Raw genomic sequence first — 72,089 nt, forward strand, 5'->3', positions numbered from 1 at the left:
TTTAGCAACAAGTATCAACAAACATACGACAATGAACATGGACCTAACAGAACAGAAAATATAGGACAGAATAACAACAGACAAACACGTTTCGTACAAAACAATGGTAATGTAACGACACGAGGACAGTGGTTTGAGACACCAACAGATAACACATATGAACCATTAAGACAACATGAACAACAGAACAAACATAAAGCAAATTTACCACTTGAAGATACATTACAAAAACGATTTTGTGAAAATATGGACGATGAGATCATTTCGTCGAATACACATGTCGCACCTCAAAATATGGACCGAATAGAAAGCGACCAGACATGCAGTGACCCGTATCATAATAATAACATTTAGGATAGACATGGAGAAAAACCACTTTTAAATCGTGATCCCCATGAAAATTGTTTTTTGCATGAAAGTAACTTATTAGGTCAAAGTGTACGTGTACATGACAAATATGTGTCATCAACCTTAAAATTTTGTTCTATAAATGTATGCGGTTAAAGTCTAAGCAAATTTACCCTGAATTCATTTCTTTTATTCAGCAATTTGACATTATAGGCTTACAAAAAAACAAAGTTAGACAATTTGGATACAATTGAATTAGATGGGTTTCGTCTATTTTTTAAGCACAGAAAAGAAATTGCAAAACGCAAGTCTGGTGATATTGATCTTTGTGTTAGAGAAACATTAAGTCCATATATAACGATTTTAGAGAGTGACAGTAAGTTAGTTTTTTGGTTCAAAATTTCCGATAAAATAATTGCAAATGAAAATACTTTGTATGGTGTAGTATACGTGCCACCAGAAAACTCAGATTTTTCTAACCCAGACCCATTTTCAGAACTACAATATGAAACAGAGAATTTTTTTAGAAAACTCTGCTAGTATATGTTTGGGGATTGGAACTCCAGAACAAAATTACTTAATGATATTGTTGAAACGAATTATGATATTTTTCATATCAATAATCTAGATGATCTATACTTTGAACTGAACGAAAACATTGAAAAGTTTAATTATTGCACTACTGTTAAGCGACAAAGAAATAATTGTGATAGAAGTGTTAATAATGATGGCTATAGATTTGTCGAATTTTTACATGCAAATGATATGTTTATATTGAATGGTAGAACGAATGGTGATTTAAATGGCAATTGTACATGTAAAAATGCTAGTAGCGTTGATTATTTTATTTGTACACCTGATATGTTTTAAGTTTGTCGATAGTTTGACTGTGCACGATTTTTGCCCTATGTATTCTGATGTCCATTGCCCGATCTCACTTTTATTAGATATTTGCAACAAGCCTATAAATGACTCAACACCAAAGTTAAATAAATTCACGATATTTGATCAAGATAAAGCACATGTTTATTGTTCTAATATCAAGGAAGATAGGCTTTGTGATATCTACTCAATGCTTTTGAATATAGAAACGCTTGACAATATAGGCAATGAGTTAAATGAAGTAACTGAGGAAATTTCCGAACTGCTTGTACAATCTTCTGAAGAAATGTTCGGTGGGAAATACATAAACATTATAGATAATGATAATAATCATAATCATAATGATAATGAAAAAAATAAACAAAAACAATGGTTTGATAATAATTGCCATAGAGCTAGAAAAAAAATCATTCTGCCAAACATCTCTGTAAATTACGGAAAAGCGACGAAAATGGAATAAATCTAAAAAATCAAAGTAAACAATATAAAAATATGCTGCATGAAAGTCATCAAAAATTTGTATTCTCTAATGTAGAGAAACTTAAGAAACTCAAATCACATTCACCTCGAAAATTTTGGAAATCATTAAATGGAAAGAAAAAAATAAAATAGGTGCAGACATAAATAAACTTTACGGCTATTTTAAAGATATAAACTATTGTGAGGAAACTGACTATGTTGAAAATGATAATTTAATAAATATGGAAACAAATGAATTCTTAAACAAACCCATAACAATACAAGAAATTGAAAAAGCTATCAATTATTTGAAAAATAATAAAGCCAGTGGTATTGACAATGTATTGAATGAACATTTAAAATATTCGTTTCCCAAAACTAAAGAAATATTTCTTAAATTTTTCAATATAGTATTCAAAACAGGCAAAATACCTATAGCATGGACTTCAGGTTTAGTAAACCCAATATTTAAAAATAAAGTAACCCTTCTGATCCATCAAATTATCGACCAATAACCCTTTTAAGCTGCCTTGGTAAATTGTTTACTTTAATCTTAAATAACAGACTAGAACAATATTGTACTGACAACGACTTAATTGATAAATGCCAAGCCGGTTTCCGTAAAGGTTATTCAACAGCAGATAACTTATTTGTTTTAAATTCGCTAATAGAAGTTCTAAGAACCAGTAAAAAATCTTTATTTTGTGCTTTTGTCGATTTAAAGGTAGCATTCGATACTATTTGGAGAGAGGGTCTTTGGGGAAAACTTATTCTTAACAATATAAATGGATCTTTCTTAAATGTTATAAAAAACATGTATGGAAAAGCTAAGTCATGCATTTTTGTGAATAGAGTAAAAGCTGATTACTTCCCTAGTAATGTGGGCGTCCGACAGGGTGAAAATTTATCCCCCCTGCTTTTTTCTCTATACTTAAATGATCTAAGTGATTTTTTTAATAATAATAATATAGCATCAGGTGTAAAATGCAACAAACATGAGTTCAAAACAGAAGCTATAAATTTTGTAAAACTTTTCATACTTCTTTATGCAGACGACACCGTTTTAATGGCAGAATCTGCAGAAGACTTGAAAAACCTTTTAAATATCTACGCTGATTACTGTGATGCTTGGAGACTTAAATTAAATTCTTCTAAAACAAAAGTACTTGTATTTTCAAGAGGCAGACAACGCGAATACACTTTTACATTCAGAACCGAAACTTTAGAAATTGTAAATGAATACAAATATTTAGGTGTCTTATTTAACAGATCTGGTTCTTTTTTCAAAACAAAGCAAGAAATTGCCAAACAAGCTACAAAAGCTATGTATTCTTTAATTAAAAAATGCAAACATCTCTGCTTACCTATAAATATTCAAATTGATCTTTTTAATAAAATGGTTAAACCTATACTTTTATATGGTTGTGAAATCTGGGGATTTGGAAATTTTTTTAAACAAGCCAAACAAGCTACAAAAGCTATGTATTCTTTAATTAAATAATGCAAACATCACTGCTTACCTATGAATATTCAAATTGATCTTTTTAATAAAATGGTTTAACCTATACTTTTATATGGTTGTGAAATCTGGGGATTTGGAAATTTAGACATTGTTGAAAGAGTGCAACTTAAGTTTTTAAAACATATTTTATGTCTTAAGAAAAATACTTCTAATATAATTGTTTATGGTGAAACTGGTACCAAACCGTTATCAATAGAAATTAAAGCAAGGATGATTTCATTTAGGGCAAAACTAATTGTAACAAATTACAAAAAGCTTACAACAGAAATATATGCAGTTGCATTGAGTAATTTTAAAAATAGTCACTCAAATTTCAATTTCAAATGGATAACTTGCATAAAAGATATTTTTATAGAATGTGGAATGGCTAATATTTGAATGAGTCATGAATTTCCTAACGTAAATTGGCTTGATAAATCAGTTAAACAAAAATTATCAGATATATTCATAAATCAGTGGTACACAGGTCTAGAAAACACATCTAATTGCAAAAATTATTGTATCTTTAAAAGCAAATTTGAAATTGAGAAATATCTTAGTGAAACACCTTCCAAATATTTAAAATATATGATCAAATTCAGAACCAGAAATCATAAACTACCGGTCGAAACTGGAAATTGGCATAGGATCCCTTTAGAACAGAGAAAATGCACTCTCTGCAATCATAACATAGGCGACGAATTTCATTTTCTATCAGAATGCCCAAATCTTAATACGGATAGAAAAAATATATCTCTGAAATCTATTATAGAAATCCAAATATAATAAAGTTTGATAAAATAATGAACACTGACCCCTCTAATTATGTGATATATAAAAAACTTTGCATGTTTATAAAAATAATCTTAGAAAAATATTGAACTGAATTATTATATTAAACTTTGATAAATATTTTTGAAATAATTCATTTTATTTTGTTTGAATGTAAAACTTTCTCCTGTCTATGTTAACAGAATATTGTAAGATGTGTGAGTTACATACTATTAACCTCGTTAACATTTGTAATTTGTTATTAACCTCATATTTACATGTATTGTGTATTGAGTGAATAATAAAATCTTAAAATCTCTTGATTTAGAATATCAGCGGTTGTAAAAGGACTAATTTTGTATTGTGTATCGACATTGCTAAACTAGTTTGTTGACATTGATTTTCAACGTGTGTAGATAAAATGTGTTTCGAGTGTGCAGAAGGCGTTGCATTCCTTGTGTTTATTTATAGTATAGAGGGGTATATTTGCCGTTATATTTTAATTATTTGCTTATAGAATGTCAATTTCCTGTGCTTATAGTAACATATTTTACTTGACGTGTTATCTTTAAAGTCTGATCGATAGGTCGTTACCGTGATATACTTGTCAACAAAACTTCTTAGCTAACTTACCGCATTTGAACTACGTGACTTTAAATTGTATTTATACAATTTTATGTTGGATACAATATATATTTTGTTATAAACAACTTACAGCTTTATTCAACTGCACAGCCCCACATCAAACCTTAATGTACATGCGCCTAAAGATTAGGTAATTAGCTAGATAGTTTAAATGACAAGTTGATGTTTAAGGTAGCCCATGGGTAATGCATTACCTCCACTTTGAAGAGTATTCAAATAGGCTAGAATCGCTTGTAAACTACATTGAAATTGAGGGGCGTGGGTTCAATCCCCAGAAGGGGCAATTTTTTTTCTTTCATTTTTTCTTTTTAACATTATTTATGTATCTCTCTGATCCCTTATGGAAGAAAAAAGGTTTGATTTAAATTATATAATTATTTTAGGTATTTTTTTTGCTAAATAATGCCAAAATTTATAGCAAATATGATACCAGATATTTTCAAAGTTCGATAAAATAAAAACTACACGGTAAAAGTATTTTATATTTCGCATGATCAACTAATATACCTTTGAGAAAATGTAGGCAAACTTTGAAAACAGACCCTCATTTCGATAAATTTTAGGGATATTTTGAATAAGGCATTTTAGATAGGGAAATGGTAAAATTAGTGTTAAAAGTGGGTGGGGTATGGAAACATTTTTATACGTATTAAGAACATTTTGTTTAGAAACAAACAGTTTGCTTGTGTAATGTGTTACCTGAATGTTGTTATTTGTTTCTTAACAATGAGCAATAGAAAAACATTTTTTATAATGATGATATTACAGATTATTTACAGTTTCCTCATTTCTGAAAATAAGCCCTTCTAATGGCAAAGTCTTAGTTCAGAAATATATCCATAACTCATAAACCACACGGTAAATTTTATTTAAATTTTGCATACAGGTGACCTTGAAGACATATAACTGTCCTATGTTGTCAATTTTACAGTTCCTTATGGTGCCCATTACCCATGGTCTACCTTAAAATCATATTTGTTGAATATGATTGCGGTATTTCAAATGAATTGTACTACATTTACTTCGATAAACGGCTTCAAAAGTCTCTTAATATTAATTAGTCCAGTAAATCAATTAAATATTTCCAAATTATTCCCAAATCTTATTCGGTGTATATACGTAGCATTTACAGAATTAAATATAAAAAAGAATTGTTAATACTTACGAATGATAAATAAACTATACATCAAATCAAATAAATAGATAAAATAAATAGAGGATAGTGAATGAGTGTAGTTTAATACTAAATTTATTGAACGAGTTGAATAAAATCATATTATTCGAGCCTCTTGCGAGCGTAATATTGTTTTATTCAACGAGTTTAATAAATTTAGTATTGAATCTACACGAATATAATATTCTATTTATCACATATATAACATAAAAACAGTAAAGTCTTAAAATGAGTAATTTTTTAATGACGCGCCGATAGTGTAACGCTAACATTAGCGAGCTTAAATAACGCTATAGTTCTATTTAATACCTATGTTACTATATATAGTAACAGAAACTAGGGTATTTCAGGGCCATTATGGCAAGATCTAGGTCATTATGCAATTTTGGCCACCTTGCTACTCGGCATTATTTTTCCTTAATGGGCGAGTGAATGAGCGCAAGTGCAGAATGACGTCATCAACTCTCAGTGACTTTCAATATGGCTGCTGACGTTGAAAGAACTGTAGTCACTTGCACACACAATTTTTTAAAGTTTAAATGACATAATCACAATCAGCAAAGCTTATCATTGAAGATTTATAAACTCAAGACAATACATGGCTCTCATAAATTCCAAAAATGATATTAGATTGACTGTGAGAAAAGGTCGGATCGTTCGCATTTATATCTAGACAGTCTCAGAAAACCGAAGGCACGAAACTTTAAAAAAAACTGGCACTAACGTTATTCGTTATCTCGAGATGGAAATGTAATTCTCACAAAACAATAAAACAACATTTTCTTATATTTATTTTGTGTTGTCTTGTTTTCTAAGTTAATATGTACAGTATGACAAAAATTTGTTTACATTGACAACTGTCCGTTTCTTAAGCTACAGTCTCACTTACATCCCGGCAGAGCCCCGGTAGACGTCTGGGGTGATCCCGGAACGACCGGGATACGACCGGGAACAACCGGTACATCCGTTACTCTGCCGGCAACGTCCTGGATGATCCGTGATGATCCGGGAACATCCGGCATTCGACCCCTGATGGAATAAAATATTTAAGATTTTTCAGAAAATCATCATGAATAATAGATATTATATTAAATAAAAATAATCATTATTGTTATCATTTTCGGGCGTTTTAAATCCACCGGGTTCTACCCGGGCTCGGTTTTTATTAAATAGCTTTATTAAACTCCTGCGCCGCGGTATATGTGATAAACGTCTTTATAATATGATATAAATTTGTGACACACTTTAAAAGAAAAAAGTAATAAAAATGAATAAATAAATACATAAATAAAAACTAACATTATTTACCCGATGAGTGCATTTCAATTAAGACACTATAAATATATCAAACCAATGTTTTGGTGAATTTATATTTATACATTTTATAGAACATTTCACCATTAAAAGCTTAGAGATTCAAGTATAATATGTTTTGTTTATTTTAGATCAGTTGCAAGGCTTTAGACTTTACCTTTCACGAGATGGAAATTTCACAGACAGCAACATAGTATACACAAATACCGCACAGGATTATAACCATGGTCATATTACGGTAACAACGAACTTAGAGGGTTTATTTCGGTTTATTAAACTTGATGTGCCTGGAACATACAGGGCCAACAATAATGAAGGACCTATTGTTTTATGTGAAGTTGAGATTCTTGTTGAAAGTAAGCTGTATACATTTGTGTGAATATGACTTCTAAGAGAAAGGTTTAATTATAAAATGGCATGGGTTACCTTTACACATGTAAATGCAAACTATGTACGTTGTATAAGCAAGGAACAAATAAAGTAGTATTTTTAACAGGCGTACAATACATAATATTTCAATTGTTTCATCATCTCCATTTCAAAACAATCTTTAAGTTATGAGAATTTACTTTCCTGCTTTTGAAGAAATTGCATAACCTTTTCGTCTATTATTTTATTCAAAATCCCTGCATTTTTAAACAATGTTCAATATATTATATGTCATAGTTTTAATTTTGTAATATAATTTGTTTTAATCTTTTTATTTTAAGAAATTATGTTGTATTATTTATATTTCGAATATCTACAAAATTCAAAATGTTCAAAATCATATACATGTATTACAGTGTCAAATGTTGCAACTGATAAACAAGCAACGATGTCAACACACTTTGGTGATATGACTGCGGAAAAATGTATAGATGGTAATCCACGCCGCGATGCAAATGATTGTGATTGCTGCAGCCATTCTAGTAGTGAGGGGAACCCGTGGATAACTGTTGATCTTCTGCAAGTACATGAGATATTTCAAATCCATGTTGCTGGTAGAAATGATGATACTAGAAGTAAGTTTTCTATTTATTAATAGTTTATAAATTTCGTTCTACTGTCAGAATGCAACTAGTGTCATTTTCAGACTGAGATGCGCCACCCTGTCTTGTTGAGCTTTGTTTTCATATTTTTAGAATTTAAAACATTAAAGAATTTAAAATTAATTTAGTAATATTATAACACAAATCTGTCAAATAATTTATCTTAATATGATGGACTGCTGTAAGAAATGAATGAGGGTTGATAAGTTGCTTATTAGCTTGAAACGCGAAACAATACAACAATAATTATTCCATCTTACTAACTGCGGAAATGCATTGAAGGATTATTTGTCTAACAGATTCATCAAATTAAATTATCTTTTTTTTAATCACTGAAAGTTTTAAATCATGCATGGCGTTTTGGAGAATATTTCATTCATATGGTCACATACTATTAAAAACGCTGTGATTTTTAAGCATTTAAATTACAAATCACTAGACATGCAATAGCTTAGTCGCGTACAAATTGTATACATTTTCTTTCCATAAGATTCACACTGACTATAGCTTCGCTGAAGCGGTATAGAAGTGTTTGCATAAATGGCAATGATATGCACCGTGTGCGTGTAATAAGTTGGAAGAGTACATATGTGGGCTCCAGTCTCCCTTAGTGTTTCCCGTAAAACGTTAAGAAATAAAACAAAATTCAGTCATAAAATTATCGACAACAGCAGACGGCCATTTTTTATCCACCGCTTAGAGCTGCGACTTATACTCCACCACCGCTGTGATGAACCAACCGCTTCTGCGAAAGCTATTGCCAGTGTGAGATTTAATTAAGAATACCAGCTGTAGTTTTTGCAATGATTTTTAATTAAATAATAATATATTGTTTACCGTATATCTCCTTCACATCTTTAACTTAAGCATTTGAGCCTTTCTGTTATTGCCAGCAAGCAGAGATGTAACAGGGTTGGACTTATTTGCAAATGGTACTAACAACCGTATCCTCGGTAATTTTACATCAGCGAATGCTAGTGATGTAATAGTGACGTTACCGCAAGGACTACACAGTCGGTATATAACACTTAGACGACCAAGTCCACATAACGTTAACGAATGGTATCTTATTGTTTGTGAAGTGGAAATATATACCAGATGTTTGTATATTTATCAGAGAAATACATTTTTAAATCATGAATTGTGTTGTGATACAACGAAAGGTCGCTGTTAAATACTTAATATTTAATAAAGTAATAAAATTTGAAATGGTCGCCTTCTCTACCAAAATGTTCTACTTTTTTATACATTCATTATGTTTATATATAATAATTGTGAGTTGTGACACGTTGTCAATGGAATGTATTAAAATTGTGATAAGTGACAGTATCACTTACTACCTTAAATAGTTTAACAATCGCTTTTAGAAAAAAAAATCAACTAAAAAGAATAATAATATTTTTTTAACTGTAACCAATTATGTTATTGTTAAACGAGCAACATAATTGTGATGTATATAACCGTGACAATTAGCGGCTTTTGTGACATTTGACAATTAGTATGATGACACAAACATTTGAAATGAATATAATAAACCTTTCACAGACTGCAAACTAGGAACTTACGGAAATTTATGTGAGCAACAATGCGGACATTGCAGACAAGGGCCGTGCAAAATCGATTCTGGACATTGTCCAAATGGAGAGTGTATGGCAGGATGGACGGGGTTAGACTGTAAAAAAGGTAAAACGGACACAAATATGTTTTTTTTTTGCTGTGTGTAACGAGATTTTAATACAAATATACATCAAAATGGTTAACTACATTGAAATGTATAATACGACATGCATAAAACATTACAATGGAAGACAAGACTTTTTTTAAATAGTTTCCTAATGTGGTATCTCACTTTTATATTAGCTTAGAATTCCCACATAATCAGGCCTATTTAGTGCAAAGCAATTCTGAAATTGATAAATAACATAAATTTTAGACGTAATCAAACAGATAAAAATTCAATTCACCGATCACCAAATATAGTCCCTAATTGTTGATGTTGTTCATATTAGTTTGATAATTAATATTTACACTGCAAAACAGCTTTGAATGACATTTGGGATTTAAGAAATGCAATGTAAAGAGGAAGTGACAGTCATTATCTTGCATATCAGACTGGTGTTTCCGTTAGTTTTACCCCTGCCGAATAGCGCATTCTTTAAATAACTTGCATTAAATGACGTAATTTTGCGTGTTAAAGAATGTAAATGCATGCTAAGAGTGACGTTATTTCGACGAAGCTATGATTTCATACGCTGTTGTTGGGGATTTATGCCATAAATTTTATTGACAATTGTTTTGTTTCATTTCAAAGTTAACACGGGTGACTGGCCGATTTTTATCAAGTGACATCATTTTACAGTTTTTGTAGTTTACTACATATTGGTGCCAATATCTCTGCTCCGGAAATTGTAGCTTTAAACAGTAACTGTTATGCTTAAAGCGTTTTCCTAGATAAATCTATGTGCATACATTTTGTAAATCTATTGTCCCCGGTGCTTGGACCGATTCAAATCCTAGGGATTGGAAAAATGCTCTGTAGACATGGAGTTGATACTATATGCAGTGGATCATTTTGCTTTGCGCATTGAAGATTAGAACTTTTGTGAGACGTTTACTTTATATTTTAAATAAATATGTAGGGACATTTTATCAAATTATTTTTATAAAATTTAAACATCAGCAGACATGTTGCTTTATACACAACTTAATGATAAAGGCGGGCGCCGGACAAATGATATTTAGCAATCAGATAATTCCACATCATTGCACAAATTGCTAAGATACAAATCAACTGAAATGTCCAATCAACTGTCAGTTAAAAAAAACTTTTCTGATCTTGTTGTTCATAATTTTAGATATGCAGTGTCTTTTTTAAAATATCTGTAAAGTTCGTCAATGTTATATACCTTAACGTATTACTTAATTAAGAAATAATCAAAGGGAATTTGTATAATAAATGTTAGCTTAATGTTTATTTACATCGAATAAATTGTTACTTTTGAAACTGAACACATTGCAAGGTATTCGTTTACAGCTATTGGATCTTACCAGTTGACAGGCGACAGTTGCGATACATTGAGTAACAGCAACAATCTTGTTATGTTAGAAGTATCCAATTGTCTAAGAAAAGATAAACATTGTTTAAAAAAACAGACCTTGTTTTAAATAATTGGCATTTGAAAACATTTCTTTGACAGTTTCATCTTTAGATTTCCATTTCTACCCAATGATTTTTATTATAGAATGCGACTTGGGACACTATGGCCTGAACTGCTCCTCAGTCTGTAGTTCTCATTGTTTTAACGACGTAACTCAATGTAATAAAACTACTGGAAACTGCATGCAAGGATGTGAAGCCGGATATATGGGTCACAACTGTTCTATGGGTATGCACTTATATTTATTCTTCCACATAATGTGTAATAGAAACCGCATCGAAACAAGCCTTATCCGATTTGTACATGGGACGTGGACCCCGAGTATAAATCAGATTGCCGAGTGTTTTGATGTTCTTTCCCTTTTGTATCATATTAAAGCATTCAAAATATGGTTGAAATCTAAATGATAAAATTGTGTTATAAAATAGAGCCCTACTTGATTGGTTAAGTCTTGCATCCAAGTTCTGTATAAATTGATCGCTTTTTCTTTGGTAAACATTTCGATATCACCAACGCCTTGAAAACAAATCAACAAATCCAAGAGAACATGCAAATCTTTTGATAAAGTACACCAATTTGGACACAGATCTACATTAAGTATTAAACATTGGAAATCGTTCACTTCAAGCAAATTGATAGAGATGATTGAACATGTTTTTTATTGAAACTGTAAACAAATAAATCAATGTAAAACACATCATTTATTGGAATATTTCATTTAAATATATATCAAACGTAGCCCATCTGTACTTTGATTATAGTTGTTTTGTGTAGATCCTTGTCACAATCCAATAAAATATAAAGGAAATAGACTCCGTGCTTATAAAATAATTTCATTTTTTTCTTTTTTATTTCCAATTCAAATAACATAAAGTTAATATATAAATATAATAAACTTAGTACATGTAATAGGTAACAGCTCATTATTTCATACATGTACAATAAACCTTCAATGTAAATTATTTAATCAATCCATGGACAGTAGTGTTGTAATGTTTTTATAGATATGTAATCTAACACATACAAAATTATTTGCCATTTGTATGTTGTATTTTGTAAACGTACAAGAATGTACAGCTGGTACATTCGGTCGTAATTGTAGCCGAACGTGCACCAACAACTGTCTACAAGGTTTTGATCAGTGCAGCAAAATTTCTGGAGAATGTCAGCGTGGCTGTGTGTCTGGATTTAAAGGGCTAAACTGTTCGACTCGTAAGTTTATTATCGTTTCCTCTAATGTTTTCGTGAGAAGCGAACCCAACTCTTCCTCATTTTTTATAAGAATATTGAACAGTTTATTTTAAAAAGTAGACAATATCTGTATATCTTTCTGTTTATGTGAAAACATTGTGACCAATGGCCATGAAAGTTGCATATGAATGTTGCATTGATTTAATTACTTTGCCGTCTTTATAAAAAAAACTTTAGGAGTTATTTGAGTAAAGTGTATTTAATAATGCATCTTATTTATTAATAAAAAAAAGTTTTAAGGTTCTTCCTTGCTACATACAAACTAGCTAGTAAAGATTTTACCGTTATCTTAGGTATTTAAGGTTGCGAAAATTGGGTTACATTGCACCAGCACTGTATAGGTTACAAGGTGCCTTTTTAGTTTTGCTGGCGGAGGAATTCCTCATGCGCCTCTCCGTGCATTATTTTAGGCACGTGCGAAGGCATTCCGTAGGCTAGCTGGATAGTTTCCTCAAATGAAGAAAAAATCAAAAGTCCCGGTGAGATTCAAATCTATACCGATAAAGGACAATTGGTTTGAGGTCACCACTGAGCAACCGATGCCCCGGAATAGACGTTAGCAGAATATAAGTTTTCTTTTGTTACATTTATAGCGTGTGAGACTGGACGATTTGGTGTAAATTGTAGTTCGTACTGCAGTATCCATTGTTTCAAAGGAATTGAACACTGTAGCAAATCATCAGGTATATGCAAGGAAGGTTGTGAAGCTGGCTATACGGGCAATAATTGTTCAACAGGTTTTTTTTTCTCTTGACTTTGTATCAGTAAATAATATGTTTCTACAGATTTTGTGTAAAACAGATTCTTTAATTTCACCAAGAACATGAATTTTAGTTGTACTACTTTCTAATGTAAATGTTATCTTATATCATCCCATATATAAACTGTTTGATATAAATTCGCAAAATATGAGTTAATGTTTACGTTTATTGACTGTTTGTCAACGTAATCTAAAGAAATTTGCTTTATTAATGAAACATTTTCATTTTCCTTTCCCTGTTTATGTTCCCTGTCCATTTCTTTGATTAAGTCAGTAACACAGTTTACCTTGAACATAAAATAGTTATAAGATGGAGTTTCACTCTTGTAAACAGTTTGTCCTGATGGTCAGTATGGTCGAAATTGTAACGGAACTTGTAGTGATCACTGTAAAGGTGCGTGTAACAAATTAACAGGACATTGTACGGACGGCTGCAATCCTGGATTCACAGGGCTTAAATGTTTTCTAGGTAATATAAATGTTTTTTAGATAGTTTTATCATTGATTCTATGATTAAACATTTTTAAACTTTTAATAATGCAACTTTAATGATGACCTTATTATATAAAGTAGTTTCATGCTAATCCGATATCGGTTCGCGGACAAACAGCAATTTTACGTAAGCTTTTCTACTTGCACAGAATGTCCACATGGCACATTTGGCGTAGACTGTAGTGGTAAATGTCATTGTTACGGTGAAACAGATTGCCATAGAACAGACGGGAATTGTAGTACAGGCTGTGCGTTTGGATGGTCAGGATCCAATTGTAGCAACGGTATGACAATAATGATGTTATTAAAAATATATCCTACTCATAGCATGAAACGATTCAGTATTTTACTGATACCGATACCTGAATTTTAAAGCAGTAACAAATGTCTCTATATCCAATCACAAAACGAATTGTTGCTCCTGTGAAAATTATTTAGACCGCATTTTAACAAACAGAAAAAGATTTTGCACGAGTAACACAATTCTTTAACCGATAATAACTACAATATAACAAATGTTCAGTGACTTCTTAAATATATGGGAAATTTGGAGAAAAAAAACAACAACATGAGAAAATGAATTTAACTGCACAATACGAGATCATGCATGTTTCCCCTCTGAAGTATACTTGTCACAAATTGAAAACACGTGTTCAAGACAGTTGTGACTTCCCATAGATTTTTTTTAAGCGGACACATCGTGAACTCGCTTTTATATATTCGGATGTGTTTAGTTTGCACTGTATATGTTTAACTTTCGGTAATGAATCGGTGAAACTCGACAATTTTCGTTAATGATGTACATTGTCGACCTCACTCGTGCAATAACGAACGTCATCGCGCACCTGTTGAATATTCCCAGCCAGACCACTTTTTGTAGAAAATCCGTAAATACGATTTAATTGTAAGAAATAGTTAAAATATCAAATTATAATGTAGAGCACCAAAAAATGGATGCAGTGCTTCAGGTTATTGAAAGAAAAGTTTAAAGATTTATTGCCTGGTTTTATTGCTTCGTTATTTAACTAAGGATTACATAAATGTAATAAAAATACTTTACTGCAGTTAACACTAAGTTGACTTAACTTGACTTGATCTGACTAAATTATAGATATGAGGATGATATATGGAGACAAATAATTCATCTTTATTAATTATACGGATTAGTATTTGAATAAAATGTAAAGGGGCTGCTGGAAAGCGCAAATGTAAATATGACGTTGCCGTTCATGAGTAAGTCTTAAAAACGTTTTGGAACCCTTCACTTAATTCCTTATTCGGTATATACCGACCAAGGCACTTGAATGATAATTTGTTAAAATATTGTCCATTCATCCGTCGAATGCATTTTAAAACGTCTAATTTATCTCTTCACACCGATTTATATACTATAATGCATGATAAATGTAAGCATTAACATTTGTTACAACCTTTTTGCAATAAAATGAGCTTAGCAATAATTCATTGCAAAACACGTTGCAATGACATAATATTGTTGTATTTTTTCACAACTAGTTTTTGCAATGAAAACGAGTTTTGCAATAAATTATTCTTATATCAGATTTGATATAAAGATTACACTTTCAACATTCTAGTGTTCGTCTTTTTAGCTCACGTGAGCTAGCTTAGGGTGAGCTTTTAGGATCGTTGAATGTCCGTCGTCCGTCCACACTTGTTCCTTAACACTCTAGCGGTCACATTTTCCCTAAATCATCATCGGACTATGTCAGGATGCTTATCTTGTTGATTGTTCGGAAGAGTTCGAACATGGGTCATCTCGGATGAAAAACTAAAATCTCCGGAGCTAAAAATAAAAAAACCTTGTTAACACTCTAGCGGTCACATTTTTGCCTCAATCATCATCAAACTTGGTCAGGGTGCTTGTCTAGGCAATAGCTCATAATAATTTGAAAATGGGTCATCTCGGATAAAAAACTAGGTCACAAAAGCTAAAAATATAAAAACCTTGTTAACCCTCTAGTGGTCACATTTTTTACTTATTTGTCATCAAACTTGGTCAGAATGATTGTCTAGGTAATTGCTAAAATGAGTTCGAACATGGGTAATCTCGGATGAAAAACTAGGTCACAGGAGCTAAAAATAGAAAAACGTTGTTTACACTCTAGTGGCTACTGTTTTGATCCAAATATCCTGTTAATTGGTCTGAAAGTTTGTTTTGATAATTTCTAGATCAAGTTCGAATATGGGTCACCTTGGGTCAAAAAGTAGGTCAAACCGCCCAAATATGGAAAAAACCTTGTTAACAGTCTAGTGGTCACATTTTTGACTCAATTATCATCAAACTTGGTCAGGATGCTTGCCTAGGTAATTGCTCAGATGAGTTCGAACTTGAGTCATCTTGGATGAAAAACTAGATCACAGGAGCTAGATATAAAAAAAAAATCTTGTTAACACTCTAGTGGCTACTGTTTTGATCCAAATTTCCTGTAAATTGGTCTGAAAGTTTGTTTTGATGATTTCTAGGTCAAGTTCGAACATGGGTCATCTCACACCGCCCTAATATGGAAAAACTTTGTTTACACTCTAGTGGTCACTTATTAGATCCAATTATCATGAAACTTGGTCAGGATGCTTGTCTAGGTCATTGCTCGGATGAGTTCGAACATGGGTCATCTCGCATGTAAAACTAGGTCATTTAAGCTAAAAATAGAAAAATCTTGTTAACACTCTAGTGGCTACTGTTTTGATCCAATTATCCTGGAAATTGGTCTGAAAGTTTGTTTTGACGATTTCTAGGTCAAGTTCGAATATGGGTCACCTGGATAAAAAAAATGTCACACTGCTCAAATATGAATAATCCTTGTTAACACTCTAGTAGTCACATTTTTGACTCAATTGTCATGAAACTTGGTCAGAATGCTTGTCTAGGTATTTGTTCGGATGAGTTCGATGGGTCAGGTGAGCGATCTAGGGTCATCATGGTCCTCTTGTTTATATAAGGATTGACATGCAGTGGTTCATTCATCATAACTTTGTATTATATTATCTAACATCAAAACAATTCTAAAATTATCTATACATAAGTACAAAAAGCATGATAATTATTTTTTTTATTAAACATCAGCACATTTACATTATCAACAATTTTTTTTTGCAAACATGTTGCCTCAAAGCTCTGTGATATAGATATATAATAATTATTACAAGACAAATTTATTGCAATATTCGTTTTATTGCAAAAACTGGTTGTGAAAAAAATGCAACAAGATTATGCCATCGCAACGAGTTTTGCAATAATATTGTGATCACTTTCTCAAAAGTACTTGTAATTTTCGACATTGTTACAATAACAAATACACATGTATATAGCACAGGGTTTGAGTCAAAGTGTTTGCAAAACTACAATTATTGTTGATAATGAACATGTGCCGATATTTGATTAAAAGCTTTAACTATCATATATTTAGCAAAAATAAATAGATGGTTGATGCTAAATCATTTTTACAAATTTAATGAATAAGCTACGAAATAACTTAATAACTCCTCATATGAAAAGATAAAGATAATAATATATAGAGTAAAATCTTGATAAGGATCAAATATGATATTAGAATAATTTATTGCGAGACTCGATTTTATCGCAAATCCGGTTGTGAAAAAAAGCAACCATGTCTTGTCATTGCAATGAGTTTTGCAATAATATTGTACATACTTTCTCAAAAGTACTTGTTATTTTCGAAATTGTTACAAAATATAATCACAAAGTTTTGAGCGAACGTGTTTGCAAAACTACAGTTTTTATTGATAAGGAAAATGTACCGATAGTTAATAAAGTCCATTTGATTATCATGTATTTTTGCAATTATGAATTATAGATTATTTTAGATTGGAAATTGATGTTAAGTACGTGTGAGTTTTGAACTACTTACAAGATAATATCTATGTACATCACAGAGTTTTGAACCAAATCTTTTGCAAAAATACTGATGCTATTTATTAAAAAGAACATTGAATCATCATATATTTTGCAAAAATAAATATATGAGTTTAGAATGGGTATTGATGTTAAATCAGATAAACAAATTTAATGAATCAACTCACTGCATGTTTAACCTTATATAAAAAGACGGGCATTAGATTCTCTAGTGTATAAACCTAATTTCAAATTTGATATAAGAGCAATTTATTGCAAAACTGGTTTTTATTGCAAAACTGTTTGTGAAAAAATTGCAACCAAATTATGTCATCGCAACGAGTTTTGAAATAAATTATTGCAAAACTAGTTTTATTGCAAAACCGGTTGTAAAAGCATCCGCTTAAAAAACGATATTTGTCTATTTTGTGATCATGATTTCTGCAAGAGTCTAGAGGTACTGCACTAACACTATAGTGAGTTAAATCAGACACTAAGGGACGATGGCATTAACATGTTGTTTTTTATTTAACATGCACTTGTTGAACGTGCCTGAATATTTCGTGTAAATGTTTCACTTAAATAAATCAAAAATCATTATTTATGAACGTGAAACTTATTTTTTATTTACATGTGACGTAACCTAGATATATCTTGTGTCTACAAATATCTAGTAGTACGGTAGTAGTTGATTCGTTTCTTTAAACTGTCGATGGTAACTTTAAAAAAAAAAGAACAGCACATAAGTAAATGACACATACATTCTGTACCCACTCATAACCGGTGGTCTATTTTATAGGGAATAATAACATCTGCTGTGTCAATTGCCATCTTAAGTGCATAGTGCTATATGCATCGCTGAATTTGTGTTATCAAAACTGAACAAAAATATTAATTTGAAAACAGATATTAAGTTTTTGTTCATTGTTGTAGGATAATGCACGGTTTGAGTTCAGATGTGCAGAAATATAATTTACGTAGACCGATTGACCGTGCATTATTCTACAAAAATGCACGAAATAATGATATATAGTTCCATTCTAACATGCTAATTAAAATGATATCATATGTTGAACTTGTAATTTTCCTGGCGTCATATGGTTCATTGATTTCTTTTTCAGATTTAAATCTAATAGAACGTATCCGAGAAAAGGTTAGCACCAGTCAGTCTAGTATATTTTATCCATATTCAAATCCACAAGATTTCGACTCCAGTAAAGCAATAGACGGGGTACAGAATTATGCAACAGACACATGTAAATGTTGCAGTGTAACAAACGGACAATCTCCATCATGGTGGCAAATTGATCTTGGACAGAAATACCTGTTAGGTGGTTTGCAGATATTTGGACGTGAATCAAGTAAGATGAGGGTATTCCTTTGTGTAGTTTTTCTTTTAGAATAAGGTAGTTTATTTGTGTGTTATTACGCTAAGATGCATTACAATGAGGAATATTTTATGAAATATTATATGATTTTCAAGTAAATATCTTACAGAAATTTTAAAAATCTTATCGTTCAAGATTGAAGTAATGAAAGACAATTGTTCCGATATAGCTGTGTGTCATGGATATATATATATACATTATTAAATCTTATTGTTCAAGAATGAAGTAATGAAAGACAATTGTTCCTATATAGCTTTGTGTCATGGATATATATATATATATATCTTTGTTAATGAAATAAAAGTTTGAATGTTATTTTACTTCAGGTAATCATCATCAGTTAGAATATGCAACAGTTTATGCTGGCAACTATTCAACAATAGTAAACCCGTCAGTAAATATGACAAATGTTTACGTGGTTCCAAATATGACAAACAAGCAACACTTTACCAAGGAATTAGAAGAGCCATTAATTGCAAAATTTGTTTCAGTAGAGTTAACACAGAGAATGATGACACTGTGTGAACTTAAATTATATGAGAAAGGTAACAAATTTCAAAATAATAATTTTGTTATTGGTAACAGAACATTGTTAGTAGAGTTGTCAAAATAAGTGATGCCGTTGTGTGAATTAGAATTATGCGAGAAAGGAAACAAGGTTCAAAAGAATAGCTCCTTTATCTAAAAGAGCATGCTGACGTCTGACTTTTCTTAAATGTTTCGTTCCCCTCCTTATAGAGGTCCGTTGCAATAAAAACTCGACCGGATAATCGCCCAACATTGAAGTGTAGTAAAACTTTGTGAGTTGATGGTAAAAAGTTAATAATGATATTAAATAGTTTTTAACAAAAAAGAAGGAAAGAATACCTTAATAGCTTTGTGGCCAATATTGCAATAAATGATAAATAAAGATAAATTTTCTTAGCGACCCCGACGGACTTGAAACTCATACTGATTATAGATAATTGTTACAAAAATAAATCTTTTCTTTTCTTTTCTACTTGAAACAGTTTATATAACCACTAAAGAGATTATATATTATATGAAATCGAAATTGATAATCATTCTGACAAAGGTCGGAACATGTAAGAATGCATGTTTTAGTATTCAGTTTGTCTGATTTATTCTTATTCGATTTGAATGGCCAAACAGTCATCATAGACGATAAAGAAATTTTATAAAATCTTGAGAAGTAAAGTACATTTGAGCCGCGTCATGACAAAACCAACATAATGGGTTTGCGACCAGCATGGATCCAGACCAGCCTGCGCATCCGCGCAGTCTGATCAGGATCCATGCGGTTCGCTTACAAACTCTATAACAAGTAGAGAAACGGATAGCGAACAGCATGGATCCTGATCAGACTGCGCGGGTGAGCAGGCTGGTCTGGATCCAGGCTGGTCGCAAACCCACTATGTTGGTTTTGTCATGACACGGCTCATTTCACAGTAGGGTAGTGCAATAACACACATTTTAATCCAGTTTTTATAATCTAGGTAAATGCACCCCACACTTTTTAGTTTAAACATATTGTATTTATAATTATAAACAGTGCATAATATGCATGCATTCAATACAAACTGTGTTGAAATGGATTAGAACAAAAGATATGAAATCTTATAAAGTTCTTCTCCGGCTCAGTTTTAAATTTACAACAAAATAATGGCATCAGTCCTCTCAGACATTGTGTATCAATTCAGATAATATGTGAAAAAACATGAAGATACATATACATGTACATATTTAAACCTATATTAAAATTGTAAGATATGTGGAAATTATAACGTAATCCCAGTACATTTAGGACTAACTTACGGACTTATTTGAACGCCGCCTTTCCTTGTTAATCTTGTTTATCTTAAATGTATTTTGGAGAATACATACAAACTAAATGTGTAAAACGACTGCGGTACTGAATAAATGATGTTTCAATAACTTAAAATCATTTTTCAAACCTCTTACGTACTTTGATATTTATGAACTGATGAAAATATTATTGTTTTGGATTTCGTTCCTAAGGAGATGCTCTCTAACGAAGGAGCTATAATATTGGAAATTAAATTTGACAAAATGTCTTATGTTATCAAATCTTTGACATTCAAGATATAGTGATAGGCTGAGTTAGTTTTACCACAATGACAAAAAGGGGATTGGGCAATATTATTTTTAAAAAACTGTTAATTGAGAGAACTACACTTTCTTCGGAGTCGCATGTGTATATTACTTGATATTATTTCCTGTCGCCGTTAGAGAAAAAAAAAAGAATTATTTTTGTAACGTCCCTGATAAAAGAAATACTTAAAGCTGTTTAATAGGTATGTATGTCTTATACTGCGTGGTAATTCATTCCATTTTTAATGCAATTAGTGTAGAGGGTATATCTTGACACTTCACAAAATCACAGAGCTATATCTATATCGTATTCTGTAATATAAATATCTGACAAAAACAAATCAGAACATTGATATGAAAGGTATATTTAAAAGTTATTAAATTAATAATTACGATTATCATAATAGTACGTTATTAGGAATGTCATGGTGTCATAATAAAACGTCACTGTATAATGATATGATATTGTATGCTAGCTAATAGACATTAACTACTCTGCCTAACCACATAGTCAAATGAAATATACAATATAAATTGTGTAATATTACGTTTTACAAACATTCCGCCGTAAGTCATGACAAATTACTGATTTCCACTTGAAATAACTTGAAATCACGTTCATTAAAGTCATTAAGTATAAGAACCAGAAGAGAATATAACCATATGATTTGCATTCACGAGATCTAATCTAGGAGTTCAGTGATTTAGTACTTAAAGAACTAACAAAACTTTTACACTTTTGATGAGAATTTTAAAAGAAGATATGTTTAAGTGACATATTTCAGCACACTTAAATACAAGAGTGGATTAAATTCCTATGCTTGAATACGAAGGTTCTTTTGTCAGAATCTAAACATCATTTCAATTATAATAGACACGTATTTGTCACCTTTTGTCACCATTGTATCGGTTCTTTATCAAAATAACTATTCTAAACGTATGGTTAATCATTCTTTCAGATCAAATTGCTTATGACGTTGTTGAATACTCAGTCTGATAAACTCTATTGTCTAGTTATTCGAACTATGGCCCCAGTCAAATTTATTGATAACACAGACATAGTGTTTGAAGGTACTGAAAACTTTGATATTTCTCCGTCATTGTAATTCTATCATATTTGTATGTAGGAAATGAGCAGTTCCATTGTGTGTTTACACGAAACTGAACATTTCGGTAGCTTTGATTGTATTGATTGTATTTGTAACGCTCCGAATGGAGATTAAAAAGTAGAAAATCAAGGGTTGGCAGTTGACGCGAAACAAGTAAGAAACTGGATAAATGTTGTGAACAATCTAAACGTATGGCTAACAGTTAATGAGTCATTTTCGAAGATGCCATCGATGGTACTTTCTGGTATTTTTAAAGGATTCGGGCTATGAATGCTGCACCGTCATGAAGGTGGCCAGTATTATTATATTTTAGATGTGATTTTAGGAGTAAATATAAGTTGCTGTCAGTTTATATAATTAGGAGCAATGCATGCAAACTATATATTTTTATGTATGACATACATCCTTGAATAATGCTGTGCAACTGGTTACCTGCCTTTGAATATTTGGAATGGTTTTTCTGGCCAACCGAACTTCATGATTGCTCATTTTTAGGTCCCTTCGCCCTTTATTGCTTTTTTTCCCTTTATAGAATGCGCATGCGCGAAATGGTACTTCCTTTTTAAAGTATGGTATTGTAAAAAGGTATATAATCAATATTTTAGCACAAAGAACAGCATACAGAATATATTGATAAATAAATAATTCAACGAAATGTTTAAACTTTTTCAGAATGTGAAATTGGAAATTTTGGAACTGGTTGTACACATAAATGTCATTGTAAAAATAAACGTGCATGTAACCAAGTAACAGGTAAATGTCAGACACCGGGTTGTCTAGCAGGGTGGCAAGGAGAGGCTTGTGAAAAAGGTAAATAACTAATATGTAAAATGATAGTTTTAAGTTTTGTATACTAGAGATTTCATTTTTTTTAAATTGAAGATGCTTCCTTACGACTATCATAAATAGATATTAGAGAAAGCCTGTAATTACAAATAATACCTTACATCATTATTCATTACTCTCTTTAATGATATAAATGTGTGTCCTAATCTAATCCTTTATTTATTGAAATGCTTGTTTATTTATGCTCACGTTTCATTATAATTACGTACATATATTTGTAATAATTCTAAGTTCAGTTGTCCAATAAACTGTTTATTTCCTATAAAATAAAATGAAAAAAAAACAACATTTGGAATAGATATTCTAAAAAATGCATTTCTAGTTATGTTTCTATCTGAAGTACCTTTCGTAAAGAAAAGAATATGCCAGAAAAGTTTTATTTTACAAATTTAAGAACCAGGATAATGAAACAGGAGCAGGAGTTTTAAAAGATACATTTTATTATATGAAACTACACGAAAACATTCCTATGCATTTGCTTAATACAAGGTTTTTATCATATCAATAATAATCACTTTATTTTTAATCTTTATTGTATCATATCTAACCATTTAAACTATTATTCTTTCAGTACTTTTGTACCCACGTCTCAAAATATTGGGTGATTATTTATAATTAATTGAAGTTTGAGCAAAAGCGTAAAAACTTGCTAGTTAAGCTTTATCGACTTACTTAGAAACATTACATTGAAACCTTATAGATTGTGATGTTCATAAGTTTGGTGAGGCATGCACCAACACTTGCAATTGTAAAGATGGTACTTTATGTGATAATACTAATGGAACATGCTTTATTGGGCAATGTGATCCCGGATGGCTTCTACCAACCTGCAGCGAAGGTACGTTTCCTTTAATCATAAAATCAAAAGTTTGCTATAAACATTGTTTAATGTTTCAGGCAATAAAATTTGAAAAAATGGAATTAGTTAAACGTTCAAAAGAAAAAAAGTAACTGTATATGACAACAGATTTACAGATTTGTCTTTTCAAAATAATCTTATGAAAAATTATTTTTTGTATTTGAATATATATTTGCACTTAATTGAAATGCACATCATTGTTTAGTTGGTTGAAATTATAGGCCATTCGGATATAACTGTTCATCTTCTTTCAAATGTGTTTTTCATTTGAGACATTATATTGTTATTCATCGAGTATAATACACATTGCAATTATAAAACTTTTGCTATATCTCAAAGTTTGTAAAAAAAAATTGGGAGACATAGCAAAAGAAACAAATTACTTATTCCACGATACAAGAATATTCGTTTATACAATTAAGTAAATACATTTCCTATGATGAATTTCTAAAACGGATATGACCACTATTCATTTGGTACCAATTGCTTATATATTGATCTACCAATGTATTAGCATCACGTCCAAATGATCTGTCGAGCAGTGGCACCGTATTAGACTAATTAAATGATATACATGCTGACTAGCAAACACAATTAAGGTTGACGTGCACATAAACGGTTTAGTTAACTGACGGCGTAAAATTGACAGCAACAATATAAAACAGAGGTGAAATGAAAACGTACGGAGGTGAAAATTATATCGAGTTTTCACAATCGTGGTTTCGTTATTTCGGTTTTTCTGCATCGTGCTTTCGACTTTTCATCATCATACAGTCAACCGACTTTTCACCATCGTTGTTTCGTTAATTTGACTTTTCCCCATCACATTTACGTGTTTTTGTTGTTTTGAGTTATGTGTGTGTCGCGATGGCCATAATGGGAAAAATAACCGTGCGAAAATTATAAAAGTAAAAACTTCTCTCAAAGTTTTGTTTTCAGCTGACATATCCTTTAACGCACAAGATATGTCTGAAGAACGTTATTTAGAACCGTTTTAATTGTTTCTTTTGTTTGTTTTTGGTTTTACGTCACATTGACACAGTATAGGTCATACCGCGACGTTCCAGCTTTACTGGTGGAGGAATACCTCAGGTGCCCTTACGTGCATTATTTCAGGCACGAACGGGTACCTGAGTAGAACCACCGACGTTCCGTAAGCTAGCTGGATAGCTTCCTAACATGAAATAATCCAAAGTCCATGACGAGATTCGAACCCACAGAGGTAAGGGGCAAGTGGTTTGAAGTCAACGATCTTAACCACTCGGCCACGGACGCCCCGTTAAAATTGGATCAAATTGATTAATTGTTTCAAATTCAACAACAAGTTTAGCCTGTTACTCTGCTATGCCACCAGGCCATTATTACACACTTTCTTTCCTCGATAAGATTACCACTAAATCTTTAAACATCCCCTTGTTTTAATTTTAGTTTATATCGACGGATAAATATTAATGGATTAGTGAAATTCTATCAACTATATCTATTAAATGAACAAATGTGGTTTAAAAACTAAAACACATATATTTCAAGGGTTTAAGGTCTTTTGTGATGATCAAAACTGAGAGATAAGAAACATATTTCTTTATATTTATTTTCTGATATGTCCTTTCCCCTGAAATATGTTTGATGTTTTTCAGTCTTCTTTCAGGGTACATTTTGATTTAATTTTTTATCTCTCTTGTTATTTTCTTTGCAATATGTGTTTGTTTCTATGATTAGATTTTAAATATCACAGACACAGTATAGGTCATATGGCAACGTTTCAGCTTTACAGTTGGAGACGTCAGGTGCCTTTCGTACATTATTTTAGGCACGAACGGACATCACCTGAGAAGAACCACCGACGTTCCGTAAGCTAGCTTGGTATCTTCCTGACATAAAAGAATCTTATCATGTCGGGATTCGAACCCATAGCGGTGAGGGGTAAGTGGTTTGAAGTCAACGGACTTAACTACTCGGCCACGGACGCCCCTTTCCTAGCAATATACATTGCATAAACTGTCATAAAATAAAGATGTCAATTCATTTAGTAATATAATTATCAAACATAAACGCCTGTCCTGACCTTGATCCTTCAATCTTTGTGAAGTGGGTCTGAAGATTAACAAACGTAAATAATTTTATTTACGTATTGGTGTTGCAGGATTAAAAGAAAACCGTGTAACCTAATTGCATAACAATGTGTACTACACACTTGTAATTGAGATGACGTATACGCACTGTTTACAGATATTCTAAATGTATAAGTGTTTTCATTTTATGCATTTTATGATTAGATATGTTGTTGTATATAAATAGATATAAACATTTTGAGGCGCTTGGATGTGCAAACAGCTATGTCATCAACCTTACTTAATTGGACTTCAAATCGCGCAATTGATGGAAAAATTGGTCCAATACCTGAGGTGTGCAAATGCTGTAGCGGTACAAAGAATTCCCAATTGTCTTGGTGGACAGTAGATTTAGGACAACGGTATCCTATCAGTAGCGTTACTGTGTACAGTAGAGACAACGGTTAGTATCATTCTGTTTTGTTCGCTTATATAAGTAAGTAATGTGGATATATCTGTAAATATAACGCAAAACTTTGTTTTTATTTAAAACTCAACATGTTAATTTCTGCTGAAGCCGAAACTAGGGGATAAGTGTGGTTGGGAGAGGCGAAACGAAAGGAAATGGTGCTTACAATTTCTGTCTATTTACAGGTTTAGTCAAACTGCACTGTTTTTATTATAATTGCCATTTTGTGTTTTGGTTTGGGTATTTATTTCGTTATTTCAAGTAGTATGCTTTTTTTATTAAATTTTTCTGTATGGTTAATATTTACTAATCTGTACGTTTTAGAGGAAAAATATAAACAACTTACCGATTTCAAGCTTTATTTTTCTAATAATACGGGACAACGTTCATATCATCTGGTTGAAAATACCACGAGGCGGATAGATGGAAATGAACATGTGCTAACTTTTTCAAATCAGCTAACAAGATATATTAAGATCGAGAGACCAGGCATCCTGACTTTGTGCGAAGTTTTGGTGACTGAAGGGGGTGAGCACTTTTATTCTCAACTCGGATTAATGTACATTTCTATTTATTGTCTCGGTATTATTTGAATTATTGCTAGCTAGTTTACGAATCGCAAATCATAGTAAAGTCAGTGTTCTTCAATAAATACAAGATGTTTAATAAATTTTAGAGGCACTTTGTTTGCTAAATGTAAAATTTGATTTATGGCAGAAAAAATGATGAGTAGTTCATGTTTTACAGAATGTGAGGTAGGAACATTTGGCGAGGAATGCTCCCAAATTTGTCACTGTGCCGATGAACGTGCATGTGATAAAAGAAACGGACATTGTCAGTCAGATGCATGTAAATTTGGTTGGATCGGTAAATCTTGTAACAAAGGTTAGCTGACGAATGACAAGTTGTGTTACATACTCAAAATATGTTTAATGCTCCTAAAAATCTATTTTTTGCTACCTATACTTCATTAGATTTATATGTTTTATGTAATACACTTTAATTACTAAAAATGACTTAACAGCTAAAGCTGCATGTTGTCTTTTACCTTAAAGATAGATAAATGTATGATCAACAGGCCGAGATTCAAATTACCGCAGACCTTTGTGAGATGATGATATCAATAGTACATATATATCCAGTGTAGCGAGTATTCCGATATGCTTACGGGAATTGTGACATATATTCTAATCATAGTATTGCCGCAAAGAAAACAAACTACTCTAACAGCAAAATTAAAAAGTTACGACAAGTTATATAACATTGGAATAGGCAAATATTTACTGGAATATGTTTATTTGTCAAGTATTGAAATAAATAACGGACAAATAGCTGTTACAAGTAGCAGTGACCGAATGTTACGGTAAACAAATATCACGTGATTACCTACCCTGTACACTTCAGCATTCAATATTTCCGTATACAATCTTGAAATCTTGAAATTGGAAAAGGCATTTTTATGTTAAAATGTTTACTTTTAAATTTGTAATAAGGCGCCCTTGTTTATCATTCATTTCATATTTTATTTAAAGTGACATTATGCTCATATTTTGATACTCAAGTTGAGCTGAATTGACTTTTTATTTCAAAATATTGACTGTTAAAATGGTGTTTGACCAACAGTTTATTTTGGAAAATTTTTTTGGTAAATTTAAAATCTGCCTAAGATAGAAAAAGACTGCCCCACTCTTTTTTATAAAATGAACTTTTCAGGTAAGTTCTAATTGAAATTTACGAAAATTTATTTTCGATCCAGGGGTTATTTATTGTTTATGTAAAGTAGATTATTAAATTAAAATGAATTATGGCAATATAAAACTTATTTTGACTTTCACCCTTTAACTCACTGTACATACCATTGAATGGGCATAATGCCACTTTAACTTATGCTGAAATTATTGCATAATACGTCTGTTCATAATGCGTCATAAGTTGAGATTGACATTTGTGTTTACTAAGAATGTCCGAAGAACAGTTTTGGAGACAAGTGTAGTGAGAGCTGTTTTTGTGCAGATGGTACATGTACTAACGACTATGGGATATGTGAAAACGGTTGCCAAGACGGATACACTGGTTTCCATTGTAATCAAGGTGAGTTGATGTAATATCCTAGTGACTTATGTCTGCTATTTAAATTATATACCCATTTACGGACTTTCTTTAAGTCTCAGATGTTCACCTCAACAAGGTAATTGGCTGCATCAATGTTAGCATTGTCCTTGCTGAAGTAAAATGATAAACAATTTCATGTCTGCTTTATAAACTCTGTACCTTTTTAAAGGCTGTTTTTCAAACTTTGCACAAATGGTTACTGCAAATATTCATTGTGAAGATGTGCCTACTGAAGGTCACATTTGAAGGTGAATTAAAGATAATCTCGCGACTGCTGTAAACATTTGGCCTAAATGTTAACATAAACGAGGTAGTATACAGCAAACGTGTTTCCGCTGTGATGTCTCAAAGTCAATGTCATCCTTGAAAGTTAAAAGTCATACTGGTTTATGTCAGCTAAACATAAATTTTTCTTCATGAATGGCCTTCTTCAAACTGTTCAAATGTACAGCTGTATATGAATGTCGTTTTTGTGCTTACTCAATGTCAAGGTCTCAAGGATTGTAACAGCAGCCATTGTAAGATCTTTTTAATATTAAGTGGAAATATTGTCACAAAGAACTATTTCGTGAGTAAAATGTGCTTGATGACGTGAATATCTGCGATTTATTTTAAAAATGTAACACAAGTGCAAAAACTTTAATGCACCTTTTTGGCAATAATATTCTGATGTCATGATTTGATGACATCATGATTTCGAGCGCATATCGTACCGCGGCATAAAGGTCAGTAGTTAACAAATTAATGTCAGCAAATAAAAGTATGGTATATCAAATAGAAAATGTGTATGTTTAGTATGTAACATCAAATTTTATGCATTTAATAAATACCAAGTCTTAAATTTTCATTCGATTTTCAGTCCTTGAAATATTTTTTGATATTACTTGCAAAACAAGTACAAATGTATCCTCTATTGTTTGTATACAGTTGATGAAATGAACAATCAAACCCACCAGGGAGAAAAGGAGAAGAATTCAACAGCTCTGGTAGCAGGTGTTGTCAGTGGGTCAATAATTGTCCTGATACTAAGCGCCTTAATTGTTGCTGTTTTGATATTTAGAAAGAGAAAAAGGTTAACAAGTTTTAAACAAAAATGACATATACTTGAACGTCAATTGCTTAAAATATGTGCTTGAACACATCTTTTGTAAATACAGTGCAAGTTTATACCTGTAAGACTAGAATATTAATCAGATTCTAGGTTATTTTGAAAAAATCTTTATGTTTTATGAATTTTTCTGTCTGTGTTACAGACACCGATAAATAAAGAACGCAATGTCAGTTCTCTCTATCTACAGTCATAACGTCTTTCTTTTACTGCTATATGAATACAGTTATAGAAAATGTTTAAAGGTAGAATCAATTCAATGTATATTTATTAAAGTCTTGATCTAAGTACCTTTATAAAATACTATTCAAGTAGATAGAGCATGTTTTAATAGTATTATGCGTTATTGTTTGTTATATTGTTTTTTTTGTTGTTTTTTGTTTTGTTCTTTGCTTGCTGAAAATATGAATACTTATCTTTTATTACAGTGAGAACAATAAAAGTCACTACTCAACGCCAAAGTCTCGAGCTGCACAAGATGATCCAGATTATGACACTTTAGATGTACCCAATGGTAAAATTATATAATTATATTGATATATTTTGCGTATGTTTTCCATACCTCGTACTATAAGAGATGCAAGCTACTTTGATCTCATTCAATACTCCGTTATTGAAAGTTTGAGAACGATTAAGGTCAAATTATAATTCAACTGATTTATATTAGACTATGTTATGTGCAGTAAACGGCCGGTTCCGCAGATCTCACAGGGAAAAAGACAGAACATGTTTTTACTACAATCGTTAATATGGCCTTTACATTTACGCTGATAATTTTCAAAAAGCTTTTTATACTCAAATTTGAAATCTTCGTACAAATTAGGACTGTTCTGTGTATAACATTTATGTTTATTTTTGTCAACTGGATATGGGAAAATACTGATTATTTTTGTATTGTCCATGATATTAAATAGGCAAATTAACGCACATTGCTTCTGCAACGGTCTTTGCTGGTTTAACCCTTCATGTGGGAATAATAATGAATGTATAATTATTTATTATGAAATAGCCGTGGAAAACTGCCAGGGTTTAAAGTTATTTTGTAAACTTTAGTAGAAAAAAGTCTTATATTAGTATCGTTGAGCTCCCGTCTGAAACGTTTATGTCCTGAAAAGTACATTATCAATTATCATATTACATATAATCTTTAAAACAAATTATTATCATCGTTATTAAGTGCTTTTAATTGTTCTCCTATATATAATGAGTATACCTTTCTTGTCAATACAACTGTAATAGATAAATGTTCTATATATATTGGTCCTATATTTCTTGTCTGAACAGGTCGCTTGTATAACAATAAGGTCGTTAAACCGATTATCAATAGCAAACTAAATCAAAAGCTTTATATAGAAAGCAACAAGACTGACGCATTTTTATATAATTGAAAAATCGGGGAAGGAGCGCTCTTGGAAGCAATGAAAAATAAATAAAAAAAATAATATTATTATATACATATTGGTGACTAGGTTTGATAAAATTTATTCATGGGAGATAATGTAAATGTGCAACATCTCCCAAAGCCCAATAACACCGGTTTAAGCTGTATTTAATCTTAAGCACTAACGTGATGAACTCGCTCCTGAAGGACCACAAAACTAAACTGTCATCGTAAAGTACATAGGAATCAAATCGTTGGCAGTATATACAATATTGACAACAAAGTATGCTATCTGCAAATTGCCTTGGAAGCATATCCGTTGTAATTATCGTAAAGTATCAACATAAAAGCTTGTCTACCCTACAACTAATACAACATCTGAAGGGTCTCATGAAAAGTAAATGGCATATGTTCAATAACAGTCGCACAAAGTACGGCGTCGCAAAGATTTTAACTTTGAGCAATAACTGTCAGAAATGATTTTTGCTCTGCATATTTCCACTGTATTTGCAGATTCTGCTTTTAAGGTTGTATCTTGTCTTTAATTTATAAAATATACACCGTCTCTAAAAGTCTGCAATCTACACTTAATGATGTTTTTATAATGGATGTATTGTTACGACACATGTCAAGAATTATGCTGAGCGCAACCAATCTCTCCGTATCATTGCAACTATATGCTAAGCATAACTATTCAAATTTGAGTTATTTTAAAATAGAGTTTAGTTTTATATAGTGTTAACACTTTTCCTATCTACTTGCAGATAACCAGGGCCAAAGAAGTACAGCGTATGAAAATGAAGTTGTTTCTAGCATGTGATGCACTTGACTCGAAAACGGATGATAATTATTTTGTACATGAAAGTTTGGATCGTAAAAAAAAGGATTTATAAACGAATGTTAGAGACAGCGTTCGATATAATGTACCATTGCTTATCATTTAAGTGTTATAACACTAAATAAACTGTTGTTGAATATCTCTTACATGAACCCTGAATTTTTGAATTAGTTCGTAACACGTCGTATTGTAATTATTTTTAATCACCAAATGGGTACAATATTTGGTACAGGAGGTTTAAGTTACACATTGATTGAACATTTACATTCATTAACGATATTGCTAACGGTTATCTCATCAAATATGTCTCACCACGCGTTATATGTAAAAAAATTATTTAGAGTTTATTTTGTATCTCTGATTTCGAATATATTTAGAAATATTTATATGTTGTTTCTTGTTTAGTACAAGCTTTGAACTTAAGTGTTTCGACCAACCAGTTTCCTTCTGTGCCATTCTGTATGTCTTTCACTTAATTGTGGTTTTATGATATTTGTCTTTAATAGCCTTGTCGTAGGTGAAAGTGCCACTGTTAACACAAAATCATTTAAAATACATCTAGCTTGCCCAATATTATGGAGAATGTGATGATTTTTTTGTTTTACTTCAGTTGTAGTTGTAATAGCATTGAATCGTGTGATTAGAATTCTGTCTGTGGCATTTTTGTACTAAATTAATCATGTCTGTAATATATATAGATCATACATTTCCCCTTTCATTCTAAGAAAACTAATTAGTGTTTGATGTACCGTAATTTTGTAATCTTTTCAAGTTTATTATGTACATATTTGAGCACGTATAAATAAATCACAACTTTTAATATAAGCAATGATGTAGACATCCTTCATGTTAGAGTATAATTGTTATATCACTGAGCAGTTATGTTGTTAAAGTACAATCGGTATATCATTCATTCAAAAACATACACTAAAAGAATAAGACAATACAGAATATGAACTTACAACTGACCTGATTGTTGTTATATTGAAGCCCTTATGTGAAATTGTTTTCTTAGACATCAGTTGCAAAATACCTTTACAAGCCATTTAAAATCTTGAAAATATTACAATTTCAATCCATGAAAAAAGGATATTTTTCACATGCATTCAAAGTTGTAAGAAACAAATATGTGCTTATAAAACAGTCCCATACACTGTACAGGTTGTGCCAAATACAGTGCAGTTGGGATTGTGTTACATAGCATCTATTTATTATTTGGGGAAGTGAAGTTCTATCAATTGCTTCATTATGTTACACCATACTTAATATATGCCATTTAAAAAAAAATGAAATAAAATGGACAATAATAGAGATTGTTTTTAAAAAGTTCATTTATAAGTAAGACAAGATATATACAAAAACTTGTTTTGTTAAGTTAAGCGTGACTCAAGCATTCCAACATACATGTTTATATCGTTAAAATTGAAAACATACGTGTTGCTATACAAATGGTTACATCAATATCTTGTACATTTAAATCACTTCAGAATAGCTCATACTGAGTACTGGTATATTGAAAAGTATGCTACGTAACTGTAAAGGAAGTTATCTGCATCGCGTCCGTGTACGTCTGAAAAGTAATAATTTACCAAAACATATTTTCATCATTACATGGCAATGGTGACAAAAGGGACCAAAGGTCTTCCACCAACAATTTAACACAAGACAATATTCGACATTAAAAAAAGAATAAACATCAAATAAAAATGTTGTACTTATTGCTGCCTTTTCACTTCTACATTTATAAAGTAAATATTAAGCATACAAATAAATTTGAAATGAATTTGAAATTGTAGTCGGATGAATTACGATTCTTGCAATGCGTGGAGTAATTTTATAAGGTAATTACGTCGACGTCTGTAAAACAGAAATATTTACATAACGCCTTTAACCTCGAACATATAAAAAGTAGGGTAAATATAATTTTTAGTCTGATATCCCTTTATTTCAAATATTTTGTACCACTTCTCACGTGCACTTTCATAAATTCAGTTAAAAGTAAGAGTATATTTTACAGAGTAAATTATGTCTGCCACTTGAAAGTTATAGTTTCCACTTGCAATAGAGAAAATATTTAAAGTAATCCTCTTTGTTGATAGTACTTTTTTTATTTCGCGGGTATCCTGTTAACAGCTTTAATAGGGCAGCAATATACTGTTATCTATACACTCCCGTTGTATCTCCGCTAAACATGTTGAACAATATGAAGTGTTATATACGATACATACTTTTAGCGTGACTTTTACTTGAAACACATCGCAGTGATGAAATACATGGGGGAGGAAGTGTTACACGAGGGATGGAGTTCTTAAGATAACTTGTTATGGAGTTCTTGTGATAACATTCACGGAGTTCGTCGGAAAACAATTGTATATACTGCAAAAACACTCGTCAAAAATGGTAAGTTTCATCTTTTAAAAGCGAATTTTATGTGCTAAATCAATCTTTTATGATTAAGCTTGCCTTACATATTGTATTATGTGTCAAATACTAATTCATAGTCCGTTTTTCATCGCCTCGTACATAAAATCTTGTAGATTTTGAGTATAATTTTCAAATCATTTGCCATTTTGCAAGTATTGGCCTGTTTATTTCAAGTCTTCATCCTTGCCATACATAATTGCAAAATTGCAAACATAAAGCCCGGCAAATAAAATTCTTCCCGATTTTTCAAATGTCCCGGAGTTCTTGTGATAACTCAAAATATGTCCTGGAGTTCTTATGATAACTATGTTACTGCCAATGTGTTTATTGAGCTAAATCACGACACGTTTTAGCGTTTTTTATTATTCAGTAAGGTTGTAAATCATTATAAATGTAATACGTTCATTTTTTTGCACAAAAATGATGATATATAATGTTGGTTTTGAGTGTATTTTAGTGATAATACTGAGATATCTTATTGGTATCTTTTTCTGACGCAAATTTCGTTGACTGGAAAAAGGATTGATGTAGAGCATTGACTTTCATAATAAAATGCGCTCAAGTATGGTGTTTTCATGTATATTTTTCTGCCGGTGTTTGGTGGGTATTTCCCCAATGTAATCTTAGTGGAGGAAACTGTGTTAATATTGCTGAAATTGATAACAAAATATATTTTAGTCAAAATTATTTCGTTTGAACCCAGATGGACTTACAACTTTGTTCGAGAGATCGGTAGTTATAGAGCCAACCGCAGTTGAGTTTTTATCATATTGTCGTACTTCCTGGAAACATAGGTTTGAAGAAAGTATCCTGGTTTTATACATATATTTCCTTATTATGGTTATAAAATGATACAAATTACTTAGCCCTTAGATAAGCGATGCACACTATATATTATCTGCTTAAGAAAGATGGTTGAGAACAACGTGTAGGTTTTGAGACATTTTTGTTTAATTTGTGGTTTAGGCCATGATACTGCCGCTGATTCAATCTTTACTGTAGATGATAGCCTATCACCTGTTTATCCTTTCCAGACACTCGATCAAGATCAGCAATTTATCCACACATTTTTGTGCAAAGGATGAGCGTATTATATTTCATAGGTATTTACAACCTTCTTGAATAATAAAAAACGCTAAAACGTACCATGATTTAGCACAAGAAACACATTGGCAGTAACAAAAGTTATAACAAGAACTCCAGGACATATTTTGAGTAATCATAAGAACTCCGGGACATTTGAAAAATCGGGTATAACTTTGTTAGTCGCAGCATTATGTTTGCAATTTTCCATTTTAATTGAGATGACTTAAACGCACTAGTCACAGATATTTTAAAAATATTAATATTTTCATTTTATGTATTTTATAATTAGATATTTTGTTGTTGTATATAAATAGATGTAAACATTTTGAGGCGCATGGGTGTGCAAACAGCTATGTCATCAACATTACTAAATTGGACTTCAAATCGCGCAATCGATGGAAAAATTGGTCCAATATCTGAGGTTTGCAATTGCTGTAGCGGAACAAAGAATTCCCAATTGTCTTGGTGGACGGTAGATTTAGGACAACGGTATCCTATCAGTAGCGTTACTGTGTACAGTAGAGACAAAGGTTAGTATTAATCTGTTTTGTCCGCTTATATTGTAAGAAATGTTTACCTATTTGTAAATATAACGCAAAACTCTGTTTTCATTTAAACTCAACGTGTTAATTTCTGCTGAAGCCGAAACTAGTGGATAGGTGTGGTGGGATGAGGCGAGTAGAACGGAAGCTGGTGCTTACAATTTCTGTACAGGCTAAGTCAAACGGCACTGTTTTTATCATATTTGCCTTTTCCTTTTTTGTTTCTGACTTTGGGATATTAAGTTCGTTATTTCAAGTAGTATGCTTTTTTTATTAAATTTTTCTAAATGGTTAATATTTACTTATCTGTATGTTTTAGAGGGAAAATATAAACAACTTACAGATTTCAAGCTTTATTTTTCTAATAATACTGGACAAAGTTCATATCAACTGGTTGAAAATACAACGAGGCGGATAGATGGAAATGAACATGTGCTAACTTTTTCAAATCAGCTAACAAGATATATTAAGATCGAGAGACCAGGCATCCTGACTTTGTGTGAAGTTTTGGTGACTGAAGGGGGTGAGCACTTTTATTCTCAACTCGGATCAATGTACATTTCTATTTATTGTGTCGGTATTATTTGAATTAATGCTAGCTAGTTTACGAATCGCAAATCATAGTTGTGTTCTTCAATAAATACAAGATGTTTCATAGATTTTAGAGGCAATTTGTTTGCTAAATGTAAAATTTGATTTATGGCAGAACAAATTATACGAGTTTTACAGAATGTGAGGTAGGAACATTTGGCGAGGAATGCTCCCAAATTTGTCACTGTGCCGATAAACGTGCATGTGATAAAAGAAATGGATATTGTCAGTCAGATGCATGTAAAGTTGGTTGGATTGGTACATCGTGTAACAAAAGTAAGCTTACAAATGACACGTTGTGTTACATGCTCAAAATATGTTTGATATTTCTTAAAATATATTTTGCTACTTTAACCTTAAAGATATATAAATGTATGATCAACAAGCCGAGATTCAAATTATCGCAGACCTTTTTGAGATGATGATATCAATAGTACATATATTTCCAGTATAGCGTGTATTCCGATATGCTTACAGGAATTGTGACATATATTTTAATCACAGTATTGCCGCAAAGAAAACAATCTACTATAACAGCAAAAGTAAAAATAGTTACGACAAGTTTTATAAGATTGGAATAGGCAAATATTTACTGGAATATGTTTATTTGTCAAGTATTGAAAGAAATAACGAACAGATAGCTGTTACAAGTAGCAGTGACCGAATGTTACGGTAAATAAATATCACGTGATTACCTACCCTGTACACTTCAGCCTTCAATATTTCCGTATACAATCTTGAAATCTTAAGATTTGAAAAAAACATCTTTATGTAAAAATGTTTACTTTTAAATTTGTAATAAGGCGCCCTTGTTTATCATTCATTCTATATTTTATTTAAACTTATGCTGAAATTACGGCATAATATGTATATGTTTGTTCATAATGCGTCATAAGTTGAGACTGACATTTGTTTTTACTAAGAATGCCCAAAGAACACTTTTGGAGACAAGTGTAGTGAGAGCTGTTTTTGTGCAGATGGTACATGTACTAACGACTATGGGATATGTGAAAACGGTTGCCAAGACGGATACACTGGTTTCCATTGTAATCAAGGTGAGTTGATGTAATATCCTAGTTACTTACGTCTGCTATTTAAATTAAATACCCCTTGCTGGACTTTCTTTAAACTTCCCTCAGATGTTCACATCAACAAGGAAATGGTCAGCATCAATGCTAGCATTGTGCTTGCTGAAGTTAAATGATAAATAGTTTCATGTCTACTTTATAAGCCCTGTACCTTTCTAAATGTTATTCATCATGCTCTGCGCAAATGTTTACTTTAAATATGCATTGTGAAGATGTTCCTACTGAAGGTTACATTTGAAAGTGAAATTTAGAGAATCTCGTGACTGCTGTAAACATTTGGATCAAATGCCGGTGTGATGTATCAAAGTCAATGCCACCCTTGAAAGTGAAACGTCATACTAGTTTATATCAGCTATACAAAAATGTTCATGAAGGGCCTTTTTCACTTTTGTTAAAATGTACAGATGTTTGTGAATTTTTGTGCTCACTCAAGGTCAAGGTCTCAATGTTTGTAACAGCAGCCGGTGTAAGACCTTTTTAATCTTAAGTGGGAATATTGTCAAAAATACTATTTTGTGAGTAAAACGTGCTTGATGACGTGAATATCTGCATGAATTATTTTAAGAATGGAACACAAGTAAGAAACTTTACAACATCATGTTGGCAATATTTTTGTCTTTATTTGTAGCGCATATCGTAACATGGCAAAAAAATCAGCACTTAACAAATCATTGTCAGCAACTAAAAAGGGTGATATATTAAATAAAAATGTGTTTGTTTAGCATGTAACATCCAATTTTATTTATTTAATGAACACCAAGTCTTATATTTTCATCCGATTTTCAGTCATTGAAATATTTTTCGAATCCTCTATTGTTTGTATACAGTTGGTGAAACCCACCAGGGAGAAAAGAAGAAGAATTCAACAGCTCTCGTAGCAGGTGTTATCAGTGGATCAATAATTGTCCTGATACTTAGCGCCTTAATTGTTGTTGTTTTGATATTTAGAAAGAGAAAAAGGTTTAAAAAGATAAATCAAAATGACATATACTTGACTGCCAATAGCTTTAATAGATTCTATGTTATTTTGAATTAATCTTTATTTTTTTATAAAGTTATGTCTGTCTTTGTTACAAACACCGATAAATAAAGAATGCAATATCAGTTCTCTATCTACAGTCAATTCGTCTTTCCTTTACTGCTATTTGAATACAGTTATATAATATGTTTAAAGGTAGAATCAATTCAATGTATACTTAATAAAGTCTTGAGATAAGTACCTTTATGAAATACTATTCAAAAAGATAGGTCACGTTACGAATGTTTTAATGGTATTGTGCGTTATTATTTGTAATATTGTTTTGTTGTTTTTGTTCCTTGCTTGCTAAAGATATATATTTTGATTACAGTGAGAACAATAAAAATCACTACTCAACGCCAAAGTCTCGAGCTGCACAAGATGATCCAGATTATGACACTTTAGACGTACTCAATGGTAAAATTATATATATTGATATATTTTGCGTATGTTTTGCATACATCGTACAATAAGAAATGCAAGCTACTTTAATCTCATTCTTTGCTCTGTCATTAAAATTTCGAGAACGATTTAGGTCAATTTCTAATTCCACTTATTTATATTAATAGACTAAGTTATGTGCAGTAAACTGTCGGTTCCGTTGATCTCACAGGGAAAAAGACAGATCATGTTTGTACTACAATCGTTAATATGGCCTTTGCATTTGACGCTGATGTTTTTCAAAAGTCTTTTATACTCAAATTTGCTATAAACGTACACATGAGGATTGTTTTGTGTGTACCATTTATGCTTATTTTTGTCAACTGGATAAGAGAAAATACTGATTATTTGTGTATTGTCCATGATGTTAGATAGGCAAATTACGCACATTGATTCTGCAACGGTCTCTGCTGGTTTAACCCTTCATGTGGGAATATTAATGAAAGTATAACTATTTATATGAAATAGCCGTGGAAAACTACCAGGGTTTGAAGTAATTATTTTGTAAACGTTTTTTGGGGAAAAAAAGTCTTATATTAGTATCGTTGAGCTGCCGTCTGAATCATGTATGTCCTGAAAAGTATATTATCAATTATCTATTAAGTAGTTGAACTGCTAAACTTGAGAGCCCAATCGGACACAAAACATATTTTTTTTTTTCTGCCTTTTCACAAAGAAATTTTGGTCCCTTTCTGTGGGCTGTGATGAGGGATTGCCCACACTTTTACTGTAGTCAAAAGTGATATGGACCTAAAAAATTGACCAAAATATTTATAATAAAATTCTAGAAATTTTTATTTATAAAATGAAATTTTTGACAAATTTAAAATGATGATTTATTTACTAATATTCTGGAAAATATAAGTTACATTTACATGTAAACCTTTTTTTTTTCCAAAAAGAATCACAAAACATTTGACAAAATTGCCTTAAGTTTTTTAAAATTTTTTAATTTAAAAACCCTACAAATTTTTTGTTAAATCAAATTTTTTTGGGAAATTTTCAAAATATAGACAGGGGGGCCTTCAGACTATTGCACTCTCAAAAATTGGGTTTTTTGCACTGAAAAATTGTAAATTGGGAAAGTTTATTTTTTAAAAATCATTTTTTTCACGGAATCGTGACGTTTTAAAATTATCTGTATACCCCTGCTGCAATCGATCATAAATTTATTTCATATTACGTTTAAAAAAGAAAAATTTTCCCCTTATTTAAAATTTGTAATAAATATTCCTTTTCCTTTAAAGTAAAGGGAATTTGAATTGCCTTACGGCTGGTTTTTATATACAACGGGCATATAACCCGTAAAAAATCTTCATAGCTTTTTTACCCCTAACTGTCAAGGCATACCCTTTCTGGAAAATCTTGGGGGAAAAAGGTTTCGAAAGGGTATTGGGCGGTCGTGTGTAAAACCCACCATCTCTTCATTCGCTTTTAAATTTTCCGCCCCGTCATGTACGCCTGACGTTCTGTTTTAGCATCTTTAAAAAAGTATGGTAAAACATAAATTGGGAAATTTTCACTAAAAACGAAATTTTGTGCCCTCAAGTTTTTGCTTGCTCCGTCAAGCAAACAATAACAAATTTTTGTCGAAAAACTCACATTTTTTGGCACACGTATCTTTTTTGGGGACATTAATTTTAATGTGGGAATTTCAAATTTTTTCCCTTCATTTTTAAATGATGACACTCCAAGCTTCCGTTTTCATCCCGTCTTTCCCCACATGGGTTTACAAAATTGACTGTGTAGGGAAACTTTTTTTAGGTTTGACGGGGGAAGAATAGGGGTTCCCCCCTCACCCCCCCTGGGTGCTGCTGGGTAGGTAAGGGCCCTTGATAAACTGTTTTAAACCCTACAAAACCAGTCTACACAAAACCGTATCTCATTGTAAACCCAGGGGATGCTGTGGTTTTTCTTCTGTGTTACCGTGGGTTGTGGTATTGCGCCATTTTGGGTTTTAAAGTTTATCAAAATGGTTTCGGAGAGCTTTTTTATCCCATATCTTGACCCTACATAAATGCCCTTTTTTACAGATAGGTTTAAACCCTGAAAAGTGTATCTAAAACGAGCCGTTTTCCCGCGTTTTTCCCCTTTAAAAGTTTCGTCAGTTTGCAATTTGATGTACCCCTCCCGTAATGGAAAATCTCTGGCCCTTTATTTCTGTCAATCTCTCTCATAGAGAGTATATGGGCTTTTCAACACTAGCTTTGTCAAACTGTAAAAAGGGAATCAATTTACACGAAAAAAATATTACTGGCTCTGTTACCCTAATGGGGTCTCAGTGTCTCTGTCTGAGTCTGATTCCCTTTGGGATCTACGTTTTAATTTAAATTTTTTACCACTTTTTTCAAACCCCTTTTATTCACTACCTGTTTTTGTGTCAGACTGTTCTTCGTCACTGTACTGATTTCAAACTCCTGGGGTCAGATCATCAAATATCCAACCTCTGGGATGTAGGACTCGCTCCCGGGAGGTATCCCCCAAAAGATTCAAACCCAATTCCCTTTTTAAATTTCCTTTAAAAAAATAAGAAAAAGATATGTTCACTATGATACTGAAAGGGAAAATTAAAAGTAAAAAAAAGGAAAAAAAAAAAAAAAAGAGGGTTTTAACCTCGAACGTCGCACACGCGAAGCGCCCCTGATGTCAAATTTACGATTTAATATTCATTAATTAAAAAAATAATTGCTAAAATAGCAAAAAGGGGAGAGAATCTCGTCGCCCAAGCATTTTTGTAAAAAATGCCTTTTTAAAAGAAAAAAAAATCGGTTTCAGCGATAATAAAATTCAATTTAAATAAACAAATATGAAAAAAAAAAAATAGAAAAATTTCAAGTTTTAATATCATTTAAAATCACTAAAAATGATAGTATTGCTGGAAAAAAATTCGTTTGACCGGGATTTAAAACTGCAATTCCCTAGCGAACAGGGAGACGTGTTTAAAAAACCCAATATTATAAAAAGGGAAAAAAAAGACTAGACATCAGAGATTTAAAAAAAAATATAACATTATGTTTGGTTTTTTTTCCTTTAAAATTTGTCCATTTCTTTAAAAAATTTCATATAAAAAGCTAATTTCTTTATTTTAAACTCCGGGGCACCGAAAAAAAGTATGGGGACGAAAAATCGCTGTCATTAGCCCCTTTTCCCTTTTTCCCCAAGTTTTTGACGTTACGTTTATATATGCCCGAGTGCCCCTTTTTCGTGGCGGCGGTCATTAATGTACCATTGCTTATCATTTAAGGGTTTTTAAAACCAAATTAAAAATGTTGTTGAAAAATCTCCCTTTCATAAACCCAATTTTTTGAAATTTGTTTGTAAACCCCGTCGTATTGGGAATTATTTTTTTAAAACCCCCAAATGGGGACAAATTTGGTACAGGAGGTTTTTAAATTACCCCCATTGATTGAACCCTTTACCCTTCATTAACGATATTTCCCAACGGGTTTTCTCATTTAAAAATTTTCTCACCAGCTTATTATGTAAAAAAATTTTTTTTAGGGGTTTTTTTGTATCTCTGATTTTGAATATATTTAAAAAATATTTATAAAGTTTGTTTCTTGTTTTGTACAAGCTTTTAACTTAATGTTTGACCGGTCCCCGTATCCTTCAAATGTTCCCTTCTGTATGTCTTTCTCTTAAAATTTTGGTTTTATGATATTTTTCTTTAAAAGCCTTGTCGTTGGGAAAAAATTTCCACTAGTTAACAACAAAATTCAATTTACAATACATCTAGCTTGCCTAATATTATGGAGAATGTGATGAAGTTTTTGTTTTACTTCAGTTGTAGTTGTAATAGCATTGAAATCGTGTGATTAGAATTCTGTCTGTGGCAATTTTTGTACTAAATTAAATCATGTCTGTAATATATATAGAATACATTTCCCCTTTCATTCTAAGGAAACTAATTTAGTGTTTGTATGTAGCCGTAATTTTGTAATCTTTTCCAAGTTTTATTATGTCACACTATTTGAGCACGTATAAATAAATCACAACTTTTAATATAAGCAATGATGCAGACATCCTTCATGTTAGAGTAATACAATTGTTATATCACTGGGGAGCAGTTAATGTTGTTTAAAGTATCAATCGGTATTATCATTCATATTCAAAAACATACACTAAAAGGAATAATGACAAATACAGAATATGAACTTACAAACTGACCTGATTGTTGTTATATGAAGCCCTTATGTGAAATTGTTTTCCTAAATACATCACTTGCAGGAATACCTTCCCAAACCATTTAAAAACTTGAAAAAAATGAAAAATTTTCAATCCATGAAAAAAAATATTTTTACATCATTTAAATTGTAAGAAAGCAAATTTTGTGCTTATAAACGGTTGTTTCCAAATTAAAATGCAAGTGGGGTTGTGTTACATAGCAAACTATTTTAAAAAATTTGGGGAAGTTTTAAGTTCTGTTTAATTGCTTCATTATGTTTTTCACCATAAATTAATATTTGCCAATTTTTAAACAAAAAATGAAATAAAATGGACAATAAAGAGATTTTTAAAAGTTTTAATTATAAATAAAACAAGAAAATACAAAAACTTTTTTTTTTAAGGTTTAAACGTGACTTAAGCAAATTTCCCAAAATACATGTTTTATCGTTAAAAATTTTAAAACGACGTTTCTTGGGTTACAAATGGTTAATTTAAAATCTTGTAAAATTTAAAACACTTCAGAATTTGCTCATAAATGGTACTGGGATATTGAAATTGCTACGTAACTGTAAAAAGGGAAATTATCTTTATCCCGTCCCTGTTACGTCTGAGAGGTAATAAATTTATCAAAACATATTTTCATCATTACATGGCAATGGTGACAAAAGTGACCGAAGGTCTTCCACCAACAATTTAGCACAAGACAATATTCGACGTTAAAAAAAAACATCAAATAAAAATGTGGTACTTATTGCTGCCTTTTCACTTCTACATTTATAAAGTAAAAAATAAGCATACAAAAAAATTTGAAATGAATTTGAAATTGTGGTCGGATGAATTACGCTCTTGCTATGCGTGGAGTAATTTTATAAGGTAATTACGTCGACGTCTGTAAAACAGAAATATTTACATAACGCCTTTTGCTCTTTAAGATTTTATAAAAATTTAACCTCGAACATATAAAACGTAAGGTAAATGTGATTTTTAGTCTAATATCCCTTTATTTCAAATCTTTTGTACCACTTCTCACGTGCACTTTCATAAGTTCAGTTAAAAGTAAGAGTATATTTTACAGAGTAAATTATGTCTGCCACTTGAAAGTTATAGTTTCCACTTGCAATAGAGAAAATATTTAAAGTAATCCTCTTTGTTGATAGTACTTTTTTATTTCGCGTGTATCCTGATAACAGCTTTTATAGGGCAGCGATTTACTGTTATCTATACACGCCCGTTGTATCTCCTCTAAACATGTTGAACAATATGAAGTGTTATATACGATACATACTTTTAACGTGACTTAAACTTGAAACACATCGCAATGATGAAATACACGGGGGAGGAAGTGTTACACGAGGGATGGAGTTCTTATGATAACTTGTTATGGAGTTCTTGTCACAGAGTTCGTCGGAAAACTGTTGTATATACAGCAAACACACTCGTCAAAAATGGTAATTTTCATATTTGAAAAGTGAGTTTTAGGTGCTTAATTAATCTTTAATGATTAAGATTGCCTTACATATTGTATTATGTGTCAAAAACTAATTCATAGTCCATTTTTCATCGCCTCTTGCATAAAATCTGGTAGATTTTGAGTAAAAGTATTGGCCTGTTTATTTCAAGTCTTCATCCTTGCCATACATAATTGCAAAATTGCAAACATAAAGCCTGGCAAACAAATCTATACCCGATTTTTCAAATGTCGCGGAGTTCTTGTGATAACTCAAAATAGTCCTGGAGTTCTTATGATAACTTTGTTACTGCCAATATGTTTCTTGAGCTAAATCACGGCACATTTTAGCTTTTTGTATTATTCAGTAAGGTTGCAAATCATAATGAATGTAGTACGTTCATTTTTTTTGCACAAACATGATGATATATAATGTTGGTTTTGAGTGTATTTTAGTGACAATACTGAGATATCTTATTGGTATTTATGCTGACGCAAAATTCGTAAACTTGAAAAAAGATTGATGTAGAGCATTGCATTTCATAATAAAATGCGCTCAAGTATGATGTCTTCATGTATATTTTTCTGCCGGTGTTTGATGGGTATTACCCCTATGTTATCTTAGTGGAGGAAACTGTGTTAATATTGCTGATATTTTAGTCAAACTTATTTCGTTTGAACCCAGAGGGACTTGCAAATTTGTTCGAGAGGTCGGTAGTTATAGAGCCAACCGCAGTTGAGTTTTTATCATACTGTCGTACTTCATGGAAACATAGGTTTGAAGAAACTATCCTTGTTTTATACATGTACTTCCTTATTATGGTATAAAATTATACAAATTACTTAGCCCTTAGATAAGCGATGCACCACTATATATTATCTGCTTAAGAAAGATGGTTGAGAACAACGTGTAGGTTTTGAGACATTTTTGTTTTGTGGTTTAGGCCATGATACTGCCGCTGTTTCAATCTTTACTGTAGATGATAGCCTTTCCAGACACTCGATCAAGATCAGCAATATATCCACACATTTTTGTGCAAAGGATGAGCGTATTATATTTCAAAGGTATTTACAACCTTATTGAATAATAAAAAACGCTTAAACGTGTCGTGATTTAGCACAAGATACACATTGGCAGTAACAAAAGATATCATAAGAACTCCAGTACATATTTTGAGTTATCATAAGAACTCCGGGACATTTGAAAAATCGGGTATAAATTTGTTTGTCGCAGCATTATGTTTGCAATTTTGCATTATAATTAGGTAATTATGTATGGCAAGGATTAAGACTTGAAATAAACAGGTCAATACAGTGAAAGTTGAGAAAACCGGACGGCTTTCGGACCGAGCTATTTGTCCGGTTTTCTCAGCGGTCCGGTATTCTCAATGTCCCCCTCAGCTTTTCAGGATCCTATAAACCGAGCAATAACTTACAAAGGATGCTGAACGTATTTTTGCATTTTCATGATCATGAGTAAGTATATTGCTTAATAAAGAAATGATAAAAATACTTTACAATATGTTTTAATTGTTTTTGTCCCATTATTGCATATAAATACAATAAAATTTTGGATTTAAACGAACAGCAGTTACCTCATAACGATAAAGTTCAATTACACCCGCATATGTTTACATTTAGGTAATGGATAATGATTTAACGAACATAGTTTACTTTGTTTGTTTATAATAATGCACCAATTGTAAATATTGCTTATACCATATTTGTCAGATAGAGATTTTTAAAGTAGGTCTCGGCAAAGTTTCACTGTCTTTAACTAATTTAAATTTGTCACTTATAGACAGCTCTCGTCGAATTCTTTTAGGCCATGGAATAGAACTTCGCACTGATAAATGTCGTTTCCGTTGCGTTGTCATTTTGGGAAATGAATATACAAAAAGCAATGCAGTATAATAATATTCTATTTTTCATTCATACTGATTTCAACTTATCAATTTCTCGTGCATTTAAACGGTAACATCTAACTGTAAAAAGAGACATAATTAACAAATCAGATAATCATTGTTCCGTTACCGCTCAGTTAGCGTATTTGATAAGTACACAAGGTTATTCACACCTTCGTCGTCCGGTATTGTCAGGGTTATTGTCCATATAATGGACTTTGTAGTCTATCTATATATCTATCTTTCAACCGTCCGATATTCGGTTTTTACAGATTCCGGTATTGTAAATGTTTAATACAATAGTTTAAAGAAGGGAAAATTTGGGACTGAAATATTCGTCCGGTATTTAGAGAGATCCGATTTTCTCATCGTTCGGTTTTCTCAGATTTCACTGTACTTGCGAATTGGCAAATAATTTGAAAATTTTACTCAAAACTATCAGATTTTATGCAAGAGGCTATGAGGAATGTACTATGAATTAGTTTTCGACACAATACAATATGTAAGGCAAGCTTAATCATTAAAGATTAATTAAGCACCTAAAACTCACTTTTCTACGATGAAAATTACAATTTTTGACGAGTGCTTTTCAGTATATACAATAGTTTTTCGACGAACTCCGAGGCAGTTATCACAAGAACTCCTTACAAAGTTATCAAAAGATCTCCATCTCTCGTGTAACACTTCCTCCCCCATGAAATAAGAATTATTGAGTAAAGGTGCAACCATTTTACGGTGTATGACACAGTTATCAAACATCAAATATTTATCAACAACTGGTCGTTAATCAACTTATTTGATTAAAAAAGAAATATATATCTTCTAAAACTATTCTTATTTGTATGTCCTTTGAGTTTGCTTCTTTAACATAAACATTCTTTTAAGAAGTCACAAAAGATGTGGCTCAACGTAAAAGAAAACACACAATTTGATATTTGGTAATTCTCGCAACGTCATTTTATGATATTTAGAATCGAAATTGCATCCAGAAAAATAAGGAAAATGTTCTACATTAGTTTTCAGTTAGTCCAAAATATTGGACAGACCTCAGTCTTCGGATTCGTTCAGTTTAATCTTTGCAGGCTGACTGATCGATCATCATAATGCTACGATGTCTTCCGTGATAGATATTGACAAATTGCACATTAAGCATTTCAATTATCAATTTAAAAGAGAAGGCAAAATGAAATGAAAAATATTTGTAATTTTATAAACAGAACGTTGATTTAAGCTTTAACATCTTCATGCGCTGTGTTAAAAATAATCTGTGCGTATTACGTATATCAACTGCTACGGATAGATTGTCATTTGACTCTTTATTATCAGCCATTGTTCACACCAATACTGTGACGGTGAGTTGTATATCGTCTACGTACATCGATCAATTTAAATGTTTAGGAAATAACTGGTCGAAACACCTAGACTGCGTCGCTTGAATTTCGAAACAAAGTCTTTCATGACCAGAAATACCTCGTACTTGGTCAATATCCATAACAAAAGTAAAGCTCCATGGTGGATCTGTATCACAATATAAAATCACCATAGCCCTAACCCTGTCATGTATATACTAATACTAAAAAAAGAAGTTTAATAACAATGTAGGAATCAATTGCAAATAGTGCATGTAAGTAGTTAATACTTGCCATTTATAATGTTGCGATCATGTTTCAAGGCCGATATACCTTCAACATGTATCTTATATTGCAAAATAGTGTGTATATTCATGTTTGAAATGATTCCAAAATGCAAACTTTAATAAAGACTAGTTCAGGTCTCGAGAAATCTTGAAGGGATTCCACTGAAAATTCTTTTGACATTAATGAATTTTGAGAGACTTGTTAACCATTTGATGAAAGTATATTTAATTTTACGAGTCATTCTTTCAGCCCGTTTCCAAGAATGGAGATTTTTTGTGCAAAGTGATGGAAAACTGAAAAGCGTTGCAACGCTCAAATCGGATTAAATTTTCGTTTTAACTTTGAGTATGTTTAGTTGTTATCTTTTGAAAAAAAAACACACACATTTTAAGTGCATTTCTTTAGCTTTGCAAAAATTTGAACTTTCATCGTTTTGGAATTGTTGGTCTCAGTGGAGTTTAAGAGATTCAAATTAACATAATTATGAGAATACAGTTTACTATATTATTTTGTTCCAACACTTTATTAACGGTCTTGGGTAGTATAGGGTTTTAATAATGTGGGGCTTTTTTTAACCTAGCGACAGTGTCAATAGGCCGTTAAACCCAGACAAACAAACAAACAAATAACTAACAAACAAACAGTGTCATATTTAGCTTTGTATTATTTATTGTCGTTTACCATTGTCGGGCGTCATGTTACATTGTCGAGATCCTAAATTGCGATATTTTTTTAATGACACAACAGGGTCATACTAGATAATAAACACTAAATACACATGATAAAAGAATAATGACCCATCATAACAAGTTTTCGAAAATGTACGATATCGTTTTAATAATTTATAAGGAAACATGTCAAATACTTGTATGATAAAAAGAACTTGAACATACAACACATATTGATAAATAATCTCTGATACTTGATCTTTGTACCCATGAAGCGTTATCATAAGGCAAGTTACATGAATGTGTTATAAGTTTGGGTTGTATCTCACGATTTAACTATGTTAACTTCCCCCATGATCCCGCATGACGATAGCGGATACAACTTTATACAAACAACCTATCGTATTGTCGCATTACCTCATGACATTGTCGCAATATTACTAAGCACATTCTTCTTTTTCTTACTTCATTTAAATGCGTAGTTATTATATGTTGAAGAAGGAGATTGAAAACCAGCGTGTTAATCTGCATTAGTTTAAACGACCGTGTTATCGATTTTAAAAACAAAATCATGACTGAAACAAAAACTTAAAAAACTGAAGCATTATACATTTCATTTCGAAATAATATGCACTTATTTTAGGCATTGTAACACCGAACTTTGGAGTCAAACGCATGTTTGAGTCCGACTCAAAAGTGCTCTACGTGCAATGGGATTCAACCGAAATCAGTGTACACAGATACGTACGCAACTTTATTAACATCAAACAAACGACCACACCTTGGGGTTACAAAAATTAAATCAATGAAAATGTATTTTGTGACATTTTAAAATTTAAGTAAATGGAAGCATTTTAGTTGGTACATGAAACAGATACAATTATCCCTAAATAACATGCAATGTTTCATTGATTCAGAATCTGAAATGTCCCGTGCAATAAATTAGCGTTTCCGTAAAATTGACTTCTCATCGCTGTAGGTTCGAGTCGCACACGCGTCCTCTGATTTTATATACGAGAAAGCCATTTAGCAATCTAGCTTACTGAACGTTGGTGGTTCTACACTTGACAGGTGCTTGACTAATCCTGAAAAATTTACAGAAGGGCAACAGAGGTCTTCCTTAACCAAAGTATGGAACACGATACGGGACCTTAACGCCATTACTACTAGTATATAATTAAATGTAATTTCTACTGACGGAAAAATCGCCGAAATCCGTCGTAAGAAATACCCGCTCCGGCGTAAACAATCCACTCGGTCGTTATACATGTCAGACCGGAAGACTCCGCCGTTATATGAAGTTTCTACTGACGTAAATCTGTCGTTAAAAATACCACCGGCCGTAAACTATCCGCCCCGCCGCTATATCTTTATAATATGAAAGCGGTACGGGATCTTTTTGCCATTATTATATACTAGTAATTCAATGTAATTTCTATTGACGGAAACATCGCCGAAATCCACCGTTAAATATACCCGCTCCGCCGTAAACTATCCGTTCCGCTGTAATACCTGTCCTTTTCTTTTAAATATCTTACGGAAAGTATTGTAACAAGGACAAACAAGAATAATATGATATTCATCTTCATATCAAGAACATTTCAAAGTTGGCAATATGGTAATATATGTTTACTATAGCTACATGTTCGTATCCTAAGAGAATGTGCAGATAATCTTATTCTGGAAAAATATATTATTAAACTACGTGGTATAAGGTCTAGGTAAATTTCATATGATAAACTAGTTTTACAACTTCAATAGAGATCTAAAAAATTACTATTTTAAATACTGTTGTAACTAAACATCATTTAGTAAAACAGGAAAATACCACTACAGATACTTTGTTAAACATTAAAAAAACCTGAGGGATTAGCCGTTCAAAAAGTGTCCACTATTTTTCAGGACTATACACTTTGATTAACAAAAGGTCTCCATTAACTTTGTAAGACAAATGACAATGCATTTATCTGCAATGCAAAATCATCTGTGATAAAGTAACGAAACGAAGAAAAATGTTTAATTCATGTGCCTAAAATACACATGTTTTAAGAATATCATTATTTATTTTATTATACTACATATCAATTGACATAATCATGGAATATTTTATTCACAAACTCGTAATGGTATGAGGGCCTTACTAGTCATTTCAAGTTTGTTATCCACTTTATCGTAGAGTACTATGGTAGAACCAATATCAAGTTAAAAAAGTATTAACATGTATGTCCTTTTAATATTTTACTAACCAAAAGTACAACAATACTGCTGTATGTTTGCTAGAAAAACTAATACATTGTAATGGTAACATTTGTACAAGTTTAAATACTTAACATTTCATATCAAATGACAAAGCCATGTCTTTAATTTGTAAGAACGGTAAAGAGACAATACATACCGATATATCACAAAAGAACCATGTTCTGGTCAAATTTGTGAAAATCATTTTTTTACACAAAATTGATCACAAATCCGTCTTAGGAATGACAGCCGTCCACGAACAACCTAACCTACTATGTAGGGGGAAACACGTTTCCGTGGCATGAACGTTGAACTTAAATGAAACAATTCATTCCTCGGGATAAAGGAATCACGGAATATATCCCAGCATGCCAACATTATATAACATAAAGTAAATTCATTGGATTTGAAATAACATAAATCAATTTGTAGTTATTAACAAATGCATAATTATAAGACTGTGGAGCAAGGCCGGGACTCAATTGAATTTTTTAAATGGCATATTTTAGTAGTATAAGTTATGACAATGAAGGATGAAAAGAAGTATTTTAGCTAAAGTGTTTATAAACCTAAGAGTCCCGCCAAGATACTGAGACTTTTTACGATAAGCTTAACATGTATTTGGCACTTGAAAGGAGAAAATGGAAACCAACCGTTACGGTATATAAAATGTAGAACACAAGACATGTACAACTAATAATCATTCGAGGCTAAAGTGCGCATCGAATTCTATATAAAATGGCATGATGAAAGATGAGATTTTGCCTATTGAGTCACGACTAGATGATAGTTTGCATATTTGAGCTCAAAGGCTGTATTAAACAATGTATCTTCTTCATTTAACTTTAAAACAAAAGTGAACGTAATGAGAAACTACATTATTGAGCAAATCGTATGATCACATACACTTTAGAAAAAAGAATTAAGACATAGACATAGATCACATCATTATGATTAAAAATAAATACATATTTACAAAATATTTCTCGTGTATACAATCAATTATTTATTTAATGCAATCTGTATTGTTAAAAGTTACGCATAGGTGGAACATTTAATATGAAAATATGCAAATTTTGATTATTGCTGTCTAAAACAAACTTGTGACACAGAATACTGATAAAAGAGTTTTTGTTATTCTGGGCTGATTGGTATAACATCCCGCGAACTATCCAAGGTAGAGCAGGACGCGTCTTTGGCTTTAGGCACTTGATGGTAGACAATGACGCGACATGATAATATTTGAAACCTGTAAAGATAAAGTTAAAAAGACCACAGAAAAAGAAACATCGAAAAATATGTTAAGGACGTGGTGGGAGGGATTTTATCAACAAGTATCCGTTCAGCTAGAAACTGAGCTCAATTATTAGCTTGTGTAAACAATTAGTGCGGGACAAAAACAAGGCAGAAACAAAAGTATAACAAATATGATTGTTATCGTCATCGACCTCTCCATAAGACGATAATGTATTGTGCCAAAGAAATAACACGAATTTATTTTCAAAGAAAACATAAATTCATTTATTTTTAATGGGTCGCTTTTTTCCTAGATTTGTTAAGTGACAACATTTAGAGACATACTAAATTTGCTTAGAATAAAAATGGTTAAAAATTGTTTTTACTTTTCATATCATTGTTGAAAATATTTATTTTCTATTCCGGGATCTTTGTATAATTATTCATTAGGACTCACTTCATGGTAAAATTAAGAACTATACAGTTATTTGCAGATACTAGTTAAATATGATAGTATTTAGTGTGTGGTAATTAATTATTATCTATGATATTACCCTAGAACGCATATGACAGAGTAATGGTAAACCACTTGTTCTGAGAACGTAAATATTCTGTGCTTCCTTATTCATAACCATAGTCATTTTCTCTTTCACAATTATAATGAATCTTTCTAAACGTTTTTGGTTGGACAAGGTGTCATCTTTGTCAAAATAAATAAATAAATTAATAAATTAATTAATTCATGAATAAATTCATGAATTAAAAAAGTAAATAAAAATAATGGAAAAAAATAAAGGAAATAAAAGCAAAAACTTACTGAAATAGTTATGTGAGAGCTATAAATTGACTTAAAGCTTTGTATATTTAGTTTATCCCTGTTTGGTTAGTGATAGTAGTATTTATTGGAGAAAAAGAGATAACATTGAAAAACAAAACTTAATTCGGTTAGATAGCAGTGATCAATTTAAACATAATTTTGAGATAAACTTACTCAAGTTTACTTCCTGTTTGAAATTTGTAGTAAAGCTTATCATTGGATAGTTGTATTCCGTATACAGAGAGGTACTGTAATTATTTTATATACTTTATGATAAATAATTCTACCTTATTTCAACAATATTACATATGCTACTTTAAATTAAAATTTGAAATAATTTAGTATTATGTAAGTGCTATTGATAATATATCTTTGTTCGTATATTAATATGATGATAGTAAGTATGTAAATTATTGACTTGTAGATATATACGTTAATCATGAGTTTCATTTTCACTAATATACACATTATATCAAATTTGATTATCTCAGCGATGATTGAATTTGTTGAAATTAATGTTCTTTGTTTTCCTTACTTTGTGTGTTTTTATACACTGTTTAAAGGTAAGTGTAAGGGGGAGTTTTGCTAAAATTTAACGGATATTTTTTGCATGTGTTCTTTGTTTGACAAAAGTTATCAGTTGATATAATTCCATATAGCGGTTAGACGTTTACTTCATATATATAAACATATTTAAAAAAAACGATATGGTTGTCAAATGTTATATGTTTGCAGTTTTTTAATTAACTTTTCCTTAGTACCATGAAAGAGACACAAACATGTTTGAAATATTGCACTGTATTAAACAGTTTCTATTGAACAGTTGCTACTTTATTCACTGGCCAAATTATTAAATTAATCCAACATTTTTATGTTGCTGTTAACTGGAATTTCATGTTTTTCGATGCACTAGTCTTGGCATTTAGTAACATGTTATATCTTTTGTCCACTCTTTAAAAACCGGCAGTTATGTTCTGATTGAGATGGATGTAGGCTTTTATTAAGTTTCATGACTTCTGTCTTGCTTCGTCGGGCCCTTGTAGGTGATTTTCTTGTTGCTCTGTCTTCCTTTAAGACATCGAGTACTTTTGTTATGGTCATTGGGTTTACTTTTATATGTTTCTACATGATCATTTTGGTGTTTTACTTATTTAACCTTTTGTAACCATAACAACTGTTAGAATTTCACTTGGCGGGGATTCATTTTATTTACACTGTCTTGTTTATAGGAACATAGTGGGGCTAAGAGCGAGGTTTGGTGCACCATTAACCGGTTTAAACTCCCCAGTAGTCATTAATTAGCCTGGTTTCCAGTCTGTCGATTTTTTATGTGCTTCTGTGTGACAAATCGACAGCCTGGGAAAATACGATTTTCGATCGAAGAGACACCTAGTATACACCCCGAAAATTACGGGTGTTATTTAAAGAACGATAACTCATGCAACGACAAACTAGTTTCTAAAAATAGAAACGGAATTTCCACGAAGTGACCCGAAGCTCAACGAACAGTTACGGAGCCTTGCTATCAAAACACCTTTTCCGATTAAAAACTAACACTTGTTGACAAAGTTTATTGCATGATGAGTGAATTTGATCAACAGGTTTGATTAGTTAAATTGGATAAAGTTTGTGAGCATCAGAGAATTGTGCTGGACGCAATTTATAATAGTAAATGGCGTCAAATTTTCAACATTCATCATCTTCGCCTCGATTTCGATTTAACCATGTAATTTGTTGGTCACGTGCTAATCGGTCTATTAATAGGATTATCATTAGTCGATAATTACATGGGAAACCCCGCAGGTTTCCCCAGGCGTTGATACTATCAAAACCAGAGATGTTGTGTTATCTATGACGATCGAGTATGATGCGCGTATGTTATGAATAAGCAAAAAATATCAACGCCTGAATCCCAGGCTAGTCATTAATATGCTGCTGACCGTTCCAAGGCGGCGCCCCACTGTGTTCCTCAGATGTATGTCTATGTTGTTTTATACTGTTTTGGTGACACTTTGCTTGTGTCTCTTGTTGTTTCTCGTCTACGGTTAGTATCTTCCCCTTTGTCCCTAGTTTTTATTTATTTTATTTTTCCCCCTCCTTCCCCGTGTCTCATGTCTCCTGCCCCTGTGCCTTTTGACATTATGGGCCTTATATTAAATCATTTATTTGTTTTCTTTTAGTTCCTTATCAGTTACTAATTATTTATTCTGATGTAGTGGTTTGCCTGCCCGTACTCTGCCTTGTGCCCTGTCCTGTTTTTCTTTGGGGTCCTCCTGGGCTCCTTGCCGCTGGCGCTTAATGCTGGGTCGGGTGGGGGCTGCGTTCATTGAACGCCGCCTTTCCTTGTCGATCTTGTTTATCATATTTCAGTATTTTGCTCCAATACCATTATAATTATATTGTATAAAAGCTCTCAGGCTTTCCTGACAGTTTAAAGGATTCCACTGAGATTTTGTTGTTTTGTTGTTATTTTCTTTATTTATTGTTTATTAATATTTTGTTTATTATTTGATTCGAAGGAACTAGACAATAACAACAAAGGCACATTTATTTTAAGTCACGTTACACGATAGTACAGTAAGACTAAATAAACAAAAGCATCAGAATGTCCATAAAACATGTAAAACATAGAAAAAGAAGGTAAATGATATAATAAACACTTTTAAACAAAATGGTAATTTTTATTAAGTATTTAGAGGGAAAGAGTGAGACAGCTAGAGGAAAGAAAAAAATGCGAAATAGTAAATATAAATGGCGCCTGCTTGATAACTGCTTGACTACGACCGCCTGTACGAGTTTCACATGTCATAGTAAAAATATGAATAAGCATTGAAATATTGTTAGATCTAGAATACTACAAATGTAGTATATTGCACAATTTCCCCCTGCTTCTAGTAAATTATATGAAATATGGGACAAGGTCAAGAGAAAAGCGCAAAATATGCAAAATATTTGTCGGTCATTGCAAGCGATATTTAAATACGTGTTATTAAAAGTTTTGTTTAAAATACACTGCATATCTAGAATTTGGATAACACTACATCTGTGGAAATTACAATATTTCTAACAGGTTTATACTTTAAATTGGCCAATATTATGACGAACAAATAACGATAGATATACTTTTAAGGATTTGCCAGTGAAAAAAACGTGATTTGATATTAATACCAAATGCAGGACCAATAGTTCCATAAAGAGGCTTTGCAATAAACAATACATATTTTTTAGAACGTATCGCAACAAGTGCAGAAACTATTGTGACTGAAACCTAGTTTAACTTCTTAGTCAATAAACTGTTTGTAATGTATGTTACCCAAGAACAAGTAGTCACAAAGCCTCTTTCCCATTTTTAAAGGACGTTCTTACTCGCCCATCCTTGATGAAATCATAATATTATATTGTAGCTGAAAAAGGGGTTCATTGCTACTATTTTGATATAAAACTAAGTTTGTTTTGATCAATTATTTGCCGAACGTTTTGTAGTTATCGAAAATCTATTTTCGACGAGTTTATTTGTAAAAAGATCTAGAAAGTTTTTATCTTAGGTGTTACAAAAGGGTAAAAAACCTGGTAATACAATAATTTATCATGAACAAACGTAGTATATTTTATTGATGACTTTATTGATTTATCGATATGCCCGCAGTGAAAATATATAAGTCGATATAAGATAAATACTGCTCTTCTGATTGAAAAACGTTTTATTTGTCAATACAGACCGGAACAATATAAATATGCTAATAATGTTTTCTTTTGTTTTAAATTAAGCCATTCAATTCGATAGGTTTTCTAAAAAACTAGTTTAACCGAACTTAAATGATTCAAATACAAATAGAAAATAATTTGATAAAAGTTTAAATAAAATTATAATTATACAAACATAACTATTGTCGGAAAACTTCAACACAAACAAATTTTAATTAATGCTATTATTACATTAAATCTTAAATCAATTGCATGTTATACATTCGAAAACAATCATCGTATTTTTAAAAAATAAAATGCATGCACACATGTTTTTTCCCTCTTGCGTTGCAACGCAAAACTACTTTATCTCAATGAAATATATGCTATTATTTAATTTTAGCCATGGCAAAACCATATTATGGTGCTATATAAGTCAAATATGTTTTATATTTGTAGAAAAATAAATATAAAATATAAATATGAAAGAGGGCGGAGTCAAAACTCATATTTATTTTAAGGGACTTCTTTCGCCATTTTGGTAAAAAAAAAATCTGATAAATAAAAAACAATTGTTTGTTGAGTTTTGTTTTGAAAACTATCTATAATGATAGAAAATAGTCGTACTAAGAAAATAAATCCGAACACCAATATCTTTAATTCAGTCATTAACGCTGAAGAGACGTTTAAAGTGTTGTTTACGTGACGTCACAATGTAGCGCTTAACATCGCGTACAAAACAAGATGCTTCCATAAATAATAAATATATTACTGCGCGCTGTATAACTGTAGATGCGTAGCATGCAAGGGGATTCGTAACAATTTTTTTGATAATGAAATTAAATAAAAAGGTTATTTTTTCGTTTTTCCCGGCTCGTGAATATATGTGGCATTTTATCATGTTTCGTGAAAATATATTCCATATTTCACTCAAACGAAAAAAAATCCTCTTAATAAACGAGTATTTGAAGTAACTATAACCTTGTGATTAACTTAAAGCGTACTGAAGCACATATACATATTCAACATTATTTTATATTTCAAGTCATAATAGTCTAGCTTAGCTACATATTTTCCCCCCTGAAAACATACTTAAGATTTCAGCGAATGCTAATTCCAGATATATATGTCCGTTCCAATCGTCGAATGCCGTCAATATTTATGCATATATTTATTTTTACTCAGTACGAACACGCGTTTATTCATAGAAATCACGTATTTCAATCACACACACACACACACACACACACACGCACGCACGCACGCACACACACACACAATTAAATAGATTTTTTTTAATGTTTCTAAAGATATAATGCTCGGATGTTTACTCATGAAAACTCTGTCATTTTTGTTTCGTCTATATTAGTCTATTATTTCTTTCACATTTTTTTTATAATAAATACAAATACAAATACATGACATTTATATAGCGCAAAAATGTATTAAATATTCGATTGCGCTGTACAATATTAAGACAATATACACATATGCTTGATCAAGACACTCACAAACCCAGTCTCGATGGCACAGCCAATCTACAAGTCTAGTTGAAAAACAGTCCAAAAAAGTATGTTTTAAGTTTGGCCTTGAACTGGTTTTCATTGGTAATGTCCTTCAGATAGTCTGGCAATGAATTCCACCATTTAGGTCCCACAATAGTCAAAGATCTATCAGCAAGTTTTGAATTTGTTGATGGTATATCAAACTGAGTGTGGCTAGATAATGAGGATCTCAGTCTTTTCCTGTACTGACTCTGGCATTTAGTGAACAATTCACGAAGATACAATGGAGCGGTGCCATTTGCAAACACGAAACACAGTCACAATAACTTTGTACATGATTCTTGCTCGAATTGGAAGCCAGTGGAGTGATTTAAGGATTTCAGAACTTGATTGATAGTAAGTAGCTCCAGTGACAATTCTAGCAGCATGATTCTGCACACGTTGTAATTTATCAAGTTGGTAGGCTGGAATATCCGCGAATAATCCATTGCAAGAGTCTAAATGTGAATGAATCAAACCGTGAACAAGGATTTCTGAGTGAGATGTTTTCTGATTGCTTTCAAATTTCTTAACTGCATGTGTGCAATCTGACACTTCTTTTGAATATGGATGTCAAAACTTAAAGTGCTTGTCATCTGTACTCCAAGGTATCTCACATTGTCAACACAGTTGACTTCGACCCTACAAACATTGACAGTAAAAATGTTTCTTCAGTCTTGTACCATAAATTATGATTTCTGTTTTGCTGTTGTTCATTTTTAACTTAAATCTTCTCATCCATGACACAATATCATTAAGACAGTCAGTAGGTTTTTGGCGAACGACTTCATTGCTGTGATGGTCATCAGCTCTAATTTTGAATGCCACTTTATGATCGTCTGCATATCCATACAATTTCCGCCGGATATTTCTGGACTATTTTGTTAAGGGCAGCTATAGAGAGAGAGTAATTATCACCGGTCCAGCACAAGAACCCTGGGGAACCCCGAACCTCAGTGGTTCAGTATCCGATGAGGACTGTTCAATGACAACTTTCATATCTCTGTTGGTTAAATAAGATTCGATCCACTTTAATGGAATACCCTGTATGGCAAAGTCTTTCTGTAGGATTTCAAGTGATATTGGTATATTGATAGTATCGAAGGCGGCGCTTAAATCAATCATTACAACTATTGTCACATGGCGGCTATCAGCTATTTCTAGCAGATCACTGTACATTTTCATCATAGCAGACTCAACACTGTGAAATTTACGGTATGCACTTTGGTAAGATGGTAACAAATTCTTGGACTCAATTTGGCTTGAAATTGCAGCTTTTTCAAGAATTCTCGACAAGAATGACAGGTTTGACATAGGCCGATAGTTTTTCAATTCTTAGGAAAGGCCTTTCTTTTTCAACAGAGGCTTGATAACAGCTTTTTTCCACGTCTCTGGAAAAACGCCAGAAGACAACGACCGATTCACGATTTCTGTCACAACAGGTGCAAGGAAATGAAGATTTTCTTTCAGCTTTGGTGTTGGCATAACGTCCAACTCACATGTTGTTGAATTTGATTCACTCACAAGTTTGATGATGTCTTTTTCATTTAATGGTATAAATTTATTCATGATATTTTCACTTGATGGTACCTCAGATGCCATAATATTATCAATCACTGAAGATGATGTTTCTGTGTTTATGTTATCCAGATCATCACGAAGTCTAAGGATTTTGTCACTAAAGTAGCGCAAGAAATCGTTTGCAAGTGCCGTCTCACTGGTGTGAGGTAGAAGTGGCTTATCCTTGGAACGCCCATACAAGTCTGAAGTCACAATAAAAGAGAATCAATGTTTCATATGGTTTCAAATATCTTTAATGTTAAGAAGACTGTTGCAAGCTGTGCAAGTTTAGTTATTTTATGAAATGTCCTAGTCGTTCCGGGAAGATTTTAGTAAACAATCAGAAATGATTCCAGCAAGTAAGTTACGACCCATGCATTCCATTAATGAGGCATTTGATGAGTTTTAAACATCATCTTCACTATACCGCACTGCTATTTGTACATTGCTGCCGAATTGTTCAGAAATTCAATTCACTTTACATTATTAGTTGATAATTTGGACTATTTTCTCTTGTCATCGTGAGAGGACTTTACAATAAAAAATTCAAATAAAACATATTGTATCCCATTTATACAATTATACAATTAACAAAGTCAAATCAATTAGCCTATTTACGTTTACAACGTTGCTACACACAGCAAAGCACAATAATTCTCTGTTTGTGCATTAAGAAGAACCAAAACGTGAACTCGCCTTTATATGAAATATAGATTTAGTAATATAATATGTTTATACATACATGTACTTATTTTCAGACAAACAATGGAATAATTATGAAGATACAATACTGTATAACACTGCTCACACTGCTAATTACGGAAAACAGTTGTGTTTTAGGTAACATTGCCTTCAAATAGCAAATGTAGCATAATGTAGCTGAAATGTATATTATTTTAATGAACACACGTTTCGTTTAAATCCTTTATAATACATGTACACAGTTAAATATAATTTAAATGATCGAGTTGAACTCTTTGATTCTTAACCTTTATAAAAGAGAAACGTATGGATAAAGTAAGTAAACGTCTTTAAACATATTTGTAAATTCTATGTAAATAATATTTAGGTAACAATAATATTCATACACACATCTTTATTATGTTAATTTGTAACTCAAGATAACCTAAAGCTTAATATGGCACAGTTAATACAAACGGAATTATTTGCGTTTATTATGTAACACCCAATTTCTATTAGAAAAGGGGCGTCTTTTCCAAACAAAACATGAAGTACGATAGTTTTCAATTCTTTTTCCAGTCAATGTAGCTCTTGGAAAGAAAACTGAGCAGTTTGGACGGCAAGGAACATGGCCATCTTTAAATGCAGTTGATCGAGTAAAAGAATGCCAAAATATCAACAGCACATATCTCACATTATCAGGATTCAGTGATTTACCATGGTGGAAGGTTGACCTTGGAGGATTATTTCAGATTCATCAAGTTAATGTATTTGGAAGGAACGACAGCCAATATAGTGAGTTGAAATCCGATAAAGATTATTATAATAGAAAATAAAGATTTCTCATTAAATTTCATTACTTGATTGTATGTAAAACAACATATGATAATAGAGTCTTGCAAAATATATTCAAATGTATGAAAACCGCCTAACAAAGACTTACCTTCCTATTATTTTAAATCGAATACAAGTGACGTCTTAGTACTGATTTCTTTCTTTCTTTTTTTTCTTTTTCTGTCGCTTAACTTGTGACAAAGAACATCCCGTCCTGTAGGTATTGATAAAAGCAAAAACGGACTGCACAGAAGCTCACATACTGCATATTGGACATTTTAGTTCATCTTATTTCATTTCTTTAAAGAAACATTGTGATAATTTTAATCTTACATTTGAATTATTTTTAGCGCAAATATGTATGGTGGAAAACAATCGATCGTTAAGAAGAGTAAATGTTCTAACTATTGATGTATTTTGTTTCTATAGTTGCGAATTCTGTGATAAAACTATGATTTTAATAATCAAAGTATAAGATGTGTAAAAAGGAGGTTACCCGGAGAGGCAAATTATTAAAGGGGTATAACTTTGATAAACATAATTACAAAAAAATATTCCCAAATATAACAAGTTCATTTATTTTTAGGGCACTTAATTGCAGCACACGCATAAAAAATATTATACAAATGATACGTATATCACAAAAAGCAAATGGGTCAGGAAACAAGTTCAAGCAACATTAGATTAAGCAACAATTAATACTTACATGTATATAAAATTTAAAATATGCAATTGATTTTAACAATACATTTATCCATTAAATATAATTTTGATAATAACGTGTGAACCATCCAAAGGATACCAATCTTGATGCACTTAAGCAGCGATTATTAACTAGGTTTTAGGAAATGAGGGTTTGTGTAAACCATTAACGTTTCCGTAATTCTTTTAACTGATCTGAAAATGACAACTTAATTTCCACGTAACAGTAATTGTTTATTACATAAATCGTGTATTACTGAATTACCTCACATCATGGATGATAAAACATGTAAATATAATAGATAACCACTATGTATTAAAAAATAACCACATATTGATATTCATTCTCAACTCAAAAACACTGTCTGACAAAAAATCAATAATATGTCGTCTTGGTAGGTTTTCAATTGAATTGAATTAGTAGACTTTGCAAAGTACTTTGATTAATTACAGCGTTCGTGCAATGTGAAACTAATTCAGTAAAATGTAAGCAGCAATTAAAAGCATATACAGTAGCGTAAGGAAGGAGAAAATATCGGGATTTTCTATGAAATTAGGTAAAACAGAATATCATTTCTTATAAATATGTCCAAATATTACAATTCACGTAGAAAAAAATGGATAACAATATTTTTGCAGATGGCCTACAATGCGGAAGTTCGAAACACTTATGTCGAGCACAAATTTAAAGCCTAGCATATTACTTTTATTATGCTTTTATCTTACAGTTTAGACTTTACTTTTTTTACTTTATGCATGCTGGTAAGAAGGAGTAATTTGCTAAGCAAATACAACGGTTATCTTTGAAATAATAATAGTGTTGTTTAATGGGTAAAAACGTTGAACAAAAATCTTTCTATTTCGTTTTTTTTATATGTATGAGTATTTTTATGTTATAACATATTTTACTTGTATTATCTATAAATTCTGTCCGACAGGTAGTAACTCTGATCAATTTGACTTAAGTTCAGATCTACTTATTTCTTTAATGTAGACGTGAAACCACCATTTATGCTTCGCCTTCTTTATAATTTGGAATTCCCGAGGAAACTATTTTTTAGCCATGCATTCAAACCGGTTTTAACATAGGCATTAGAAGAAGTATTGAACCAAAATAATGTTATTGCTATTGATTGTGACTTTAGTGCCTTTTTCCAATGATCTTAGTATAATGACGTCCGAACTTATTATCTATATGATTGGTATTCAAATGGTACTACAATCAATGATTTTTATTCGCTGATGAATACACAAAATGAAGAAACAATTCATAAACTATATCTGTTTATATTTCACTTATTGAAAAATACCAGCTGTTGACTTATTTTATTCTAATTTTATATGTAATGCAACTACATTCAATACTTGCATACTTAAAGGATATTTTTTCGTTTGAGTGAAATATTGAATATATTTTCACGAAAAATGATAAAATGCCACATATTTTCACGAGCCGGGACGTCGAGTGAAAATATGTGACATTTTATCATGTTAAGTGAAAATATATACCATATTTCACGAAAAACGAAAAAATAACCTTTTTATTTAATTTCATTATCAAAGAAAAATGGTTACGAACCCTATTGCTTTCAACGCAACTGCAATTGTACAGCGCGCAGTAATATATTATTTCGTCTTGTTTTGCACGCGATATTTGGCGCTACATTGTGACGTCACGTAAACACCGTTTAAACGTCTGTACAGCGTAAATAACCGAATTAAAGATATTGGTGTTCGGATTAATTTTCTTAGTACGACCATTTTCTATCATTCTAGATAGTTTTCAAAGCAAAATTCAACAAAAGTTGTTTTGTATTCATCAGATTTTTCAAACAAAATGGCGAAAGAAGTCCCTTAATATAAATATGAGGTTTGACTCCGCCCACTTTCATATTTATATTTCATATATTTTTTGAAAAAATATTAAATATATTTGACTGATATAGCACCATATTTCATGGGTAAAATTAAATAACATATTATATTTATACTGATAAGTATTTTGGGCCGGAGGCCTTTATTTACTTAAATAAAGTTGAGTTGAAATCCGTTGAAGTAAAACAAATTGTTGATTTGTGTTACAAAAAAAATGTTCGAAGTAAGTTTTAACAAAGTTTGGTTAAACAGTTTATCTGTCGGCTATATGGACAACGCCATGTTTGTTCTCGAAATCATAAAAATTACCTACTCAGTTTTGGTTTGCAAGGGTTTAAATTAGAAAACACATCGCTTTTATTTTCAAATTATGAAAGCCCGCCGATGATTGGCTGTGTGAAAGGTCACTAGAAATTATTTCGTATTTGGTCACGGTTAGATCTAAATTAGGAGCGTTATTTAGAGCTGATTTAAATTAAATTGTAACCTTGGTTTAAACAATATTTTATTTCAGCAAATATATATATATATATTTACACACAAAATATTACAATAAAATGCAAAAAGGATTGAGTAGAAAGCTAGAAGCTTTTTTAGAAACTCTCTCCTTGAAATGAAACAGTAGTTATTAATGATAACATTCATATATAAACAAAATATTGTATGCTTGTAATTCTAAGAGTTCAATAATAATCCAAGTACAAAAATTATGAAAATGAAACTAAATAAATTAAGATAAACATTAAGACATTGATATACATTAAAAGAAAATTTAGCAAATAGTTTTTTTTATTTTATGAAAAAAAAAGAAAAAAAAGGGGGGAATAATAAAATCGGTATAGAATAAGTTAGAGAGAGAGAGAGAGAGAGAGAGAGAGAGAGAGAGAGAGAGAGAGAGAGAGAGAGAGAGAGAGAGAGAGAGAGAGAGTTTAAGGTTGCTTACGGTATTGGATTGTGTGGGCCTCTTTATGAGAATCTCTTTGTCTGTTGAATATAATAGTGAACATATTCAAAGACAAGTTTGTTAATTTGTGGGTTGTCACTATCACCATATAAGACAAGAGAAAGTGTAGGGGTTGCATTTTCAAGTGCATTGATATTGTCAATTAGCTGTGTTCTTTGAGTTTCAAATAGTAAACATTTAAAAAAGTAGTGATATGTAGTTTCGATTTCACCACATGTGCAAAGGGGACTATTTATGATGTTTTTTGAGAATAGGTGCTCGTTTAATGAACTGCAGTGATTTCTAAGGCGTGTGTGGTGGATTTGTAATTTTCTATCTCCATAGTAAAAATGAACTGGAACCTTCCTTATATCCTTGTGAAGTTTGGATTTAAAATTGTTAAGAGTCGGTGCATTTCGCTCTTCAAGAGATAAAATTGTAACCTTGATATAGTTGTCAACCAAACTTCTGAGCTAACTTACGCATTCCATTTGAACTGCATGACTAGAAATTGTATTTATATAATTCTATGTTGGATACAATATATGTTTTATTATGTATGACTTAAATATTTATTCAACTGCAAAGCTTCCTCAACAAATCTAAATACACAGGCGCTTAAAGATTACGTAAATTATCTGGATAGTTTAAATGACAAGTTGATAGTTCAATTGGAATGCGGTATTCGTACGTACTACATTTACTACGATAAAAGGCTTCAAAACTCTTTTAGTAAATCTTTCAAAATGATTTAAAAATCTAATTCGGTAGGTATATATAAGAAGCATTTACAGAATTAAATAGAAAAAAAAATGATTTTGAATATTTAAGAATGGAATCTAAACTTCAAGTCAAATGAAAACTTACATTATTTTACCCGATGAGTGCATTTCAATTAAGACACCATATTTATTGGCCCTACTTTTTGTGATTTTTTTATATTTATATATTTCATAAATCATTTCACAATTAAAAACTATGAGATACAACAATAATGTATTTGTTTATTTTAGATCAATTGCTAGGCTTCAGACTTTACCTTTCACGAGACGAAAATTTCACAGACAGCAACATAGTATACACAAATACCGCACAGGATTATAACCATGGTCAAATTGTCATAACATCGAACTTATCGGGCTTATTCCGGTTTATTGAGCTAGACCTGCCTGGACCGTACGTACAAGCAGGCAGGCAGATTGTTTTATGTGAGGTTGAGATTCTCGTCAAAAGTAAGCTATACGTTACTTGATGTTCATCTTGTGTGTATGTAATTCCTTGAAGAAAATTATAAAATCGCATGGGTAACACTTTTAAGCTTATATAAAATGACACATGTCTCTCAGAGTATGAGTGTATTTTATTTTATCTTTGATTTTTATCAGTGGAGAGAACTAGAACAATACGTTTTCCTAAGTCTATATAGATGACTCGTCCCTGGGTGATATGAGATTAATATCATCTGACGTCACACAAGGCTTTATAGTAAAACATTTACGTGCGGTAAAATAAAATAAATGCAGATACATACTTTACATGTTGTTAAAAGCAAAGAAAAGGTAACGCAGTATGTTTAAATCGGCGTATGTTACATTATATTAATATAGTTTCTCATTATCTGCATTACAGGAGAATCTATTCGTAATGATAATTTTCTTTTTTTATTGAAGAAGTTGCATTACTTTACCGGTTATCATTTTATTTACAATCCCTGCATTTTAAAACATAGTACAATATATTATATGTCATACTATTAATATAATTTGTTTTGATATACAACAGTGTCAAACATTGCGACTGACAAACAAGCAACGATGTCAACACACTATAATGATATGACTGCGGATAAATGTATAGATGGAAATCCACGTCGGAATCCGGATTCTTGTCATTGCTGCAGCCATTCCAATAATGAGGCAAATCCATGGATAACTGTCGATCTTTTGCAAGTGCATGAAATATTTCAAATTCATGTTGCTGGTAGAAAAGATCGTTTTGAAAGTAAGTTTGTTCAACATTCATAGTTAATCATGTATGTTATTGTTTTACCTTTTGAGTACTTTTCTGACTCCAAACGTTTTAGCATGTTATAATCAGTTTCTATATAATATAGATATGGACTGTCGCGCAATTCTATGAAACATAAAAGCGACAGGTACTTAGTTCCCAAAGCGTTTTTGCACTGCTTCCTTCGTTTTTGTCTACTTCTTTGATTTGAAATGTGTCTGCCTGGACACGTTTGTAGTTATTAAAAGAGATCGCGAGATCAATTCTTTTGCGGAAAAGATAAGATTTTTAGGATAAACTGTCCTTTGCTGATTTACTTTTGTTATTTTCAAACACCGACATATATATGTAACCGAGAATGTGTTATATTTAAAGATTACATGTACATTATGAATAATACAGATTCTCGTTATAGAACATATGGCTTTATCACAAACATTTTTCTAGTTACATTCCTTGATTTACATAAATTTATAAATGCGGTCGAACCTTAGAAACATTGTGCTTTTTATAACTTATGTTGAGTCTTCATTTATGCATCAGGCCCCGTGTTCACTAACAAACGATCGGGATCAGGATCAAGTGATCCTGATTTTATTTTCATTGTTTTATGTTACTAAAATAAATCGTGTTTTGCTAGAATTAATTGGTAAATATTCAAAATGTAACAAAATGTTGATTTGCAAATTAACCAGTCTTTTTTAGGATAAAATCAACAAATTACAAAACGAATACATAAATACATTTTGTATTCGGATCAAAATTAGGATCAAAATTAGGATCAGGATCAATATTTGGATCAACTGTAAAATGCAAAAATAACAATAGATTTATTCTAAAATTTCACAAACTTACTATTGCAAGTCAAGTTTAATCAAATTAAAATTAGATATTTAATCTATGAGGATAAAAAATGAAGAATATTAGAGTTTTAAAAATTGATCCTGATCTTGATCCTGATCATTAAATCTTTGTGAACAGGGGCCAGGTATGTCATATAAGACAATACTATGTTTGAGGTACAGGGACTTAAAATCGCGTAACAATCATATGATTATGTCAATAAGATAAAAACATAAAACCTCTTTTTAGAATTTTTACAGTAGCCTTTGCAATGGATTCTTCAAAAGTAATGATTATTTTCGGTTATTAGCTCAACTTATTTTTTTTTTGAAAGAAAACATGAATTTAAAATATTGTTACAGTCATGTTGGTGTTGCCGTTGCCATCCACAAACTGTCAGTGGCTAAAACTTTGTTATTTTTCAATGGAATGTCTTCAAAACCTTTGAAATGGATTAATTTCATGTTAAGAAAAAACATCTTTGAGATTAAGTAAATTCAAACTGACCTTGACTTATGTATGACTTTGACCTTGGAAGTGTAATTATTTTATTTTCACTGATTTTAGCTATAATTTGATGTCATTTTGTAATTAAGCAATGCATTTTCATGCCTGGACAAACAACCTTTAAGACAAGACATTCTAAAGGTTCAATTGACCTTTACCTTGAGCTTTAAATGACCTGGACCGTCTAGGACAAAGTATGGAATTTGGTTAAGTTGTCATATTTTTGTTATTCATGAACGAATTAGAGAAAATAATACGTGTGACCAAACCGACATGTGGAATAATTTTGATGTGACCTTAACCTTCAGATGACTTTGACTGTCAAATGATATTATTTTAATTATATTTTCTTAACTATGTCATTTATTTATTGAAAGGAATCATATTTGGACAAGACAACATGTGTAACAAGGGAGAGCTATTAAATTAAAAAAAAGGAAAAACCTTTCTTATTAAATTTCTTTTTAAATATCTGTTTAAACCCTTTATTTGTTTGATTTTAGAAAAAGAAAGAATGTCGAGCGTCGCCCTCGCCCGGCGGTGGTTCTTGTTCTTCATAAATTATCCATACCTTTGACCTAAGCGTTTGCAATTAATTGCCCTAGAATAATTATTATGTTTCCTTATTGTTCTCATCTTTAACCTCAGCATTAGAGCATTTCTTTTTTTTTTGCCAGAAAGCAGAGATGTTTCTGGGTTGGAAATATTTGGAAATGGTACTAACAACCGTATCCTCGGTAATTTCACATCAGCGAATGGCACTGATGTAATAGTGACGTTACCACAAGGAATACACAGTCGGTATATAACTCTTAGACGACCAATACCACAAAACTTTAACGAATGGTATCTTGTTGTTTGTGAAGTGGAAATATATATCAAATGTAAGATCATATATAAGAAAAAAAATCTTATATGAATTAAATTAGGAAATGTGATACAGCGATCGGGAGATTTTAAACAATAGATACAAAAATGCTCTCTCTGGCCCAAAAGTTCTAAATACTGTAAATTCATTATGAATGTATAAAAAAGGGAGACAAATGCCACTGAAATGTTAAAGCAGGTGTATTTCTTATTACCTTACATAAACTATTTCTATTGAACAAAATTAAGCAAAAGTGAAATGTCAATAAAACACTTGATAGTTACAAATCATGTAATTGTTACACAAGGAACAAGTTTGGGGAGGGGCATATTCTGACAATCAACGGTGACACAATTTTGACAATAAGTAGGACAAAAAAACTTTTTTTAAAACCACATATCATAAGATATGTCTTTTAATATTTTATTTGCATTTTTATATATTATTAACTCTTCACAGACTGCAAACCAGGGACTTACGGAAAGTTATGTGAACAACAATGCGGACATTGCAGTCATGGGTCGTGTAAAATCGATTCTGGACATTGTCCAAATGGAGAGTGTATGGCAGGATGGACCGGTGTAAAATGTGAGACAGGTAAAACAATTCTTTTTCCTTATTGCTGTTTGCTATGTTGCGCAATTAAGATAAATGTTTAACCTACAAGGAAATGAAAAATTTATAGTAACGATTGGAATTGTCAAACGTTATTTATAATACAGATTTTGCATGTTGACAATAGATAGTTGCGAAAAAAAACATAAAGTAATAGCAACGACATGGTACAATTAGTAACATCATTCAATAAATTCAGGAAAAATAAACATTTTCTTTGTTTAAAGAAACAGGTTCTTGAAAATGTTTACATAGTTTAAAAGATACATCATCATCATTGAAAATATTACAATTCTATTTAATAACATGTGTTACAGAATGCGACTTGGGACACTATGGCATAAACTGCTCCTCTGTCTGTAGTTCTCATTGTTTAAACAACATAACGCAATGTAATAAAACTACTGGAATCTGCATGCAAGGATGTGAAGCCGGATATATGGGCCACAACTGTTCTATGGGTATGTTCATAAAATTATCCTTCCACACAATGCTTCATGAAACTTTAAACAGATAATAATCAATGTGATGAACATCATTTGTAGGAAGTTCATTCAAATTATATGACAATTGCAAAGTTACAATGTGAAAGCAGTTATGAAAGCAGTAAGTTTGACAAAGGTCAATATCGTGTGTAAAATACATGTGTTTAAACAATTCTACGATAACAATACAACTGGATATAAGCGATGCTGTGAAAACCCGCTTAACACTGCCACGAACATAAACAGGATCGAGAACATAATCAATGTCGGACTGCACATTTTCGTTTCGTTAAACTATTACAACCCAACCCATGCGTGCGTGTACTTATCGTGGTTTACAAGCTCGTTATCCACTTCCTGCCAAAGTACCTCAAATTCACCTGGCATTTTGAGAATAATGGGCAATATTGCACAGCAATATATGTGCCGAAACTTTGCTAAAAAGTTTGCTTTGGAGGAAAATAAAAGGCCATAAATACGACATTGACCTATGTAAACCTAGAGTCATGATTAATGTAAAAATTTACCGGATTTAGACTGTCTATCTACCAGACCATTAGCCAACATTGTTATTGTTTTCATCAGCCTTTTAACCCATATCCGTCTATCAATTAGAGAGAGAGATAGAGAGAGAGAGAGAGAGACTGTCAACAATATAGCAAAACAGTATTCATGTCAATTGACATTTTATATCCCTCGTTTACAACTTGTTGTTATGTAGTGAATTTACATATCTTGAGCAACATCAGTTTCTATTTAATTAGATTGTCTTATTTCAAAATAATTAAATCATATAAACTATATATAATCTATAACGCTTCTCCATTATTATAATTTTAACAGGGGAAAATCCTAAAAATATGAAGTTTAATAAAGAAAAAAACAACAACATTATAAAGTAATAGCTATTGGAACAAAGGGAGGTAACTGCATATATACAATTTTTTACCTTCGTGGTTCGGTTTTTGACAATCATATCACCGACATTTTTCACCATCTTGGTTCCGTTGCTTTGAGTTTTCACAATCTTAATTTCGTGTTTTCGTTTTTTAGAGATTTATACTTTTCTCGATGGCCGTAACGGAACATCGTATAAAATACCTTGGCCTACTAATTTTGGGAGAAATGACTTATATACATTTTGAATGTTTCAAAATGGTTAAACAAATAAATATACGAAATTTTAGATAAATAACACAATCCCAAATATCATTTGTTAGGCCATGAATTTTATAGTTTATCATACAATAATTAGACAACTCAATGACACGAATTTCTAAACTGGTACAATATGCCGGTGCATGTCCACAAAATATATAGGCTGCGTCTTATATACGTCTGTAGGATGCAAATCTCCTGCGCGTGATTATGCCTATGGTGTGTTAGAGATGAAAGATGTTTTAACATATTACACATTATGAACAGTATACATGTATATGAAACCGGGTCTTAATTGTCAGATAATATTGGTGTTTTCGTGGCTTTAGATAGGTCTATTCTTTGCAAGATTTTGCTATTTTGTTTTAGTAAATGTAATCATGTTAGTACGTCATTATAAATAACCTATACGTGAAGAAAAGAAAAAAAGATTATATAACGTCAGCTGTCTATCAAACATAACAGGTTTTAGAACATATAAAATATAAGCCAAACTATCCATTATTTTTGTAGAAAAAATTGTTCGAACAAATTTAGTTTGCCGGT

General features: G+C 31.6%; 3 protein-coding genes across 3 annotated transcripts in view; all 3 read left to right on the forward strand.

Moving 5' to 3' along the window:
• The first annotated feature begins 8,293 nt into the window (after window positions 1-8,293).
• On the forward strand, window positions 8,294-32,286 carry LOC132737358 (multiple epidermal growth factor-like domains protein 11). Its single transcript, XM_060724629.1, has 19 exons — window positions 8,294-8,306; window positions 9,019-9,225; window positions 9,671-9,808; window positions 11,368-11,511; window positions 12,352-12,495; window positions 13,128-13,271; window positions 13,629-13,763; window positions 13,936-14,070; window positions 18,782-19,021; window positions 19,375-19,593; window positions 22,942-23,079; window positions 23,816-23,953; window positions 26,273-26,488; window positions 26,819-27,022; window positions 27,242-27,379; window positions 28,454-28,585; window positions 29,534-29,678; window positions 30,143-30,228; window positions 31,860-32,286. The coding sequence occupies exons 1-19, from the start codon at window positions 8,294-8,296 to the stop codon at window positions 31,913-31,915; spliced, it is 2,772 nt and encodes a 923-aa protein (XP_060580612.1). The 3' UTR covers window positions 31,916-32,286.
• Window positions 32,287-35,777: 3,491 nt separating this feature from the next.
• Window positions 35,778-39,264, forward strand: LOC132737359 (uncharacterized). Its single transcript, XM_060724630.1, has 6 exons — window positions 35,778-35,973; window positions 36,305-36,508; window positions 36,715-36,852; window positions 37,500-37,631; window positions 38,492-38,624; window positions 39,014-39,264. Exons 1-6 carry the CDS (start codon window positions 35,778-35,780, stop codon window positions 39,153-39,155), a joined length of 945 nt encoding a protein of 314 aa, XP_060580613.1. The 3' UTR covers window positions 39,156-39,264.
• A 21,107-nt stretch (window positions 39,265-60,371) lies between these two features.
• The window catches only part of LOC132737361 (protein draper-like), a 22,380-nt gene continuing 10,662 nt past the window's right edge, over window positions 60,372-72,089 (forward strand). The window contains exons 1-7 of the mRNA XM_060724631.1: window positions 60,372-60,384; window positions 61,286-61,501; window positions 66,074-66,292; window positions 66,843-67,061; window positions 69,095-69,301; window positions 69,745-69,882; window positions 70,218-70,361. Coding sequence (XP_060580614.1) covers window positions 60,372-60,384; window positions 61,286-61,501; window positions 66,074-66,292; window positions 66,843-67,061; window positions 69,095-69,301; window positions 69,745-69,882; window positions 70,218-70,361 — 1,156 coding nt within the window. The remainder of the gene's footprint in view (window positions 60,385-61,285; window positions 61,502-66,073; window positions 66,293-66,842; window positions 67,062-69,094; window positions 69,302-69,744; window positions 69,883-70,217; window positions 70,362-72,089) is intronic.

The sequence above is a fragment of the Ruditapes philippinarum genome, unplaced genomic scaffold (genome assembly GCF_026571515.1).
Source record: "Ruditapes philippinarum isolate M1 unplaced genomic scaffold, ASM2657151v2 ctg1191_1_1_1_1, whole genome shotgun sequence".
NCBI classification, from domain to species: domain Eukaryota; kingdom Metazoa; phylum Mollusca; class Bivalvia; order Venerida; family Veneridae; genus Ruditapes; species Ruditapes philippinarum.

Excerpts from the sequence above, each read along its gene's own strand:
- LOC132737359 (XM_060724630.1), top strand. The coding sequence starts at position 35,778 with ATGGGTGTGCAAACAGCTATGTCATCAACATTACTAAATTGGACTTCA. Across the intron at positions 35,974-36,304 it reads TGTGTACAGTAGAGACAAAG|AGGGAAAATATAAACAACTT; the intron begins GTTAGTATTAAT and ends TGTATGTTTTAG. Across the intron at positions 36,853-37,499 it reads TGGTACATCGTGTAACAAAA|AATGCCCAAAGAACACTTTT; the intron begins GTAAGCTTACAA and ends GTTTTTACTAAG.
- LOC132737358 (XM_060724629.1), top strand. Across the intron at positions 13,764-13,935 it reads AGGGCTTAAATGTTTTCTAG|AATGTCCACATGGCACATTT; the intron begins GTAATATAAATG and ends CTACTTGCACAG. Across the intron at positions 30,229-31,859 it reads CACTTTAGATGTACCCAATG|ATAACCAGGGCCAAAGAAGT; the intron begins GTAAAATTATAT and ends ATCTACTTGCAG.